This window comes from Ipomoea nil, unplaced genomic scaffold (assembly GCF_001879475.1).
Source record: "Ipomoea nil cultivar Tokyo-kokei standard unplaced genomic scaffold, Asagao_1.1 scaffold3169, whole genome shotgun sequence".
In the NCBI taxonomy this organism is placed as follows: Eukaryota; Viridiplantae; Streptophyta; class Magnoliopsida; order Solanales; family Convolvulaceae; genus Ipomoea; species Ipomoea nil.
In genome coordinates, this window is record NW_017619597.1 from 2,788,747 (window position 1) to 2,860,216 (window position 71,470).

A 71,470-nucleotide genomic window follows, 5' to 3' on the forward strand; every position below is an offset into this window, starting at 1 on the left:
CTCGATCAACATTGCCTTGGCTTGTTGCGGGAGATTTTAATGACATTACTTGTCTCTCGGAAAAAAGAGGTAATCACGCTCATCCGGCGGCACTAATTGAAGGGTTTAATGATGCTTTAGGTGATTGCGGATTTAGGAATGATAGGAAGTAGGTTTATGTGGGAGAAAGGCCGGGGAACGGAAAACTGGGTGGAAGAGAGGTTGGACAGGGCTGTGGCAACGGTGGATTGGCTAGAAATACACGACCAAGCACTGGTTAAGAATTTCTACACTCATTCTTCTGATCATCGGGCAATTATGGTGGATCTTTTCAAGGGTCCCGAGCGGTCAGCGAATCGTGCTTTCAAGTTCGAGAACGCATGGTTGCTGGAAGACGGGTGCACGAAGGTGGTGGGTGAAGCATGGCGGATGTCCAGAGATATGGACTTTCAACAAAGACTGGCAGATTGTGGGGCCCGGCTCTGGCAGTGGGGCGGGGAATATAACAGACGTTTTGGTGGCCGCATTAAAAACCTGAAACGTCTTCTGGAGCAATTAAAAGAGGATCGCGACCCTGTTGCTGTTGAACGTTTTTTTAGCGGCAGAGCATGAATTAGAGGGACTCCTGAAAGCCGAGGAGATTTTCTGGAAACAACGGTCCAAACAACTCTGGTTAAAACAGGGGGACGCAAATACTAAATTTTTTCATCGATCGGCTACTGCTCGCCGACGACATAATCTGCTTTTGCGCATCAAAGACCAGAACGGGGACTGGGCCGAAGGGTCGGCTATGAACGCAGAGATCTCCAGGTATTTCCAGAACATTTTCTCTACCGGCACCACGAGTGCCTCCCTATTTGATCGTGTTCGGGAAAGAGTCACAACTGAGATGAACATCTCCATGTCACTCCCCTTCATAATCACGGATGTTAAAACTGCCCTCTTTGATATGGCCCCGGAAAAATCACCCGGGCCAGATGGCATGACACCGGCATTTTCCAGCATTTTTGGCCGGTGGTAGGGCATGATTTAACAACGTTCATCATTAGTTGTATGGAGAAGAAACGTTTCCTGCCGGGAATGAATGATGCAAACATCGTTCTTATCCCGAAAAAATCTGTTCCTGAAAAGGTCTCGGACCTCAGGCCTATCGCACTTTGTAACGTGGTTTACAAAGTGTTGGCAAAGATGATCGCCAATAGGATGAAAGGGGCTCTGGACGTAGTGGTTTCCCAATCACAAAGTGCCTTTGTCCCCAACCGTTTGCTTACAGATAATATTATTTTGGCCGGGGAAATTGGTCATTTCCTACGCAAGAAAACGAGTGGGGCTCAGGGTTGGGCTGCTTTAAAATTGGACATGGCCAAGACTTATGACAGGATGGAATGGGATTTCCTTGAGGGGATGTTGAGGGCTTTAGGTTTTGAGAGGGGTTGGGTGGAGTTGGTTATGTTGTGTGTTAGAACGGTGAACTACTCGATTTTAGTGAATGGTGACAATGTGGGGCGGGTTTGCCCTTCTCGGGGCATTCGACAGGGTGATCCGTTATCCCCGTACTTATTCATAATTTGTGCAGAAGGATTTTCAGTTCTGTTGCAACAAGCAGAGTCAAGGGGTGATATTCATGGAGTGAGGGTGGCCCGGGGTGCCCCGGCCATCACTCACTTGTTCTTTGCTGACGATAGTCTGCTTTTTTTCAGGGCAAATGAGCAGGAAGCTATTACTATCAAGGGGTGCCTTGATTATTATAGCTTGGCATTCGGGCAGCTTATTAACTTTGATAAGTCCAATGCAGTGTATAGTTGTAATACGACGACAACTACTCGGAACTTAGTCTCCGATCTTATCGGGGTACATGAAGCGGAGGATCTTGGCCGTTATCTGGGCCTCCCGTCAATGCTGGGCCGAAATAAAACGGTCGTATTCCGATATGTGGAAGAAAGGATCCGTGCGCGGATCGGGTCTTGGCAGAATAGACTACTTTCGCGTGCAGGTAAAGAGGTTCTCCTCAAAAGCATCGCTCAATCACTTCCTATTTTTACCATGTCGGTCTTTTTATTACCGCTGCGTGTCTGTGATACATTGGAGAAAATGTTCAACCGTTATTGGTGGGGTGGTGGAGGAACAGGTACTAGAGGTATCCATTGGCTGAGCTGGGGTAGGATGTGTGTGCCAAAAACGAAGGGCGGACTGGGCTTCAAAAAACTCCACGAGTTCAATCTTGCTCTCTTAGCCAAGCAAAGTTGGCGGCTCTTAGTGCATCTCGACTCGTTGGTCTCCCGCGTGATGAAGGCCAAGTATTATCCAAATACGGACTTTATGGAAGCCAAACTGGGAGGAAATCCAAGCTATATATGGCGTAGTATCCTAGCCGGACAGCCGATTTTACACAAAGGTGTGGCCCGACGAATTGGTGATGGGCGTGACACTAAAGTTTGGGGTTGGGACTAGATCGCGGGAAAAGCAACTATATCTCTAGTCACGCCTTGCATGGAGGAATTAAAGGAGGCTACAGTGCATAATCTTCTGGATGATCAGGGGCGGTGGGATGAAGCAATTATTCGTGACATTTTTCTACCGGATGATGTGCCGAACATCCTTGCGACCCCAGTGAGTGTCCAATTTCGGGACTGCTGGCGGTGGATAGGTGATATTCGAGGTATTTATACTGTCAAGCATGGGTATAGGTTGCTCACGGAGGAGGTCAGTCATGGGGATGGGCACGAGTTCAAGGCTTGGAATACTTTATGGTCATTACCAATACCGCCTAAGGTAAAAAATCTATTGTGGCGCTGTGCACGTAATATTCTGCCTGTGCGTGACAACCTTCGCTCTAAACATGTTTGGATCGGTGGGGGTTGTCCTATGTGTGGTGCTGTGTCGGAGACAGTTGAGCATGCGTTCGGCTCTTGTATTTTTGCGCAGGAGATTTGGCTAGATGGAGACCCTCTACAAGGAAGCAGCATATTTTGTTGGCTGGATTCAATAATCGGGCATGCGACCCAAGAGGCAGCAGTGAAATTAGTTGCTGGTTTTTGGACCATTTGGCAAGCACGTAACGAAACTGTATGGCAAAATAATCCTCCGACAGTGAGTACTTCGCATCTACTTATGGAGAGATTACAATCAGCTTGGAAGGAGGCTTACAGTCACCCAACAGTGAGGGCTACTGACCAGCGACAAGCTACGATTTGGTCACCTCCGCCAAGGAATTATTTAAAATGCAATGTTGATGCGGCCTTATCTGGGAATGAGGCACATTATGGAGCTGTGTTACGCGATCACGAGGGACGATTTATTGCAGCACGAAGTGGAAAACTGACAGGAATGCAGGACCCATACGTGGCTGAAACGCTAGCTGCCAAAGAGGCATTGTCTTAGTTGAAAACTCGATCAGAACGGAACATTATTGTTGAATCAGATTGTTTAAATTTTTGCAAGGCTTTTAATTCTTGTATTTCGGATTTTTCATATGTCAGTTTAATTGTAAAGCAATGCGTGTCGATTGCTAAGGACATTGGGAACATTAGTGTTTCCCATGTCAAGAGATCAGCGAATGGCGTGGCTCACGAGCTTGCTCGGGCAACCGATTCTACAGCTGATTCTAGGGTGTGGAATGTGATCCCGCCTGATTGTATCTCAAATTTGTTAAGTCATTAATGAAGTTGGTTCGTTTTCGTTCAAAAAAAAAATTATAATTACCAAATATTGTGGAAATTACCATAATAATTTCATTAATTATATTTATATTAATTATAATATTTGTTCTCTTCCAATATTTAAGTACATTACCATAAAATTATCATAATAATTACACAAAACGAAGTAAAGAAAAATTATGAGAATAATTACCTTTAAATTTTTTTATTTTTTTTTGAAGATTAAAACTTCATTCATTAGATCAGCAATAAGACAGTTCACAAGAAAAGGGGGAAGGGTATCAAACCACTCTCCGCAACCTGACTCAGAAACGGCTTCCCTAGCAACAGCATGGGCAACACGATTCGCAGATCGCTTCACAAAATGAAATTCAACATCACTTATCGAGGATGCTAATTCTTTAATATCATCTACTAGTAATCCAAAAGCTGAGAAAAAAGGACTAGTAATAGCTTTAAAAACCAACTGAGAGTCTCTTTCCACGTCCACATTTCCTAGGCATGTGTCTTTGAACCAGCTCAGGGCTTCTCTCATACTCATAGCTTCAACTCCCTTCACATCATAAACACTGCACATTGTGACATTTTTTGCTGCAAGAAAGTTGCCCAAACCATCTCGTAGAATCCAACCATAGGCTATCACATTATTACTTGGGTCTACGGCGACATCAGTATTAAGCTTCAACCTCCCATGCATTGGTTTCTCCCATCGATCTTCACTGTCACTTGTACGAGCCCCCATGTGAAGCATGAATTACGGCATTCCAGCTTTCCAAGTACAGTAGAGCACGTCTAATTGTCACATTCAGCTCAAAAGGGGCGGCATTCCAAACAAATTCATTACGGCTACACCATAATCCCCAACAAAGCATAACAAACTTTTGATCAAATCTTCATTTAAAACACACAAGCAAGCAAAAAACCAATCAGTGACTATGTTACCAGGTGCTTGTGTGATCGGCAACCCCATCATATTCCATGCCTTTCTTGTTTCAGAGCACTTAGCAAATAAATGGCATGCACTCTCAACATCTGTCCTGCACATATGGCACATCAGCGAACAGTCAATATCTTTCATTTCAAGAGCATCACGGGTAGGCAAGAAATACGAGGCCAACTGCCAACAAAAGGTCTTAACCTTCAGTGGCACGTTAAGATTCCAAATTCCCCCCCACGAACGATCGTCCGAAATAAGTCCTCGTAGACGTCTATAGCATGACTTGACAATATAAGTTCCTTTAGGCTCCCAAAACCAAATCCATGAATCAGGTGGTTTACGTATGCTAATTGGAATTTTCATAATCAACATAGCATCTCGTTCATAAAAATGTCTTTTACACAGTCAGCATTCCAGGACGTACCTTGGTCATTTAACAAAGAAGCAAATCAGCGCATGATATGTAGCTTCAGGCAACACAGTGTGAATATAAGGGGCCTCATCAATAGACTAGGAACAAAATTTGAAGCCTGAAAGACGACAATGGAGAGTGGATCAATGAGGGGCCGCAGTTACAACAACATGTGCATGAGTTCTTTTCCAATCTTTTCAGGGAGGAACAAATTGCAGCCACGGAGGAGGCCTCGAGAGGTCGATTCCCAGCTCTTAATTCGGGGGATTGGCGGGTCTTTAACAGGAAGGTGAAAATTGACGAAGTCAAAGCGGCTGTATTTGATATGAACCCGATGAAAGCCCCGGGGCCAGATGGGTACCACGCAGCCTTCTACCAACATACGTGGGATATTGTAGGGGCAAGTGTTTTTACATGGTGGAAAAGGTTTTCGAAACCGGGAAACTACCAGAGGCCATAAATGATACTTTGCTAGTGCTGATCCCTAAGGTCCAAATGCCAGAGACCATCAAGCAATTCAGGCCTATAAGCCTGTGTAACGTGTTGTATAAAGTAATAACTAAGACTATTACTAACCGCCTTAAATACACCCTTCCAGGTCTCATGGGGCCTTCTCAGAGCTCTTTCGTACCCGGGAGGCAGATCACTGATAACGTGCTAGTGTTCTAAGAAGTGATGCACATAATGCGGACCAAGCGAGGGAAAACGGGGCTTATGGCGATCAAGATAGACTTAGAAAATGCGTATGATCGCCTGTCTTGTAAATTCATTAACAAAACTCTTATTGATGCAGGTTTTGACACCGTGTGGACCCCGGTGATTATGGAATGCGTCCAAATAGCGACATGATTATGGAATGCGTCCAAACAGCGAATATGTCAATTTTTTGGAACGGCACGCGGTTGGAAAGCTTTAAACCTCAAAGAGGTGTGCGCCAAGGCGACGTAATGTCTCCTGCCATGTTTGTCCTTTGCATGGAGCGGCTGAGCCAAGCTATCACCGAAAAGGTAACCAACGGCGCTTGGAAAGGCATAAAGTTGGCTACTTCGGGACCGACTTCGTCACATCTGTGTTTTGCTGACGATATGGTGTTGTTCTCGGAGGCTTCCGTGGACCAAGTGGAGGTTATTAAAGGATGCCTGGACCAGTTTTGTGCTGCTTCTCGACGCTTAACATCCCCGAAACGAAGGATCTAGGTAGGTACCTTGGGGTACCTTCGATCCACGGGCGAATCACGCAATCGACTTACGCAGGTTTATTAGAGAGGGTTGCTGCGCGCTTGGAGGGGTGGAAAACAAAGACCCTCACGTTCTCCGGGAGAGTAACGCTGGCGAAATCAGTACTTAGCGCCATGCCAACCTATACAATGCATTCAGTGTGGCTTCCTGTGGGCATCTGCGACAAGCTTGAGGGTATCACAAGACGCTTCATTTGGGGAGGCGAGGGTGATACCAGGAAGATAAGTTTGGTACGTTGGGACAAGGTTACGCAACGCAAGGAAATGGGAGGACTAGGGTTAAGAAATCTTCGGGATGTAAACTCAGCCATCATGGCTAAGCTCGGATGGCGGATGAAGATGGAGCCGAAAAATTTGTGGACTCAAGTTCTAAACACAAAATATGGGGCGATTGATGAAGCCAGAGGCTTTGCTCGAGGAAGGAGTACTTCAAATGTCTGGAAAGAGAGAGAAGTGAGCGGGATGTGGAGGTATTCTTCGTGACACGTAGGGCAATTGGCTGCGAGGGTACTCTCACAACATTAGATCGTGCGAAGCGAATGAGGCGGAGGCTTGGGCGATACTCGTAGGGTTGCGAATGGCTGCCGGTTACCGTGCGAGCAAGGTCGTTATCGAAAGTGACTCTGCTGAGGTTATAAGAGGTTTGACTCTGGGCTTTCAAACGGCGGGAAGGTGGGGAAACATCATGAAAACTTGCAAGAGGGAAAGCAATGTTTTTGAGGATGTGGAGTTTAAACACATTGTTCGGGAACAAAACAGAGTAGTGGATAGGTTGGCTGATCATGCACTCACTCATGCGTTGGGAAGTCATTCTTTCGACCATCTGCTTGGGTTTGTAAGAGAGGTGTTGTGGGAAGATAAGCAGGGTGCAAGGGTCCATCGTCCCAACTCGGGCAGGCCAACTGGCGCTGGTTTTTTTTTTTTTTTGAGCTGTATCTGGGTTTATCCCTCCATTTGGTTCCAAAAATTAAAAAAAAAAATATTTGATTAACCCGGTTATATTAATCTTAAATGGTTAATTAAACAAAAATTCTGATATGTATATAACCTTTCAAATACCAAAATATTTATAAAAAAAAATTACAAATCCAATAAACATTGGACAACGAAGAGTTACATAAAGTAATTAATAAAATTATTTATTTACTCTAAATGTTATATAAAAAATTCTGATATGTATATAATAACCTTTCAAATACCAAAATATTTTCTAAAAAAATTACAAATCCAATAAACATTGGACAACAAAGACTTACATAAAGTAATTAATACAAATATTTATTTAATCTAAATGTTATATATATATATATATATATATATATATATATATATAGTTAGGATCATATGAGAACATGTGCTTAGGTGAGAACGTGAGAACACATCATGTGCATCCATCTAATATTTTTTAATGGTCTAGATTAGATTAAATGTGTGCGAACGCGCATTAAATGTGTGCAAACACACTAAGTAAATTTTGTGGCATTGAATTTTGCTTTATTATATATAAATATAAAAAATATAAAGATAAAGATTATTATTATTAAGTAAATTAGAGATCCTTTTCCATTTTTCATTTTTTACTTCTAACGTTATAAGTAAATTATAGATCCTTTTGTATTTTTCCATTTTTTATTATTATTATTATTATTATTATTAATCTTTAATTTAATTAATTAATTAATAATTATTAATTGTTTGGGTGGAAAAACACAAAGGAGAATTTTATTTTTAATAATAGTATAGATAGATTATGCATAATAAGTTAATATTTTTGTAGCATATTATGCATAATAAATGCGTCAATTCAAGAATAAAAAGTCCATGAAATATGACCATAATATTATTTCTTAATTATTTAGTCTATATTCTGACATATTATTCTATAATTTCTATTACCATAATTAATTACTACCATAAATGAATCCATTTAGAATATATCTCCATAAAAATATTTTCATAATTAATTGACTCATTTTGAGCAATTAATTGGTTTTACTCATTTCCACATATTCCGCGTAATATTAATTATTTTTTTGTTTTATATATTACATAAAGGGAAAATGGCACTTTTTCCCCCTGAGTTATATACCTATAGCATTTTTTCCCCCTAAATTATTGAAGTGGCTGTTTTTCCCCCTGAAATGTTAAATGGACATATTTACCCTTAAACTAAATATTAAAATTTTTTTTTCCAACAAATTATGACCATAATTTGGTTCAAACTAAACAAACACCATAGCAACCAAACCGAAATATTCCAATTACAATTTAGAATCAAAATTTGATATTTAAGAGTTTATTAAAATCGTGAACCGGAACGGATGGTTCATGTTCCGAACTGAAAAAATAAAATACATTTATTGTTGAATTTAGACTATTTTAAAATAAAAAATAAAATTTTAAAATAAAGACGGTTCAAAATCGCGAATCAGATCCGGAACCGCCGGTTCACGGTTCAAGATTCAATTTTTTTGATACATAATTTTAATAAATTGATATTTAAATATTGGGTTCTAGATCTGAATTATAACCGTAAACTATTAATTCGATTGCTTTAGTATTCGGTTCAATTCAAACCGAACCGTGGTCCTCCCTACGTATACGCAATAATTTGTTGGAGTAATAAAATAAATAAAATGTTTACTTTAAGGGTATAAATGTCAATTTAATATATTAGGGGGAAAAGGCACCACTTTTAGAATAATTGAGGGGGCTAATGTGCTTACCTAAATAATTGAGGGGGAAAAAGTGCTATAAGTATATAACTCAGGGGTAAAAAGTGCCATTTTCCCTTACATAAATTACATAATTACATAATTACATAATACCATATAAGGATTTTCAAAAAAAAAAAAAAACATAATACCATATAAGGAATACACGTTAATTCAAAAAAGGTAAACATTAATACCTAATTCATTAATTAGTCTATATTCATAATATTCCGTGTAATATAATGTTAATTAATTTTTTGTTACATATATCTTATATATTACAAAATACCATATAAGGAGTACACGTTAATTCAAAAAAGGTAAACTTTAATACCTAATTCATTAATTAGTCTATATTCATAATATTTCGTTTTTGATTATATATACATTACATAATACCATATAAAGAATGGAGACGAGAAGTTAGATTAGGCTTTACTAAAAGATATATAATATAATAATTATAAAATATCATAATAATTTAAAAAGTAATTTTGATGGATTAATTAAATTTTAATTTTAATAATATTATATAGCAAGATAATATTACTAACACCAACTTCTAAATCACATTAATTAGATTTATGTAAAAAGAGATATGCTCGAAATATCCCTATGGCGTGAATAAATATTACAAAATACTTCGTTACAGAATAAATTTTATATAATTTATATATAAATATAAATTATTAAAACAGTTATATCAATTAAAAATGATCAATTCGTTAAATTATACAAAGTGGAAAACTCTTACAAATAATTGTCAAAAATGGCACCACATCCGTAAATTCTATTATATTTCGTAAATGATTCGTAACAGTACGTATGATTTTATTTCGAATATATAAAACAAAAGTGTGATTGTATTTTGAAAATATAACATAATATTACAAATTAGTACTAAATTAAGGTAAATACCATTACATAACAATTATTAAATTGTTGACATATTTCTCATTATTCATCTCTAAACAGATTCCTCATTATTTGAATCACCTTATTTGGTAGAATCCTAATTTCCAGTCGGAGGTTCAGACACATGTCCATCCAGAAAATCGTGAAAGTTATGAAAATTTAAATACCTCAATAAAGTTATACAAAAAGCAAAACAATGTAAGTAAGCAATAACCCACATCTTCAGGAAAATCATAATCTTTTCTATCATAAACATGTGTTGGAAAATTTACATGTGATTAGTATTTATCTGTGATGAGTAGTTTTGTTTTTATACATGTGAAGGTCAAATCTTGGCTTGAACATCCACATTTATTTCTTTTGTTTCATAACAAAAATATAAATTATTGAAGTTTACGTGCAAGATAGGTGCAATTGTGCAAATAGGTGTTAATGAGTCTTAATAATAAAACAAAAACAAAACAATAAAAAAAGAAAAGAAAAATGTGGAGTTAATATAGCGAAGGTCTCCGCCCAAGGGGCCCCCCCGGTTGCCGGTTTCAAATTTACCGTAGAAAGATAAAGGAAGCCCCACGAGCCGCGTTTGACGATCCATGTGTAATAAGCAACATGACTTTGTTCACCGAAAATTGAAAACTTTACCCAACACCCCCCACCCCACTACTTCATCTCTCTTTCTCACCCAGACAACCAATCGTACGTCACCACCATTTCCGCTTTTTTCTCTCTTTCTTTCTCTCTCTCTCTCTCTCTCTCTCTGTCTGACTGTCTTTCGTCTCAGAATTTTCTACTTGTTGAAACGACGTCGGAGCAGTCATGATCAGCTCCTCCATTTCTCGATCAGAGCTCGGTACCGCTACGCAAATTAGTTTCATCTAGGGTTTTTGGTTAGCTTGCCCCGCGGATTTCACCATGGATTCCAACTCCGAGCTGTACCGGCTGAGCTTGGGAGCTGTTGAGAGTCAAAGGTTTGACCGCGATACGACTGCCGTGCGGCGCGAGAGTTTAGAAGCGGCGCAAGGGAAGTGTACTTCATTTGTTCAGGGTATGGATGGCGCGCAGCTGGTCGGTGGTCCGGTGATGCAGGTTGGTGGCGGGATGGCGCCGTCTACGGTGGCTGCTGGTGTGAACACTTCAGTGGCGACGGTGATCGGGCCGGAGAAGAGGAAGCGGGGGCGGCCGCCGCGGGGGCAGGCTGCGGGGAAACCTCCACCGCCCAAAAGGAAGGTAGAGGAGGAGGAGGAAGACGTGTGCTTTATATGCTTCGATGGTGGTTCTCTTGTGCTGTGCGATCGCAAGTGAGTAGTCGAGATATGTGTATATACTCCCTACTTTTTTAGCTTGGGTCCTGTTTGAGTTCTTTATTGCTTTTGGATGCAAAATATACTTTAATCTTATGCCGGAATTACTTGATACTCTATTAAAGTTGAAATATGAGCTCCGGTATCTGCATGCTTGAATTTTATTATAACTTGTTTTCTTAATGGATAGGGGATGCCCGAAGGCATATCATCCAGCTTGTATCAAGCGGGATGAGGCATTTTTCCGCTCTAAGGCTAAATGGAATTGTGGTATGCTTTCATTTCAACTATTGATACTGTAGGTTGGCTATGATGTATTTGTATTTTGTTATATTATTAAATTTCCAATCTGAATGATTTGGGACTCTGAACTTTATCTGGTCATTGATCTTCAAATCTGTACAATGATGGACCTTCAGGTGGTGTAATACCAAGTGTGAGGTCAATTTCAAGAGTAGAGGATTAGTCTAGGTTTACTTTTAAGCTTTGCATTAATATAATAATATTCTGGTTCCTATTACTTCTGAATTTCTGGTTACTTGTTCCATTCTTTTGATATGTAGGATGATTCATGAGATATTTAGGATCCTTTCTATAGTTCTTGATGCTTGAAGTGTGCCTTTCCATTTCATTTTCTTTTATTTAGTGGCATATGCCAAAATGTGTTTTGTTTTAATTGCTATAGACCTATAGAAATTGTAGAATTCTGTAATTTTACAAAGTGATATTACAACTGGTTTCAGGTTGGCATATTTGTAGTGTGTGTCAGAAGGCTTCCCATTATATGTGCTATACTTGTACATATTCATTATGCAAGGGTTGCATTACAAATGCTGATTACTTCTCTGTCCGAGGAAACAAAGGCTTTTGTTCTACGTGCATGAGAACTATCATGTTGATTGAAAACAAAGATGAAGCAAATAAGGAAACGGTATGCACTTTGTTCATTAAAATAATTCCATATTTGATTGCTCTGCAAATTCTTGTTGGGCTGTTTCATTTAAAAGACGTATTCAAACATCACTGCACTCCTTGCTCCCTTACTGTTTCTCTTGCTCCAGCATGTTTAAATACTGGTGTTTCAAGCTGTATTGGCAACAAGGATTGACTAATATGTTTTTTCTTGGATTTCGCTTGCCAGCCCAGCCTTAGAAAGTTTTAAATGGGAAGGATAAGACAGTATCATTTTACATGATGATTGAATGATTAATATTGCCTCTTCTATTTTGCTCTTATCCTCCCCACCATAAAAAAATCTGAGCTTTTAATTCATGCAATTATTATTTACACTGCTTATCACAACCTAAGCAGGTTCAAGTAGATTTTGATGACAAAAGTAGCTGGGAGTATCTTTTCAAGGTATATTGGATGTACTTGAAAGGAAAGTTATCATTAACATTAAATGAGCTTATTCAAGCAAAAAACCCGTGGAAAGAAGCAGTTGCAGCACAGAGCAACCTCCAATTGGCTAATGCAAATGATAGTAAAGGTGTTTTTGGCAAGCCTTCTGAGCAAATAGAAGTTAAGAATCACATGGAAAGGGAAGAGATAGCTAAGAAAGATTCTTTAAGTTCTGAAAATCAAAGTGCTGCGAAATCCGAAAATGCAGGTATTGCCATTTCTAATGAACATTTGGGGCTGATGAATCCTAATGTGCCTCAAAACAATGATAAGCTTGGCTCTGCTAATGGCTCAGATATGACGGGATACACAGAATGGGCAACTAAAGAGTTGTTGGAGTTTGTTGCACACATGAAAAATGGTGATACATCAGCTCTATCTCAGTTTGATGTTCAGGCACTTTTGCTAGACTACATAAAGAGGAATAATCTTCGAGACCCACACAAGAAGAGTCAAATTATTTGCGATCTTAGGCTCAAGAATCTCTTTGGAAAACCACGTCTCGGACACATTGAAATGTTGAAGCTTATAGAGTTCCACTTTCTTATAAAAGAGGATACCCAGAAAAATGCTTTTATACCAGCTGGAATTGTTGGTGATATTTCTAGCCATTTGGAGACTGATGAAAGTAGCATTAACTCATCCTTGATAAACAAAAATAAGAAACGTAAAACATGCAAAAAGGGTGAAGAAAAAGCTCCACAAGTTAGTCTTGATGAGTATGCTGCTATTGATGCTCATAATATAAATCTTATATATTTGAGGCGTAGTTTGATGGAAAATCTCATGGAAGACACACAGAAGTTCCATGATGATGTTGTTGGGTCAATTGTCCGGATAAAAATAACTGGTAGCGATCAGAAGCAGGATATGTACAGGCTTGTCCATGTTGTAGGTATAAATGCATTACTTTCTTAAAAGCACTTATTAACTTTTGCAGTTGGCTAAGTTAGGTATTGCTGACTTAACTAAAAATGTTACCTTGAATGAAGGTACAAGCAAGGTGTCCACACCATACAAGATTGGAGAGAAGACAACAGATATAATGCTTGAAGTATTGAACTTGGACAAGAAAGAAGCTGTAGCTATTGATACTCTTTCCAATCAAGAGTTCTCTGAGGTAAGGGTAAAGGTTTTGTATGATTTCTGTGCCTCTTGACATACGTACATATATCTCCTTCATATAGGCTTGTTCCGTTTTGTCAAAACTTCTCATGTTATTATATGATCTATTCTGTTGCATTCTCTGATCCAAAAAGCTCTAAAATCCCTTTTTTGCATCATCTCATAAAGTTGAAGACATAAAACCTTTCCTTTTATCTTTTGTTTTTTTGGGTGTTAATGGACTCTCTTTAATAGGAAACTGTCTTTGATGATTGATCCTTTCACATGACATTATTTTTCTTCCTGAATGAAAAGTCCGTGTTGCTAGTTCTGACATTTGGCATTGACTATCATCTGAAAAAGACGAATACCTTTTATAGTACATCATTAAATTTGATGGTCTCATTTGCTCATGTGCATGTGCTGTAAAAGATCTTGTTCTATACTTCTATGCAATGTTATGCTAACGTTTTCTTCTCTCTTGGCTCTTTTCCTATCCTCTAAACAAATGACCTTAAATGCTATATGGTCTATAATTCTTTCTATAACATCAAGAATTTGCTTCTATACCGATGTCTTAATCTTTAACTAGATTTTGCAAATTTTCAGGATGAATGCAGACGATTACGCCAAAGTATTAAGTGTGGGCTTGTAAAACGGATGACTGTTGTAAGTCTTGATGTTGATGTTCCCTCTATGTATTTGCAAAATGCTACTAGGACCTGTAGCAGGTAACACATACTTTCTTGTAGGGTGAGATACAGAAGAAAGCAATGGCACTCCGACCTGTAAAACTCAATGAAGTAATATATTGTGATTAATGCTTGCACTTAAATTTTTTGTTTTCCCACCTTTTTTTTTTGTTGCTGTTGTTGACTTTTCATTTTCATATACAGTCCTTGGAAACAGAGATATTGCGGCTCAACCATCTTCGTGATAGAGCAAGTGAGAATGGACGCAAGAAAGAATATCCTTTGGTGGTACAGTCTATGCTGATTATAATTTCAGTTTTTGACATCTTAATTCAAACTTGACCTAAATTCAAGAGATAAGAAAAAGATGAAGAGGAAAAGGTCCTTTCTACTTTTAGGTATTCCAATGGTTATTGTTTATAGTTCATACTGTTTTAGGATTGTGTTATGTGTATGCTATAAGTTACCATTACTAGAAAAACAAATTCAGTCAACCAATAGTCTGGTTTAAACTGTTCTCTGACGTAATAAAAGTACAACATTGGTTTCTTTTTCTTCAGAGGGAAGAAGACAGTCTATAATTCTGCAGTGCTTTGCTGATTATGCTCTTGAATTGTTGACACTATAGCTTCTTTATATTAAGAAACTAAGAAAGTTTGTGAGGGAGATTCCTTTTTGGTTTTAACATTGAGGTAGTTCAGTGTTCAGTTAGATAATCACATTGTATTTTATTCATTCTCATTGAGTTAATTAAGATAGATTAGCTGCTGAATCTGGAACATGATTAAGTATTTGGAATGCCTTAACTAACTATCTCACTCTCAGAGAATGTATAGAGAAATTGCAGTGTTTGAAGACACCTGAGGAACGCCGTAGGAGAATGCTTGAAATTCCTGAGGTGCATACTGATCCAAAGATGAACCCTAATTATGAATCTGAAGAAGATGCTGGAGGATCCGATGACAAGAAACAAGGTCTCTGGGATATGTTAATCTTTTTGCAAATGATTGCTTTTTATTTTATTTTATTTTATTTTTTTCACCTGTCTAGTTATAGAGGAGTACTTAGTCCCTGATATATTATGCAGATGAAAATCTGAGGCAAAGAAACCCCAGGCTTAATAAGAGTGGAAGCAAGCAAATACCACCCCCCATGAAGAAAGGTAAAATCTTCAACTGAAGTGTTGATTAGGTCTTTGGAAAATTCAACTTGTCATATAACTAGAAATGTTGTATATTTTTATAGTTAAAGTGGAGGGGGCTGTTATTGCACTCATGGCTCAAAATAAGCCAAATGAAAAAAGACAGGCATCTGGAGTACATACTTTGGGGAACCGAGGAAATCAGACTTCTGTTTGTGGTTCAGTGATTAGTGGTCAGGTAGATAAGTCAGTGGTTAGATGTGGTTCTGAAACTTCAGTTGCGAGCCTTTCAACAGGAAATTCAGCCCCTTCTAGTGATGATAGTGAAACAGAAAAATTGTGGCATTACCGTGATCCTAGTGGTCAGATACAAGGGCCATTTTCCATGATGCAGTTGAGGAGGTGGAACAAGACAGGATTGTTCCCACCTGATATGAGGGTATGGATTAGTGACAAGCATAATGAGTCAATACTTTTAAGTGATGCATTGCATGGGCAGTTTCATAAAGCTTCTCAAATTTTGGATAATGCAACACTCAAAGATCAAGGACTTGAAGCAGCTTTGGATAGCAGAGGCCATGCTGGGTGGCATGGAAGTTCAAATGGAACAGTTAAAGAAAGCGAAGGGCACCATAGTGATGATAAGGTCCATCCAAATGCTGTTAGGACGGATGAGTTGAAGCCCCGTCCTTTGTTGCAATGCTTGAATTTACTGAAGGAAAATAATTCGTGTTCTGACAAACCTCAAGAATGTAACATGATGCATTCATCCAGTGATGGGCAAGTGCATTTGGGTCTTGCACAACAGGAAATAGGGCATGATAGTGGTGGGCTTCATACTGATAGTGATACAGGTCAGGGAAATCAGAAATTGTATGGTAACACCATGTCTCAGCCAACTGACATGGCCAGTCATGAGATGCAATATAATATGCAGAGCATTATGGGTCAAATATTTGGATCCTTACCTGTATCAAACTCAGAAAACACAGACTCTGGCACTCATTTGGCGTCAGTTACCAAGTCAAGTGATTCACCTGATCAGAATGGAAAAATAAATGTCTCAGATCTTCCCAGTCCCACACCCAAGAGTACTTATGAGAGCTGGGAAGTTCAAGCTGCAAAAGAACTACTTTCCTTATCTTCAGATTTTCCTTTTCACCGTTCAGGTATCCAGGATATGCCAAGTCCACCACCAAAGGCAAGCAATGATAATCAATGTGGACAGACTACTGAAACCAAGGAACATTTGCCTACAAATATTCCTGTTCAAGCTTCAGGTCCAAGCCAGATTACTAGTCTAGTTGTTAATGGGGTGCAACTTCCTGAAGTAACTGAGTGGGGCGGTAATTCACCAACTCCAAAACCTTCTGTCGAGGATTGGGATCCTGGTCTTGTATCTGTTTCATCACTGAAACCACCAGAAGTACTTGGTGATCAAGTTGCAACTCCTGCTTCAAATGCGGACCAACTGACTCATTCATCTCCACCCTCAAATGTGATTGAGTTCAGCACTTTGGCTGAGGAGTCAGTATCTGATCTATTAGCTGAAGTTGATGCAATGGAATCACAAGCTCAAAGTGGTCTAGGTTCACCTACTTCAGCCATGAGGTGCAGTGTAGACCTGATGCAATGGAGTAAGAGTGACTTCAGCTCCATCGAGGAGATGAGCCCTGCACTCGGTCCTGCCAAAAGTGATGCTTATAGCTCCACAGGGGATATACAATTACCTTGTCAATCACCTGTGACAAATGAACTAGTTAGGCGAGGTCAGACAGATGCTTTTGATCCTCCAAAGAGGTGCAATGGGCATTCATCTACCAGTAGTGAGGGAGAAACAAAATCAACTGATGTGTCCTTTAGTAAGGGGCACTCTGGTTCAGAAGTTCGTCTTCCTGTGCCTTGCACTGTGAGTCAAAATACGGTAGTCTCAGCCATGGATCAAAGCAGAGGATCAGAAGCTATGGTTACCGGCTGGGGGACTACCCAAGGAAATGCAAACTATGGAGCACCCCAATCAGTTCAGGGATATGCAAATCCAGGTCCAGGTACCAGTCCCAAGCCAGCATGGAGAAATCCAAACACTAATCGCAGTGCTTACAATGGGAATCCAGCATGGGATAGCCAAAGGAGGCACTCTGCAGAGAGGTTTCCTGGTCCAAGAGACTGGGCATTTCAAGGAGGGCACTCAGGTCATGGTAGTAGGAGTAGACCAGCGTGGAATAGGCAATCATATAGCGGCAGTGGTGGCGGTGGCGGAGGGCATTCAAGACCTCCTCCCAAAGCACGGGTATGTAAATTTTACGAGAGTGGGCGTTGCAAAAAGGGTGCATCATGCGACTATCTACACCCGTGATTACTATCCATCAGTATGCCGCTTCAACTGCAATTACCTTTTTATTGTTTATTTTTGATGTGCAATCAATTGTTTAGAGTAAGCTGCTCTAAATGTAGCTAATGTTTTTAACTCCCCTGGAAATTATTAGCTAAATGGCATAAAGTAAATTTTTTTCCTTCCAAATAATGACATACTATCATAAATAGTGTTTTCTGCTATGGCTCTCTGCTTTGGAGTGGACAAAAATATGACGTTTTGAATTCTTAGACAAGAATGGAAAAATTGAGTTTGGGAAATGCGGTTTTGCTTTTTCACGGTCAAATAGACACACAAGTCTCACTTGCGTTTGTTTGTTTGTTTGTTTTTCTTTTTTTTTTTTTCAAATTTGGTCTCCGGCGACCAAATTGGTCATTGGCTTCTCTGATGAAGGAGAAAGCAATCAGTTTGGTCGCCCGCTTCTCCAGCGAGCAGTGACCAGTTTGGTCGCTGGCTTCCCCCCAGCGACCAGTTTGGTCCTTGCTTCTCCAGTGAGGGAGAAGGTGACCAAGTTTGGTCACCTTCTCCTTCGTCGGAGAAGCCGTTGACCAGTTTGGTTGTTGGAGATCAAATTCTTTTAAAAAAATAATACGCAAGTCCCACTTGCGTGTCTGTTTGATCGTGAAAAAGTAAAATTGCATTTTTCAAACTCGATTTTCTCATTCTTGTCTACGAATTCAGAACGTTATATTTTTGTCGGAATAAGGTTCAAATTAGCTACTGAACGTAACCTGAAAATGCAATTAGGTCACTAAACAAAAAAAAGTGCAATTACGTGCAATTTCACCTAATAGCAGGTTGCTTGCTTACGTGGCAGTTGAGTTGGCACTTTTAAAAATTTTTAATAAATTTTAATAATATATTTTTTAAAAAAATTTTTAAAAAACGATGGTAAGCAAGTAAAATTTAAAATTTATTATTAAAATTTATTTAAAAAATTAAAATTTATTATTAAATTTACTTTAAAATTTATTAAAAATTATTTAAAAATTATTAAAAATGCCAACTCAGCTGCCATGTAAGCAGGTAACCTGCTATCCGGTAAAATTGCATACATTTGAAGTGTTTAGTGGCCTAATTGCACATTTTTGATGTGTTTAGTGGCCTAATTGCATTTTTTTTTTCATTCAGTGGCCTAATTGCATTTTCAGATTACATTCAGTGGCCAATTTGAACTTTATTCCTATTTTTGTCACTCCAAAGCTATTTGTCCTATAATAGTCAATTTTCCCTCTTGTGTCGTAAAGATATATGTATTTAGATTTTTTATTTTTTACATTTTGCAGTAGTATCTATGTTTGTTATTATTTCATTTTTTTTTGGAATAAGGTTCAAATTGGCAACTGAACGTAACCTGAAAATGCAATTAGGCCACTGAACGAAAAAAAAAGTGTAATTAGACCATTGAACACTCAAAAAATGTGCAATTAGGCCACTGAACTCTCCAAACGTAGGCAATTTTACCGGATAGCAGGTTATCATCAATTTTAGCAGGTTACCTACTTACGTGGCAGCTTAGTTGACATTTTTAATAATTTTTAATAATTAATTTTAATAATAAATTTTATAAAAAAATTGGAAAAAATTAAATAAAAATAAAATAAAGTCGTTTTTATTTTTTTTAAAAATTTTTTTAATAAAAAGTTATTATTAAAATTTATTAAAAATTAATTAAAATTTATTAAAAATGCCAACTCAGCTGCCACGTAAGCAGATAACCTGCTAAAATTGAGGGTAACCTGCTATCAGGTGAAATTGCACATTTTTGGAGTGTTCAGTGGCCTAATTGCATTTTTTTTTCGTTCAGTGGCCTAATTGCATTTTCAGGTTACGTTCAGTGGCCAATTTGAACCTTATTCTTTTTTTTTTTTTTTTTTTTTTCTTTTACTTTGATACCTATCAATACTCGAAAATTCAAAAAATATTTAAGTTTTGTTCGAGTAAGAGTCAGTGTCAAACTTTACATGTGTAATTTACGTTGAAGTTGAATTTGGATTATGATGGGTGTAACTTGAATCGAATGTGGATAAGTGTTATAGTAGTGAAGCCCGTGGAGGTATTAGATTATGATGATTATTAATTTTATAATAGTGGGGATATTAGATTTGGATATCAGAAGAGAACCATTTCAAAACCGATCAAGATGAAAATGACTGGCCAGAGCGGGAGGAATTAAGGAAAGAAAATCGTAAAGCGTGGGTAGATGGCTCTTTTTTAGTATAAATCAATCTATTCACCATGTGGTTTAATGGTACCCGGGTTGGACTTCCATTTAGAAGGTTGTGAGTTTGAGTGGAGACGTTATTGATTCTTTGTGTTTCAATAGGTTGAGAAAGTATATGAACAAATACTACATTGTGAGAAAGCATATGAACAGATACTACATTGTAATAGAGCCAGTAACATTCAAACAAAATTAACAAGGATTGGGAATGGAAGGGCAACCCAAAAACAACCAGGGATTGGGAATGGAAGGGCAACCCAAAAACAGCCACTAGCATTCAAACAAAATTAACCCAAAAACAGCCAGTAGCATTCAAACAAAATTAACAAACATAACTAATTTGTGGAGGAGAACAACATTAACCCAAAAACAGCCAGTAGCATTCAAACAAAATTAACAAACATAACTAATTTGTGGAGGAGTTAGGCGCAGGATTGGGAACCAGTAGCATTCAAACAAAATTGGCAAACATAACTAATTTGTGGAGGAGTTAGGCGCAGGATTGGGAATGGAAGGGCAACCCAAAAACCACCACAGTTGGCGCAGGCAACAGTTATGGGCTTAATGGATCAGGAAATGGGATCATGACATTTTAACTGATATTTTTATTCCAGATACCTGTGTCACCGGATTACCATTTTAACTGATATTTTTATTCCAGATACCTGTGTCACCGGATTATGAGGATGTGTGGTATTGGTATAGAGACATAACAGGTGAATACTCGGTCAAAAGTGGTTACAGGCGAATAGTGGGGAACTATGTTCAAACAATAGGGATGACATACAAATCAGCCAAATGTTCAAACACTGTTGGGGATTGGAAGGTGAGATTGTGCCCAAATGTTCATTGTATAATCACATCTGACCAAAGAGTGCATAGTATCCTCATACATGATCCCACACATAGCACATGTTGGATCAATCTCACTCTCTTTATAATCAGGTTCTTTGTAGTGGACAATATATCATTCAAAGGCTCTCCATAAAAACCAACACAAATTAGTAGAGTTAAATGGTTCAAACACTAATACTTCATTGGCCTATTTGACCTTTTTTTGTTTTTGTTTTTGTTTTGTTTTATTTTTTTATTTTTTATTTTATTTACATTTACAACTGATCAAAATGTAGAGAGGAGTCTTGAGGTCCCTATTTATGTTACCCATCCAATGTGTACCATATCCACAAAAGTGTATCAAGTCAAAACTCCAGCTCAAACCGGTACAGAATATGACATACAAGATGAAATATCCAGCCCTTGAGAACTTGGTTGGAAATTACAAAAGTAAATGATAAATGTAATCCTATAACATTGAAGCTCAACTCCATGGATTCAATAAGAGGAGATAGCTGAAGCAGATAGGCCATTTAGTTTAATTAGAGTCCAAAGAAGATATATGTGCAATTAGCAAACACTAAACTAACAGTAAGATAGTGATTCAATCACAAAATAAAACCCATGACCAAATATACTGCATTTTATAAGTATAACTGTCCCCACAAACAGAAAATGTAATCCTACAACATTGGAGCTCAACTCCATGGGAGAGGAGATAGCTCAAGCAGATAGGCCATTTAGTTTACTATATGCAAAGATAAAATCTTTGGAATCATAAACTAGAGTCCAAGAAGAACTGTGTGCAATTGACAAACACGATAGTTCAATGGCCTAATTTCATTTTCGTGGATAGTTCGATGGCCTATTTGATCCTTATTCCAATATTTTTTTTAGTTTGTTTCATTGGTTGAAATTGGTTTCCGTGTGGTTGGCTACCCGAGGTGCGGTTGTGCGATTAAATCTGAGCCACCGATTTTGTCTAAATCAACGTCCAAGATTAATAGTGATTAAAAAAAATGCGCGGTGGCAAATTGGTCTTTTTGCATCTAGCTAGGTCAAATTTAAGGTGCGTGTCCACATCTAGCGTTTCTGATTTGTTGATCTGGACACGTGGACGGCTGTGAGTGGTTCTGATTTTTCTCCTCGGCAACCGTTCTTACTTGAGCGTGCCCATATATATGTGTGTGTGTGTGTAACTTTACTTTAATTTTTTTTAAAATATATTACTCCGTAATAGGTTTAACGGATTTCGTATTATATCGTGTTGACACGACTCGAAACCTATTAACAAAACATGTATATCGTGTCAACCCGTTTACAAATCATGTTCAATCTTCATGTTGAGAATTTAACTCATTAACCTTAACATGTCGTGTCGGTGATTAGTTTTATCGTGTTTGTGTCGTTATTGTATGGACCCGTAAATGAACCCGTATACACAAATTGTCAGGTCTAACATGCCCAACCAACTTAGACCCGTATTCTTGGATCATTTTCAGTATCTCCATCAAATTTTATTGGTGTTTTTTTTTTTTTTTTTTTTTTTTTTTTTTTGGTATTTTTGTATTGAAAGAAAGTGAGGGTTATTTGACAGAAGAAATATAAAATACAAATTCTAAAAGAATTGATTTTTTGGATCACTATAAAAAAAATAGTTGGGCAGCATGGAGAGTTGCTCAAGGGTGAACAATACCACCTAGTGAGCTTTTTGTCCAGTTTTTAAAAATTTCTCATTTTTGTCATTAATTTGTAAAAGGTTCTTTTATTTCCGTCTTTGGCCTGTAAGATCTGCATGGCGTTCATCCTCTTCTGGTTGCAGATTCTATTGGGGTTGCATGGTCCCTATATATAAAGTTTTTAGCGTTTAATTAGTCTCTCTTTTCTCCAAATCTAGCTACCTGTTATGTAAACAGTGTTGTGATGTTAGTTTCTTGGCCATTAATGAAACTTTCTATGTATGTATGTGTTCTTGTTATGTTGATTCAATTTGGTAAGGTACTTTTAAGATGATGAAGGCAAATTGGGCAACTACTCCTTTAATTCAAACAATAAAAAGTGTTCTATATTTCCTTTCATGTATCTTATCTTACCTATATATAAAGGCTAAATATCCTGCAATTACTTCTATGGGGCTTGTGCCCTGCTTGACAAAGTTGTAACCTAGTCAAATTTGTCAGGTTAATTGTTGGCCGATAACTATAACCTTTCTGAAATCGTTATTATTTGTCTGTTTAGATTCACTGAAATCGTCATTGTTTCCAACGTTAGTACGGGACAACGTATTTCCGTTCCAACAATCCACTCTAGAATTACCTATGCAGCACTATTGGGGTTCGATTCAGAATCTAAAAGATACAAAGATTTTTATGTTAGCTCCCACTATAGGCGGTCATTGAGTTTTTACTCTGAGAGTCGATAAATCATGGAGAGAGATCAACCACAACTTTTTCCACCCCGTTTACGCCCATGATGGCTATGGCTATCCTAACTATTCTCATATTAGGGCTTATATTGTATCTATATTGACAGTGTTATATATTCCTATAATTGACTGGCTACAATTGACCCTCTTAGCTTTAATAGACTAAATTTGATGTAGGTAGAGTAGAATTTCCAATTCTTTCCACTATAAGTGTTACGGTGTACAAGACTATGGACAATGTGTTTTCCTTGGAGTAGTAGTAAAATTTATTAGAATGCATGATTGAATTATATATCCATGTGAGAACTTTGGGGTTAAAAAAATAGGTTTAATTTGGGGTTCACAAGCAAGGTCTAATACAACACCATTATCCTTATACCAATATATAGAGATGTCAATCTGGCCAGCCCACTCGGTTTTGGGCTAGTCCTATCGGGTTGTCGGGCTAATCGGTTTACTAATATTTTATTCTCGGGTTCGGTTTGGCCCTAACCCTAAACTTCGGGTTGTCGGGCTAATCGGGCGGGTTGAACCATTTGAACTAAAATAAAAAATTGAAAGTGAGTACCCATATTTAGAGTAGAGATGACAATGGGGCGGGGCGGGGTGGAGTGGGTGCGGGTGCGGGAAGTATACTCCCCGTCTCTGTCCTCAATGAAAAATTGAAAATAGTCCCTATCTATGTTCCCGCGGAGAATTTGGCAAGGACGAAGAATATAGTCCTCATCAAATTTTAGTCAAAATATTAGATTAATGTTATTTTAAATTTTAAAAAACTAAAAACTTATTTTAATTTAAATTATATATATATATATATATATATATATATATATATATATTTATTTATTTATTTATTTACTTATTTATTTATTTTTAATTATAATAATTATTTCATGTATGTTAGGTTTCACATCACTTATATAATAAAAAATAGTTTTCAATAGTTCGGGTTGTCGGGTTAGCCCTATCGGGCCACCGGGCTAATCGGTTTTGGACTCGTCGGGTTAATGTGTTTTATCGGGTTAGCCCGTTCGGGCCATAGCCCTGTCGATTTCGATTTTATCGGGTTGGCCCATCGGGTTCGGACTAAATTGACATCCATACCAATATAGCCATGAGATTTTGCCAAAGCCATTTTCCGCTCAACAACTAAGTAATTTCTTTTCTATTTTTTGTTTTTGTTTTAGCTAAAGCGGTGCATGCACTCAAAGTCTATTAAATAGGCGCATGAGTGATTTTTTTTTTTTTTTTGGTTTTGGGTCCTATTATATAGGAGATCAATTGATTTATTTGGTTTTTGTGTGTGACTTCGCTTCCCGATTCATCTGAAGGAGAAAACGTGTGATACATAAAATCCAACCATGAGTGTTTATCTCCTAAACCAATCTCCTAATTTTTTTCTTTCTATCGGATTGGTTTTTAAACATCATGCGTCACTTATGCTGTTTACGAAAATAGGGAAAACAAAGTGGTTAGCAGTATAGAATGTGGTTTTCACGATCAAGAGGTTTGATATTTTCCACTATAATAGTGTAATAGTAATCTGATTTTTATTTTGTTTCTTCTCTGCATTTGAATAGCTTTTGATGTGTTCATGCAGTGTGTTTTTGTTCACTGCACTATACCTAAGGATCAAGTGCATGAATGTTTTGATATTTTCCACTATAATAGTATAATATTAATCTACATTTTCCTTTGTTTTTCATCTACATTTTAACAGCTTTTAATGTGTTCATGTAGTGTGTTTTTGTTCACTGTACTATACCTAAGAATCAAGTGCAGAAATGGACAAAATTCAAAGAAGGATGTGTTTATACCTAAGGATCAAGTGCAGAAATGGACAAAGTTCAAAGAAGGTTGTGTATGGGTTAAAAACTTCCATTGCCTGACTAACTACCAGAAGTTCAAAACATCTGAGCACCATACATGCTTAAATTTAAGCATGATACAATGGTCAAAGAGTACAGGAAAGTTAGTTTTCCTAACAAGCTATTCAGGTTAAAATCTATTTCTTCTTTGGTCCGTAAGGAAGATGATGATGAGAAGCTGCTCTTATGTAAGTGTTCTGCTCTAATCTTTTATAGATTTACTCTGTGACAAATGTTAAGCATATGAGTGGTTGATATTTTGTATTTACTTAATTGTTCTAAATAGACTCCTGTAGACTAGGCCAGTAGCTCTAGCTATTAGGACTCTACTAGTAGTATTAGACTAGATCTCTATTATATTAATAGTATTAGACTAGATCTCTATTATATTAGTAGTATTAGACTAGATCTCTATTTCATGTCTTTATATACTTTGTATCCGCTGCTCTTGATCAATATACAGAAAATATATTCTCATCTGGTATCAGCTAGGTTTTCTCCATGGAAAACGTCGGTGTTAATGACGGCTCTGTTCTTGGTTCCTCTGAACGGACCGTTACCGAGATTCATTTGGTGCCTGCGAGTGGTAGCCTTTCATCGGCTCACCACTTCGTTTCCTTAAAGTTGAACTCCCGGAACTATCTGTTTTGGCGGACTCAGATGCTTCCGTTTCTTGAAGGCCAAGGGCTTCTAGGGTTTGTTGATGGTTCTATGCCCTTTCCGGCGGAGTCACCGGCGCTGGCGTCGACCGCGGACAGCGCTCCCACGATGGCTTCCGATCTCCCGACGCGGCAGCTCGCATGGCGTCGTCAAGACAAAGCCATTCTCTCCATGCTCATATCTTCCTTGTCCGAGGAGACCCTTCGTTTCGCCGTCGACAAGGGTACTTCTCGGCAGCTTTGGCAGGTGATCGAACAAACCCTAGGATCGTCCACTCGCTCTCGCGCTCTCCGGCTGCTCGGCGGACTACAAGGGCTCCGCCAAGGTGACTCCTCCATATTTGATTACCTTGGTCGCGCTCAGATGTTGATTGATGAACTGGCTCTCGCCTGTAGTCACGTTGAGTTGGATGATCAGAATCTGTACATGTTTCGTGGTTTGCGCCCGGAGTTTCGACCATTGGTGGCAACCCTAACCCGTGGTGCTCCCGTTCCCTTCCCGGAGGTTGCGAATTTTCTTGTTTCGCAGGAGTGGATATATTCGGATGACGGCACGGCTCTCGGCGCACCGGCGGCCTTGGCCGTAAGCCGTGGGGGTCATGACGGCCGCGGTGCAGTCTGCAAAACCGAGGTGGTGGCGGCCGCGGTCCAACTCAGGCCCTCGGTGTCATATTTGCAACAAGCAAGGGCATATAGCTACATCGTGTTGGCGTCGTTTCAGTCCTGATCCAGATCCTCAGGCGAATGTTGTCGTTTCTGGTGTTGATGGTTCTATGGACGACTCTCATCAGTGGTGCTAGGAGGGAGTCGAAGTGCATCCCGATCCACTTACCTTCGTGACGGTCGATGACATTTCCCAAACTCCGGCGGGTATCGAAACGGACACGACCGGTGAGTATCGCAGATATCTTCGCTGCTTCTCCTTTCGTCAGTAGGCTCTCTTGTTGTTCGACACTGTCCCGGTTCAAGAACACGAACTCCCCGTTGGCCGGGGCGGGCGGGGCAGCCGGGTCTTCCTCGACCTGTTCAGAGGTGGCCTCCCGATCGCCAGCTGGGGGTGCTGCCTGCGGGTAATCCCCAATTACCCGGGTTGGTGTTTCCCGAGCAGCTTCGGTCGAACGCTGTCCGCTCGTCGATGTTTCGCCGCTTCTGCTGCTCGATCCGTTCGAGCTGCCCGACCCACTTGAGCTTGACGTTCCCTCCGAGCTAGACGACCTTCGTCGCACGGGGGTCTTCTGTGGTCGTTGAATGACCTCTGGTGAATAGGACATAATGTCCACTTCTTCGCTTATCTGCTCGACTGCGTCGTCGTAATCCCCGACTGAGGCGTTCTGACTGTCCGTATTCGACATTTTTTATCCACCTAAAGGCCGGTCGGGATTGTGTTAGGGCTCGGGATACTGGGGTCATGGTCAGCTGAGACCTATAGTTGGCTATGAAAAGAAAATGTAAGGCAGGAAACTAAAGAGTTAAGGAGCAGAGAACTTACCGAGTGATAGCACTTGGGGGAAAAGCTGAATGCTGATTGCTCCGACCGATGTTCTGAATAGCTCGCTCGGGACGCTCTGGATGCTCCGATCGACTCAGGATGGTTGGTAAAAGTTCAAATGAACTCCATGAAGGCCTGTTTATAGGAGAGCATTTGGGCGGGAAACGGCCCACTTGCTTGACGCAACCACTCCAGACTCCGAGGCGACCGTTGCGGTCGCAGAGGTGTGCAGAGGTCAACACGTGGCACGGAGGAATGACAGCTGGCCGGGCGGTTTGGCGGCGGGCGATTGGACTTCTTCATCCCGTCCCGTTTTTTCCCGGGCGGTCGAAAAGGCCCGGGCTGGGGGCTCTTGGTAGGGAATACCCCGACCGACATGCCACGTGTTTTATTCTTGTTTATGCAGGTTACAGGTCGGATATTCTTAGAAGAACCCGGTCATACCCGACCGGTGGAGCACCCGACCGGCGTCTTCAGTACCCGATTGGTAGCCCTTAGGCGAGAGAGTCGAGAAGAGGCACGTGGCAGCGTTAGGCGTTGACATGCAGAGCTTGCGGGGAGAAGACACGTCATTGCTACATGGGTTACATGCCGGCCGACCGGAATGGTGTCTCCGGCCTATCGACTATAAATACCCGTGGCGGCAACAATGGGGGGGGGGGGACTTTTGAACGATCGATAGGCTATTGTTAGAGCATCCCGACCGCAGTCAGTCGGCCCTCAGAATAGCCATTTAGATTGTATTAGGTCCTTTTCACCCGATCAATAAAAGATTTATTTGCTTTATTTGGTCGTGTTATTACTTTGATCGCTTACGTGGGAATTAACACTATCAATATATATATATATATATATATATATATATATATATATATATATATATATTGTCACTATTATATTTTTATATTTTTATATATACTGTTATATATATAAGTGCAGTACTGCTACTATTATATTTATTTATTAATTTATTCGGGGACGGGGCGGGGCGGGGTGTCCCCGTCCCCATTCCCGTTCCCGAGGGGAATCACAAATGTTCTCGTCCCCGTTTTCCAAAAATCTTCCTCATCCCCGTCTCTTTTGAGGCGGGGATCAGAGATTCCCGTCGGGAACGAGGCACATTACCATCTCTATGTAGCAGTCTAATTATTTTTAATTTAGGGTGTGTTTGGAAACCCGAAAAATGGAAGTCAAAGGAAAACAACTCAAAGTCAATGGAAAATTCCTCAACTTTTCCGGAAAATGACTTCCCCTTTTTTTGGGGGGAAGTCATTTTCCATCTTCATCATACGCTCCAAGGCATGCAATCTCCACGCCTCCATCTGCAAGCTCCAACCTCCATCAACATGAGAACATGCTCCACCAAAAAATTCATCACCTGAAAAGCTTCACCGGAGACCTCATCATCGCTGATTTTCGCATTGAAACCAAAGGCTCTGGTTTCCGATGCGGAAACCAGATTTACCAGAGATCTGGTTTCCGATGAGGAAACCAGATCGCTGGTAAATCTGGTTTTCGCGATCCGAAACCAGAGAGTTCAGAGATGTTTCCTGTGGAAACCACTCGCAAGTCGCAACTGGGAAGATGTTTGTATTTTTTTTTTTTTTATTTTTTTTGTATCGCTCAGTATTTTTATTTTTATTTTTGATTTGTGAAATCAATTCTTCTGATTTGCATAGAAATGGAGGTGGTTGTTTTGGGTTCATGTGCTTATTTGTAAAATTTTGGAGAAGAAGAACACAGTAGAGTAGAAAATTTTGGAGAAAAAGAACACATAGAGTAGAAAATTTTGGGGAAGAAGAACACATTAGAGCATAAAATTTTGGGAAAAAAGAACACAACAAAAAATAAAATGAACTTATGAAATAATATAAAAAGTAAAAATAATGGAAGAAATAAAAATAATTGAAGTATACAATTCTAGTCATTTTTCCATTCATTTTCTGAAAAATGAACCAAACATACAAAAACAATTTTTCATTGTGCAGCCAAACACCGGAAAAGAAAATATTTTCTGTAAAATGACTCATTTTTCAGAAGTCATTTTCCTGCTTTCCAAACGAACCCTTAGAAGTTATTTACAATTATATGTTAAATGATGTTAAATACATTTTTTTTTCCTAAATTCAAGTGTCTAATTTGATTGATTTATTTACTTGCTTAATTGCACTTTCATAAATAATTTTTAGGGAAAATGGCACTTTTTCCCCCTGAGTTATATACTTATAGCACTTTTCCCCCCTCAATTATTCAAATGGCTGTTTTTCCCCCTAAAATGTTAAATGGACATATTTACCCTTAAAATAAATATTTTATTTATTTTTCTTCTCCAACAAATTATGACCACAATTTGGTTCAAACCAAATAAACACTATAGCAACCAAATCGAAATATTCCAATTACAATTTAGAATCGAAACTCGATATTTAGAGTTTATTAAAATCTCGGAACGGACGGTTCATGTTCCGAACTGAAAAAATAAAATACATTTATTGTTGAATTTAGAATATTTTTAAAATAAAAATAAAATTTTAAAATAAAAACGGTTCAAAATCGCAAATCGGGTCCGGAACCGCCGGTTCACGGTTCAGGATCCAATTTTTTTGATTCATAATTTTAATAAATTGAAATCCAAATATTGGGTTCTAGATCTGAATCATAACCGGAAACTTTTAATTCGATTGCTATAGTGTCCGATTCAGTTCGAACCGAATCGTGGTCATCCCTACGTATACGCAATAATTTGTTGGAGAAGTACAATAAATAAAATGTTTATTTTAAGGGTATAAATGTCAATTTAATATATTAGGGGCTAATGTGCTTACTTAAATAATTGAGGGGGAAAAGTGCTATAAGTATATAACTCAAAGGGAAAAAGTGTCATTTTCCCTAATTTTTATTTGTCTCTTATCCATGTTAATTAAAAAAAGAGTTAATACCCAAAATCGTCCTCGACTAAAGTGGTTTTTCTCAATTTCGTCCTAAACGACTTTGGTGACCTAATATCGTCCCAGACTTTTGTGTTTCGCTCAATTTAATCCTTCATTTGTTATTCCGTCAAATTGGTGTTAAATAAAGGGACAATTCAGTAATGTCAATATTGATCTTTATTTACTTTCAACTTGTGAAGTGCGAAATTTCTCTTTCTTGTACGAATTACACCCAGAATTACTCCTGGACCTGCGAATCAAATTTTATATTAGCAGTTTTAGGAGTAATTCTGGGAGTAATTCGTAAAAAAAAAAAGGATTTCGCAGTTCACATGTCTATGAGTAAAGAGATGTCAATATTAAAATTACTGAATTGTCTATTTATTTAACACCAAATGGACAGAATAACAAATGATGGACTAAATTGAGCAAAAACACAAAAGTCTGGGACTAAATTGAGCGAAACACAAAAGTGTGAGACGATATTAGGTCACCAAAGTCGTTTAGGACGAAATTGAGAAAAATCACTATAGTCGAGGACGATTTTGGGTATTAACTCATTAAAAAAAATGTGGAGAATTTAACATTTTGAAGTTAAAACAATGTCCAATTGTAAATGCTTGCATTGCAGTGCGACAGTGGGCGATGACGACAATGCTTTTCCAGTTTCCACAAGAAATTCCAAATATTGCAAGACTATAAATATGCCAAATAATATATATATTCAAAATAAGAAGAAGATTTAACGAGAGTTTTGAATGAGCTGAGAGCAGTGTAGCTACAAAGAAAACAACAGAAATTCGTTTGATTGATTCGGAATTGGACACTCTGATTTTAGCGATTGCTTTCCGTTGAATGAAATTCAATGTCGTCGTCGCCTTCATCGATACTCGCGCCGACTCAGAGGTACGCCGCCGCCGCCCTTCTCGGGTTGGCCCTTTACCAGGCCCAGATCCACCAGACCCGTCCTTTGGGGGTTCCCTCCGATGGCAACGAAGACCTAACCCAGGATCGCATCAGCAGTGGTAGCAGCAGCAGCAGCGATTCCGTCTCCGAAGACCCACAGCTTTGGGTGCACCAGTCATCCTCTCTCCTCCGTCCTGTCTTCAAGTTACGGGTTTGTTAATATTTAGATATATATGTGTACGTCTATTTATATTTATATGATCCTCACTGCGCAATTCTCTGAGTTTGGACTGAGAAATTGAAATGAAACTGGTTTTCTTTCTATATTTGGGTTTTCCGTCTGTGATCATCTTGTTTTGCTTGCTTAATTTCACTTTTGTATCGAATTTCTGGATAATAGGTTTCTAGAGATCGATCCTATAGCATGGACTGGACTTGAGGAAACTGCCGGTAATGGACCGGCCAATCGTCATGTGGGAGCGGTTTGTACTCTCATCTCTTCAAAATAGAATATAAAACGATATCATTTGGAAATTGGAGTGAATGTCCATGCTGCTTGAACTTGAACTTTCACGATTGAAATTAAAAAGTTTTGACATCCCTAATTCTGAAGGATTAGATTAATCCATTAAATTTTTTTAGCATTTCGAGCTCTACTTACCTGATATCATTGTTACTACACTTCAGTTTCTCAGGTTACTCTCTGAGGGAAGTGGGGATGCTTCTTCTGAAGTACTGGAAAGGGAAATTACTTTGGCAAACAGTATAGATTCTATGGCATCAAGCATAGAGAAAACTGTTGATCTTGAATCTGAGAAGGAGAAGCTGCGTGAATATGAGAATGAATGCAGAGAGAAATTCTCAACTGCTGACTCAGAGTCAAATCCTGAAGGGGAAGCTACTCATGTTGAAAATCAACCGGAGACTGAGACCCTTGTCAAACCATCTAGCAGTGGACATGCACATATGGAGCCTATTAGTGGGTTTGATGAAAAGCCAGCACAAGACTTAAAGGTCCTTTCATATAATAGGAAATTGACAGTCCTGTACGAACTTCTTTCAGCATGTCTGGCAGCTACACCAGAGGATAATAAAAATGCTTCTACTCAACGAAGAAGGGGCTATGATGCTCGATATCGTGTGTCTTTGCGGTTACTTGCAACCTGGTTTGATGTCAAATGGGTTAAAGTGGTATGATTGATCATCTAGTCTAGTTTATATGTGCCTTTCAGATGAGTGTAAATAGTTAATTCGCTTCTTCTCCCATGTCATTATTTTCTATGAGTAGAGCCTTCTATAACTATGCCTAGATGCTAGATTTAGCACCCCAAGATCTAAAGAAACTTTGTTTACCAGATATTCTATTCTGTATGAAATATATGATGTGCATCGCTTCATAAAATATAGACATTCTTTACAAAGATCTTTGGGCATCTTGGAAACTACTCTTTATTTTGTTTGAAACCAAATTTATTGTATTTTCTTGAAAGCATGTTTCTATTTCAGGAAGCTATTGAGACCATGGTTGCTTGTTCAGCAATGGCTTTATTGAAAGCCCAAGAATCCAAGGAAGAAGCCGAATCTTCTAAAAGCAGATGGGCTAAGTGGAGACGTGGAGGTATCATAGGTGCAGCAGCATTGACAGGAGGAACATTAATGGCGATTACTGGTGGTATGTCATCCTTGCTTTTCCTTGCTATTGTAGTTTCGACCCTGGGCTGTAAAAAGTCTCTTAGGATAATTGTTTTACAGCTTCCATGACCTTCATCTACAGGTTTAGCTGCTCCAGCCATTGCTGCAGGGTTTGGTGCTTTAGCTCCAACATTGGGAACTCTTGTTCCTGTGATTGGAGCAAGTGGGTTCGCTGCGGTTGCCACTGCTGCAGGAAGTGTTGTTGGCTCTGTCGCAGTTGCTGCATCATTTGGAGGTAAACAAATATTCTATAGGATAGATTCATTTTAGGATATATTCTTCCAGAAATCTGTGTAAATACCTTCTTCATGCTAATATGTTTTAGACTTTGAGAAATGTAAATGGAAGAGCGTATATGCACCTTCTTTTGTGTTTTTGAAGTGGTCATTAATTTTATTTTTTGGAGTTTTAACATATAAAATCAATATATAATTACTGCATGCTTTGATCCCTCATGATTCTTATTGATTCTTCCATGGATCAGCTGCCGGAGCGGGACTTACAGGGTCTAAAGTGGCTCGGAGAATGGGAGATGTTGATGAATTTGAGTTTAAAACAATAGGGCAAAACCATAACAAAGGCGTGAGTCCTTGTCTTTCTTTTTTGATTATTGTTTTTTTAAAACTCTTTCTCTCTGTTTACACCTAACTAGGTAGGCTTTGGCTTTGCAGGATGTAACTCTGTTTACTGTCTGACATTAATACTCGTTTGTTTTTCTCGATATAATTTTATATTTGTCTCTTAGATTATATCTCTGGTGAGTTCTTTTGACATGACTTTTTCTCATTCAGCGGCTAGCAGTTGAGATATTAATCACTGGATTTGTTTTCGAGGAGAGTGATTTTTTTAGACCTTGGGAAGGCGAATACAATAACTTGGAAAGGTGGAGAGTCCTTTCTTTGTATCCATATTTGTGCATTCATTAGATGCTGGCAACTGTATATCTGCTATTTCATTTCGATTTGTGATGAATGTTGGATTGTAAAAGGCATTCCCCTCTACTTTGCTCAGAACACAGATTCATGTCACTACAAGTCCTTGATAGTTCTTAATTGGAAACTTCATGTGTAATTGCTTCTTTTGCAAATAGTTCTTATACAAGGCTTATAAGTGCATAAAATGTGGAACTATTACTTATGCAAAATTTTTCCTGGCCCTTATGTTTACTCAGATATGCACTGCAGTGGGAGTCTAAGCATCTAATGGCTGTAAGCTATGCAATTAGGAATTGGCTTACTTCAAGTAAATGATCTTATACTTGTAGCTATTCAACAAACCATCTATTTATAATGATGGCTATAATAGTATATTGCTGATGAGATCATCCTTGCAGGTATTGCTCTTGAATTAATGAAGCGAGGTGCCATGATGACAGTATTGAGCTCTTTCTTAACAGCCTTGGCTTGGCCAGCAACATTACTTGCTCTTACTCATTTTATTGACAGTGAATGGACAATTGCTGTAGACAGGTAGTTCACTTATCTATGTGTTTTTTTTGGGCTAATAATCATTCTCTTTGCAGAAGAGTGAACTTGGTGCAGTAGGCCAATGTTTTGACTTTTCACTTTGTCACTTTTACATCATTAATCAAGCTTTCAATGTAATCATTACATTAATAGATATAAATTTGCTTGCTTCTCTCTCCTGGAATCTACTTCACACACTAGCCTTATGTGTAGGATCTAACCTTTTGGTCCTTTTTAAAAAAAAAAAAAAATTTAAATTTAAATTTTTAATATCTAATAATATGCTTGTTGCCTTTTTTATTTGGCACAACTGTACTCCAACTCCTGGATTTTGTAAGAAGTTCTAGTCCTATTTTGCACTACAAAAGCAAAGCATTCTCTTTCTTTTTACATCTTGCCTTTCTGGAAGAAATTGCTATCAGTTGCCTCTTGTATATTTGTAGATCTGATAAGGCTGGAATACTGCTGGCAGAGGTTCTGCAGAAAGGATTGCAAGGGCACAGGTGCTAGTTATTTTTATTATTCTTTTTATATCTTTGAACTATAAAAAAAACATAAATTGAATCACCAAAAATGCCATTTTATGTTTGACTCTAAGTTTGCAGATTATCAAATTCATTCTTGATTGCCTATGATATTTTCAGGCCTGTGACACTAGTTGGTTTTTCGCTGGGGGCAAGAGTAATCTTCAAATGTCTTCAGATTTTGGCTGCCAGTGGCAATAATGGTGAGTAGTTGTCATTATAACGAATGAATTAATACTTATTTATATGTTTGAAATGTGTTTTTTTTTTTTTTTTTGGGCAGCCGGACTTGTAGAAAGAGTTGTTCTTCTTGGGGCGCCAATTAGGATTAGAGATGTGAACTGGGAAGCAGTTAGAAAGGTTTTACTTTCCCAATTGTTACTCTGCAGCTAGTGGAAACATTTTGTCCCCTTCCCATGCTTTACTTGTTCTTTATTTTGATAACATGATCTTTTGCAGGTGGTGGCTGGGAGGTTTATTAATGTCTATTCTACAAATGATTGGATGCTTGGAATTGTCTTTCGTGCTAGGTTATGCATTCTATATCTCATCTTTACATGTTACCCTTTTTGGGGGGAAACGGTAGACTGGGACATTTGAGATGTCCACCTCACGTAGAACATACATTGATTCGATTCACTTGAGAGTTGAGACAAACTTTATGGTCCCCACTCCAGATGAATCTATTGTGCACCTTTTCATGTCAGTAATGTTTTTGGTTGTTTTTACAGTCTCCTGAGTCAAGGGCTAGCTGGGATTCAACCGGTTGATGTTCCTGGAGTCGAGAATGTAAGTCTTCAATGAACTTCCAAGTTTTCCCCGACAAAGTTGCTATTCCAGGCAGCACGCTTCAATTAACTCCTACATGAACAGGTTGATGTAACAGAACTGATTGATGGCCACTCTGCATATTTGTGGACTAGCCAAGAGATTCTAGAACTGCTTCAGCTGGACACATATTATCCTGTTTTTGGTCGCGCTTCGAGATAGGACTTGCGTCATATTTTGCCGTTGATTTTCAGCTTACAAGACAGGGTACAGAATTCAAAACTGAGGAAGGGGGTGTAAACTGTAAAGGGGTTATTCTTGCTGTTGTAAATACACCATATCTCTTCTCTTCAGAACTTTTACAATGGCTTTGAAACTTAGAAGATATGTAATTCCAATAGAATTTCATTACTCTGAGAATGAGAGATTTTCATTGATGTTTTTTGAAATTGTAATTGCACCATGTAACTTAGAAGATTGATAATTTAATAATGATGAGGGGGAGTTGTTATACCATCGACCATGGTTCACCTGGCAACAAAAATGACGTATAAATTGTGTTTTTAGTATTGAAATTATGAATTTCTAGAATAGAAATTGTGTTATTGAGTAAAAATACATAACAATTGTAGAAGGGAATTTGTGAATACAATACATGGAATCTGTGTTAATATTGTGTGATTGCAGTATTTAAAAGGAACATGGGAATACAAAACAAACTATAATCAATTACATGGTAAATTGTGAACGGTTCTACCTTGAATAATTTGCGGATGAGGGGCTGACCTTTATTATTGAATTTTATTTGAACTTAGTTCAACAAGCCCGTCTAGCTCAGTTGGTAGAGCGCAAGGCTCTTAACCTTGTGGTCGTGGGTTCGAGCCCCACGGTGGGCGAATTTTTTTTGCACCCTCCCGCCCAGGTTTCAGTTTCCCATTCACGCCTCTCAGAAGTCAGGCCTCAGCCACCGTCAAAATAAGAAAGCTCATGGAATGGGTAGAAAAAAATCTAATCTAATCTAAATAATAAAAAATAACAAAATTTTCGCGATCTCCGAGAAAAGTTTTACCATGTTCTCCGCTAATTGATACCAACTATTAACTATATATGCCATGACAACACAATCGGTGAACATTTCATTTCATAGATAATTGATAATTGAACTGCTGGCGGTTCGTTTTTCTTTGATTTCCGGCTGAGCGTGGTGAATCGCCGTCAGATGGCCGCATATGCGGCGAAGCGCATGGGTGTGCATTTGGGAACCAGGTTGGGCGGGCCAACCCGATTCCAATGCATCCGGAACATTTCTCAGCACTCTGGTTCCACCTCCAACCACTTGTTTATCGTCGATACTCTTGCTCTGGTAAATCATCATTTTTTTAAATATTTGTTTTGGGTTTAATTCTTCTGAAAATGTTTATACGTATTTGGTTGCAAGTAGTTTGGGAATTTCTATTGTTTGTTTTTTGCCTAAAGATTCGAAACTTGTGTCATAAGGTGAGGAGATTGGAATCTCAAGGCGTGCCATCCAAGGTAGCCGAGGCCCTCACGGCAGCTTTGAAGGATGTTTTGAACGATAGCTTGGAACATGTAGCTAACTCCTATGTTTCAAAAACTGAATCCCAGAAAGTAAGCCTATAGAAGCACAGAGATTATGAGTTGTTGGAAAATAGTTTTTAATTTTCACTTATCACAATAATGGGGTGCACAACTTCTCATACTTGCAGTGTGTTCTCTCTTCGTGTAGATTGAGATGATTCATGAAACAAATTTGTCTAAATTCAAATCTGAAGTTCAGAGCTCTCAGGTATGGTTTTAGAATCTATGTACTCCAACTGATTAATCTAAGGTTTGAGCATCTTGCCCTAGCAATTGGTTACTGCAAATTCTGTTCTTATTGATACTTTTGCACTCGGAAATTTCTATGTTCCACAACTTTTGGATTATTTCTTTCTTTTTATGGTTTAGTAAGGTTCGTAGGAAATGCATACTTTATGAATGTAATGAAAAGGTTTAGCAACACTGTGTTAATGATTGCCTAGTTGATGGCAATCTTATGGAATTATGGTTGTGTGAGGCTAAACTAACAAATTTAACTAAATTGCTAATAACTCTCTATTATGGCCTTCAATTCCAGCTGTTTGATTCTTTAGAAACTGAACTTCATTAGTTTCCATGGAAACGCGATGTTTTTAAGTTCATCAAATAACCACCGAGATATGAACCTCTGAAGGCTGTTAAAAAACGTCAACATGAAAAGTCATGTTTAATTTCCAACAGAGTACCTGGTTTGACATTCAAACATTCCTTGGTCTTGGGGACATTTCTTCTTTGATTAAGCCCCTCTACTAATTTTATATTTTCTGAACTTTTGATGAAAATATACCAGCTAATTCACCTTATGCATTTGGATTGTGCAAGGTGGACTTCTGAACTCTGAAGCATTCTCCACTTTGATGGAGAAGCAACTTTTGTTGAGTTCTTCCTAAGTGTGTGTTAGGAGCATGCTCTGTGACTAATGAAAAAAATGCCATATGCTTTATTGTTGCTTGCAAATCTGCTAATTCAAAGATTATGTTATGTGCTTAATATGTTGTAGGATGATGCGAGGACAATTTCTTGAGTTGGCTGTAAAAAATGTTTCTTTGTAGTTCAGTTAGAAATATGCAAGATGAATTTCTTTTTTCTTTTCTTTTTAACTTCCCCTAGGCATATGGTAAACTTGAAAGAACTTTCATGCTTGGTTCACTGGTTGTACTTTTTATTCTTAATGTAGGAAAACCACTTCTCTTTGTTGCAACGTGAGACTGAAAAGCTCAGGACTGATATTGAAAAGATGCGCAGTGAATTGAGGTTTGTTTGAAAATCTCCGACTCCCTGGAACTGTTACGAGTTTCTTTTTTGTTTTGTTTTGTTTTGTTTTTTTTTTTTTTTTCTTTTTGGTTGGTTTTCAACTTTGAGATGTATATATATTCATCCAGGTATGAAATCGACAAAGTCACTGCTGGCAATCGGCTGGATCAGAATCTCGAGAGGGGGTAAATAGTCAATCTCACACTTGTGTCTTTTGTAATCATATTCTTCTGCATACAAATTGCTATTGCTCTGTCTATTTCAGGAGAATCCGGGACGAGTTAGCTAACCAGTGCCAGGAAATTTCCAACCTCGATAACAAACTTGATCGAGTGAGTACACACACCACATATATTCACCCTAAGAACTCTTGATCCAATTGGGACCGTGTATCTAATTGTATGTATGATCCAGGAAATTCATTCATTGAGGGCACAGCTGGAGGCAGCAAAATACGATGTTGTAAAGTATTGCATAGGTAGTATAGTCTCTATATCCGCTGTTGGTTTGGCCGTAATCCGCATTCTGAAGTGAGATGTCGCGTTACAGTGATTGATTATTTATAGAAATTCGAGTTCCGATATTCTTATTGCTGAATTGTTTGGAGAAAGGGAAGTTGAACCACACACTTGAAATAGTGTAGTAGCTAATGTAGGTAGACCTGGATCTTTTTACCTCATAAGGTCTTTTCTCTTTAGCTCACTTGTCAATTGTTTAGCTGTACCATCTAAAGTACAGAATATAAACCATTGGTAGAGAGAATTCTCCTCCAATTTGTAGTAGTTAATGTATTAGTTTGTGTGTTTTGATTCACCGTATAAAAATGTTGTCTTACTTTTCCAGATATCTTAAAGATTTGGGGTTAATTTTTATTTTCAGAATGGGGTGGGTTTGTTTCGTGTAGCAACAAGGTTTGGTGTTTTTTTCTTGCAAGTTAGGGAGATTGTTATGGCATTATTAAAGTTTGTCTTAGTAGACAGGGTGGATTAGGTGGAGCTTGCCAAAGCCTACCAAATTAGCGGGCTTAAAAAATGTTTGCCGGTTTTGGCTCTATCAAGGCCTGTGGGTTTTTTTTTTTTTTTTTTTTTTCGTTATACCATGGACTAGGTTCATAGTGCACTATAGGTCTTGGTTCATGTGTTTTATGTTATGACTTTTTGTGTCTTGTGTTATGAAATTTTGTACCTTATGAGTATGAATTTTGTACCTGGAACAAATTAATAGTTGTGTTTTATGATATAAATTTTGTGTCTATGAACACAAATTATGTATCTAAATCAAGTTTGAAAAATAAATAAATATATAACATGTGTATGTGTTATGAAGTTTTGTACCTCATTTTTTCAATTCAATTGGGTCCATAATGTTATGTTAACAAATCATATATCTAAATTAAATTTGAAAAATAAATAAATATATAACACATGTATGTGTTATGAAATTTTGTACCTCATTTTTTCAATTTAGTTGGGTTCATAATGTGTTCTATACTTTCTCTAAGCAATGCAACCCAATGAGTCAATATCCCACCACCGAAGTTCAATCCTATGACATTCTCTCAAGGGTAGGTATAGAGGTGTCATCTGAGTACAAGGTGCTTGATATAAATTGCCTATGTTTGTTAAATTTTTTAAAAATATATTTAATTCAAAATTAATTTTTAAAATTAATAATTGGATAATAAAATAGTATAAATAATTCTTTTTTTTGAATGCTACTGACTCTATTACATTGTAGTATCTGTTCAAATATACTTTCTCTCCCACATGGGCGAGGTCACTAATAAATAATTTAAACAAATATTAATATAAAATTTTAAAGTTAATAATGAGTTTAAATAATTTAAAATAATGGTCCATTTAGAAACTTGAAAAATTATATTTAGAATATTTCTGTATTTGAGTATTTAAGGAAAATAAAGCCGAAAGAAAATATTCATTCTTGTCAAAAGGAAAACATGCCAAATTTGACAGAATGTCTTCCTAAATTTTAGTTGGAATACCTTTTCTGAATTTTTTAGAGAAAATGACACTTTTTCCTCTGAGTTATATACCTATAGTATTTTTCCCCCTAAATTATTGAAGTGGCTGTTTTTCCCCCTGAAATGTTAAATGGACATATTTACCCTTAAACTAAATATTTAATTTATTTTTTTTTCCAACAAATTATGACCATAATTTGGTTCAAACTAAACAAACACTATAGCAACCAAACCGAAATATTTCAATTACAATTTAGAATCGAAATTCGATATTTAGAGTTTATTAAAATCGTGAACCGGAACGGACGGTTCATGTTCCGAACTGAAAAAATAAAATACATTTATTGTTGAATTTAGACTATTTTAAAATAAAGACGGTTCAAAATCGCGAATCAGATCCGGAACCACCGGTTCACGGTTCAAGATTCAATTTTTTTGATACATAATTTTAATAAATTGACATTTAAATATTGGGTTCTAGATCTGAATTATAACCGTAAACTATTAATTTGATTGCTTTAGTATCCGGTTCAATTCAAACCGAACCGTGATCATCCCTACGTATACACAATAATTTGTTGGAGTAATAAAATAAATAAAATATTTACTTTAAGGGTATAAATGTCAATTTAATATATTAGGGGGAAAAGACACCACTTTTAGAATAATTGAAGGGACTAATGTGCTTACCTAAATAATTGAGGGGGGAAAAGTGCTATAAGTATATAACTCAGGGGTAAAAAGTGCCATTTTCCCAATTTTTTATTTTAAAGTATTAATTTTTTCTCTCATCTCTTTTTTAGTTTCCAAACAATAATAATATGTTCTGAATTCTTTATTTTTAAGTACTATATAACAAATAATATGTTTATTTTTAAGAAAATAAACTAAAAAAAAAATTAATTTGTTGATCTTTAATAAACATTAAAAAATTAATTTTTTTTTTGAAAATAATTTTACAAAAAATATTTTTCATGTTTTCAATTGGATCCACAATTAATACAAAGTTTAAAATAGAAAGTATATGAACAGATACTACATTGTAATAGAGTCAGTAGCATTCAAAACAAAAAAAATTTAATTAATTTTACTATTATTAATAAAAATAAGGGTCAAATAGCTAGGTAATTGAATTCAAAAAAAAAATAAAAAAATTTGCAATTGAAATCTTGAATAACATTAACTCATGCAATTCAACTCAAAATGACCTGTTTATCTAAAAATAGGTTGGCGGTTACCAATTTTAAAATTAAAAATATATTTTTTAAAATAATTAATTAAAAAAAAAAGACTGCGGGAGACGAAGCCCGAGACTTTAATATAGGGATGTTAACGAGGCGGGGCTATACTCCCCGCCCCCGCTACCCCGACCCTATCCCCATCCCCGTCCCCGATGGGAATTTGAAAAAAATCTCCATCCCCGTCCCCGCGGAGAATTTGGCGGGGACGGAGAATCCCCATCGCCGGTCAATCCATAATTAAAGTGTCAAATTATTACAATTTTTAAAAATAAAAAAGAAAAAAATTGAAATAATATATAATATATACACAATATCAGTATGTAAGGTATATTCTTTATGCTTAAATCAGTAGAGCACAGTATGTATAATCTAATTTATAATTCCTAAAAGAATTATATATATATATATATATATATATATATATATATATATAAATATATATAAATTTTTTTTTAATTATTCGGGAACGGGGCGGGGCTGGGAGGTGTATCCCCGTTCCCGATCCCCGAATTTTTTTCCCGTCCTCGTTCCCGTTCCTAACAGGGACGGGGCACATTGCCATCCCTACTTTAATACGCACTCAGATTTATCTGATAAATTATTCTAAGACTATAAGCCATATAAACGTACACTAGCTAGCAATAAGCAAAATTCTTAAAAGTAATAAAATGCTTCTATTTCCTGCATATTCGAAATCAAGTCTTGCAGTAACACGGATTGAAGAACAAGAAATATGAAAAAGAAAACAAGCAGATCGAACATTAATGTTTGTAGCCGGCCTGTAGGGGCCAAATAAATCAATTCTTCAGTCATACATATATATATAATATATATAAAGTGCTTCAATTCATTTTAAAGCGGGCAGGACAAGCGTGAAGCGGGCACGGCGACGAGTCGATTGGCGAGTGGTGCAGTGAGTCCAAACACGTCCTCCATTTTCATCTCGCTTGGTTTCATCCCATTAGGCAATTCCCAAGTGAAACAGTGAAGAAGATGGGCCACCGCCACCTCCAAAGTATAAACCCCGAGTTGCAAGCCCGGACAGGATCTCCGGCCCGATCCGAATGGAATGAACTCGAAGTTGTTCCCCTTGTAATCTGCTACCCCTGGTTTGAGGAATCTGTCGGGCTTGAAGCTGTCCGCGTCTTCCCAGCTGTTTCTGTCGCGTCCGATGGCCCATGCATTGATGGCCACGCGCGACCTCGCCGGAATGTAGTAGCCGTTGACTTCGCAGGCCTTCGCCGTCTCGTGGAGGAGGAGAGGGATGGGTGGGTGGAGGCGGAGAGTCTCCTTCAGGACGCATTTCAAGAATGTGAGGTTTTCCAAGTCGGCTTCTTCAACTTTCCGGTCAAGGCCCACCACGGTGCTCAGCTCTTCTTGAACCCTTTTAAGATCCTCCGGCGATTTCATCAGCTCCGCCAGCACCCACTCAATTGCACTCGCCACCGTTTCTGTTCCCCCAAACATTACATCCTAAAGTAATCAAAGTACGTGATTGGGTAAATTCAATATTCAATATAATATAACCAAAAATGTCAAAATCAAATTATTATTATTATTTTTTAGGGTGTGCATTGAATAAATTTCATACTTAAATTGAAAAGATAGAGTAAATCTGTTAAAACGAGTTTTACTCGCTAGCTCGGCTCGGCCCGACCTTACTTAGATAGAGGGTGAATTTCAAAAATAATAGCCGGTAAAGGAGTGGGCTCTTTTGTCCAGCTGTCAAAACGGGTTTTGCCCGCTAGCTCAGCTCGGTTTGGCCCGACCCTACTTAGATACAGGGTGAATTTCACAAATAATAGCCTGCCAAGGAGCGGGCTTTTTTGGACTATGGGCTACGTGCCAATATTATTTATATATAATACGGAGTATATAATTAGAGACTTAGAGATCCGTGAGTCACCAGCACGCATTAGGATGTACAGCCCTAACTAGCAAATAGTTAATTGACTCTAATTAAGGAGATAAATAGGTCGTTCTTACTAGGTAAGGATCAAATTTGTATCTTTATGATCGATTATCAAGTTAACCAATTAATTATTCTTAATTTGTGTATATTGTTGTGTGAGGACGAGAATGAAAGAATATTTGTTTTAATTGAAAATATTAGAAAATAAATAATAAATTAAAGGATTTAGTTTATGGACTAATTACCATAATGATAGCTTTGATGTTATCCCTAGTAAGCTTAATGGCGTTTTGCAAATCTTCTGTCTCATTCACTGCGGCTTCCTCGCTGTAAAACTCCAACAGCTCATCCACCATGTCCGTGTCGGATCCAATGTTAATCCCTCCTTTGTTATCCTTACGTTTCTGCATATGATCCTCGATGATGTTGTCGATGAAAACATCGAGCGAACCCCGGGCCTTGACGAGCCTGGCGTTTAGGCCCTGTGGGTCGGCCCACTTTAGCCAAGGGAAAAAGTCTGCGATGTTGAACGCTCCGAACAGCATTGAAAACTCTTGCAATATGGTAATGAACTGCTCTTTTCCGTCACTCGAGCTCGACCCAAAAGCGGCCCGGTAAACGATATCTCGGGTCAGCCCGGTAACCAGCTCGCCAATGTCCACGACCGACCCGACGCTCGCGCCCACGGCCCGCACCATCTTATCAACCTCGTCGCGGACGGAATCCCACGATTCGGCCCGCCTACGGCTGAACAGCTTCATCACGCAAACCTTTCGCATTTGACGCCAGAACGGGCCGTAGTGGGCGAAAGCCATATCGGCCCGATCATAAGTGAGATAGCTAATAGCAATGGTGGCTGGGCGGTTAGAGAATACATTGTCCTGTACTTGGAGGACTTGTCGGGCTTCCTCCGGGCCCGAAACCACCACCACGTGGACAGAACCCATCTGGAAGTGTAGCAAGCCGCCGTACTGTCGTGCCAGCTTGGCAAAGCCGCGGTGTGAATAGTGGTCCATCAAGTTCATGTTGCCGATCAACGGCCAACCTTTCGGACCAGGCGGATAAGGTTTTCGGAGAAACCTAGAAACAAGAAAGAACAACAACACAGGGAAAACAACCAAGGATAAAATCATGGATTCATAATCCCCTAAAGCTTCAACAAGAAAACCCATTTTTCTATATTGCATGGATCGTTCTGTTCAACAAAAATCTTATATTTATATACGCAGTAGAATGATATTTAGTACCGAGGTAGGCATGGATGAATTTTACCACCCTCCAAGTCTACATGAATTCACATCTTTTGGAAGAATGAATTCACATTTATTGGAGACCTTATTGGAAGAATGAATTCACATTTGTTTAGTTTCCTAATTAATTTTGATTTTACGATTTTTATAGTTATTAATTTCAATAATACTCGTAGTAATTATTTTAATTACCTTCATACCTAAAAAAGAGAGAATTTCTAAAAAAATCCCATATTAATTTAATTTTTAGACTTGTATGAATTATACACATATATATATATATGGTATAAAATATTTCCAACTTCTTTAAATTTCTATAACTATTCATTATAAATATACAAATTAAGGATACCCTTAAATGTGAATAAAAATTTTGTATTTGATCTTGTCATTGTATTGTCAAATATATATTGTAATTGCGTACTTTTTTTTTTTTTTTTAATAGTTGTCTAAATCTATATATATATATATATATATATATATATATATATATATATATATATATATATATATAAAAGTAAAATCCTCCTAACAAATTTTCCCCCCAAAACTTTTGTAGTAAAACTTATTTGGTAAGTAAATGTCAAATGGAATCTATCTATATCTATATATATATAAAAGTAAAATCCTCCTAACAAATTTTTCCCCCAAAACTTTTGTAGTAAAACTTATTTGGTTAAGTAAATGTCAAATAGAAATTAAATAAATAAATAAATAATAATAATAATAATAATAATAATAATAATAATAATAATAATAATAATAATAATAATAATGTTATTACCTTAAATAAATAAATTATTATACTTTTCCTTAAATAAATAAATTATTATACTTTCCTTTTGAATTAGTATTTTCTACCTATAAATACAAGAGCTTCTTCAATCAAAGAATCTCAGACTCATCGTTCTGCTTTCTTTTTGTATGAATTTTCTACATTTTTCTAACTATATTCTCACGTATTTCAATATATTTTGCAGTTTGGACATCATGAATAGCTTCATCAACGATATCTTCTTGAAGCTCGCCCAAGAGGTGACTCGCTTGGCCCACTACAACAAGAAGCCGATAATCACTTCCCGCGAGATCCAGGCCGGCATGAGATTGGTTCTTCCTGGCGAATTGGTAAAGCACGTTGTCTCTCTAAAAACACTAAATCAGTCACCATATTTACAAGCTCTTAGATGAAATCATTTAAATCTACATTTCCTTTTTATATAATCTCAATTAGGGATTAATAGATGTAAAGTAACTTGGATTTGAGTTTAATTTCATATTATTCTTCCAAAAGGTTTAATTTCATATTATAAGTATTGTTATCTACCTTCAACTATCAGTGAATCGATTAGCATTCTCAAAAAAAAAAAAAATGAATGTCTATATCTACGCGTATTTAAGATGCAACATGTGTATGATTCATTAGGCTTTGAGGCAGGAGAACACATCTGGGTACATTGCATATTAGTAGATCTGTATCTCATTGCAAAAAAATATTCATACAATTAATTAATTAATATAATTACAATTATCATTATTCTAATTCAAAAAAAAAAAAACTAAAGAATTAATTGTAATAATGAAATTTGTTATTAATATTCTGTTACTAATTGACACAGAAATCAAACTAAAAGAAAAACGAAATTAATATTAAAAATGGACTCGAATTAAAAAAATGTGCTTAATAAGTAAATAACTAATTTGCTTTAGACAAAAAATTAGGGTAAAAGAAAAAGAAAATGATTATTAAACATTGTACCATATTGTTTTTATGATTGAAAATGAATATTACAAACGTACCAGATTGTTTTTATGACCAGAAATAAGAATGAATTTTACACACGAGAATCTATTATTAATATTCTGTTATACTAATAGGCATGGGAATCATGCCAAATGAAAAAAGGATTTAATATTAAAAATTTATTGGAAATATAACACAGTTTTCCCTAAGAAAAAAATTAGTAACCACCAAATAAAATATTAGAAAAAAATTATGAAGAAAAAAAATGGAAACAAATATTAACTCTTTCTATGAATGAAAAAAAGGAAATGAATATATCCATATTTCACTTAAAATATAATCAGTAATTATATTATTATAATTATATTAATTATTTATGAAGAAAAAAGGAAATGAATATGAAAGGAAAAAAATAAAATTTAGACACGAAAATCTATTATTAATATTCTGTTATACTAATAGACACGGGAATTAGGCCAAATGAAAAAAAAAATTTAATATTAAAAATTTATTGAAAATATAACACCGCTTTCCCTACGAAAAATTAGTAACCACCACGTGAAATATTAGAAAAAATTATGAGGAAAAATGAAATGGAAGTGAATATTAACTCTTTCTATGAGTGAAAAAGGAAATGAATATATTCATATTTCACTTAAAATATAATCAGTAATTATATTATTATAATTATTATAATTATATTAATTATTTATGAAGGAAAAATGAAATGTATATATAATAGTTTACTGGAAATATAATCAGTAATTATATTTTTATAATTATATTACTTTTTAATTATGTGGAAATGAATATTAATTCTTTTTATGAACGAGAAAGGAAATGAATATTTCACAAAGAAATCTGTTATTAATATCATGTTACTAATCGACATGGAAATCAGGCCAATTAATCGACAATTATTAGGAAAAATGAATAAAAATCAATATTAATTCTTTTTATGAAGGAAAAAAAAAAGAAATAAATATATTCAAAAGGAAATGAAATATGAAGAAAAACGAATATATTTCACTAAAAATATAACACAGCTTTTGGCACAGAAATCAGACCAAAAGAAAAAAAGAAATTAATATTAAAAATGGACTCGAATTAAAAAAAAAATGTGCTTAATAAGTAAATAACTAATTTGCTACACAGAAAATTAAGGTAAAGGAAAAAGGAAATGATTATTAAACATGTACCAAATTGTTTTTGTGATTGAAAGTGAATATTACAAACGTACCAGATTGTTTTTATGACCAGAAATATGAATGAATTTTACACACGAAAATCTATTATTAATATTATCTTACTAATAGGCATGGGAATCATGCCAAATGAAAAAAAGATTTAATATTAAAAATTTATTGGAAATATAACACAATTTGTCCTACAAAAAAAATTAGTAACCACCAAATGAAATATTAGGAAAAAATTATGAAGGAAAAAGAAATGGAAACAAATATTAACTCTTTCTATGAATAAAAAAGGAAATGAATATATCCATATTTCACTTAAAATATAATCAGTAATTATATTATTATAATTATATTAATATTAATTATTTATGAAGAAAAATGGAAATGAATATGAACACAAAAAAATGAATTTTACACACGAGAATCTATTATTAATATTTTGTTACTAATAGACACAGGAATCAGGCCAAATGAAAAAAAGATTTAATATTAAAATTTATTGAAAATATAACACCCCTTTCCCTACGAAAAAATTAGTAACCACCACATGAAATATTATGAAAAAATTATGAAGGAAAAAGAAATGAAAATGAATATTGACTCTTTCTATGAGTGAAAAAGGAAATGAATATACTCATATTTCATTTAAAATATAATCAGTAATTATATGATTATAATTATTATACTTATATTAATTATTTATGAAGGAAAAATGAAATGAATATATTAATATTTTATTAGAAATATAATCAGTAATTATATTTTTATAATTATATTATTTTTGAATCAGAAAGGAAATGAATATTTCACACAGAAATCCGTTATTAATATCCTAATCGACATGGAAATCAGGCCAATTAATCGACAATTATTAGGAAAAATGAATAGAAATCAATATTAATTCTTTTTATGAAGGAAAAAAAAAGAAATGAATATATTCAAAAGGAAATGAAATATTAAGAAAAACGATGAATATGTTTATATTTTACTGAGAAGATTGTGAAGATGCGATCGAGGATATAACGATGGTAAATTTGATAATTTTGTAAGATTTTCTTAAACTTAGAGTTAGTATGTTGACTTTGAGATTTGTACATGTTATATCAAGTTTACCAGTATGTAATATATACAGATCAAAGACAACATGCGTCCAATACTGTTTACAATCAAGAAAATGTAATTTTCTTTAAAAAGAATAAGTAAGGTCTCTAACTTGCATACACTCTTACAAAGCTAACAGATGTGATTCACTCAGCAGAAATATCTACTAATCAACTGAATTACAAAAAAATGCATGTATCATATTTATATGGAAAAAAAAATACTGTAGCTCCCAAACATTGTGCTATGTGTTCAAACTGCCTGCCCCTCATATTTCAGAGTATCTATTATCAAGCCACGTGATGATGATGATAAGAGCATTACCTTTTTAGCCCAATCAACCAATGCTTCTTTGACCTTTTCAATTGAGAGTGACTTTCCAGTCCCTGGACACCCAGAAACATACAAACTTCCAGCCTTCCCCTGCTCAACACATTGCTTGCAAAATTCCAGAGCACGATTTTGCTCAGCATCTCAACACATTATGGTTGATGGAGCAGTAGATACATGCAATGCCTCCTTCACAGCATTTAATTGCTCGGGATCTATTTTTACAGAAGATAAAAATAGTAAATCACACATCACTAGAGAGCTACAGTGATATTATATCCTCCAGAACACAAAATTCAAACTAATTTTTTTTTTTTAAAAAAAAAACCCTGTATACGCAGATTCGGGTCCGATTCTTCTATAACGAATGGTCTGGTTTCTTCAACTCCTCTGTCGGTGGAAAGGTCTCCGGCGAAATTGAAGTCGCCTCGGCAATGCCTTATTGACAGCCCGGCGATGCCTCATTCCGTAATAATATTATACCTTAATTATAAAAATTCTACCTAATAATTTTAGTATTAAATGTCATACAATAATTACCATAAACAATGTTTAATAATTGACAAATTCAATTAGGCAATAAAAATTACTATTATAAAATCTTTGGTAATATGTACACATTATTTTATTTATTTCGGTTTAATAATATTATATCTTATTTATAAAAATTCAAAATAATACATTTAGTACTATTGAATATTGATTGACTAAAAATTATCTTAATTATTAAAGCAATTAATAGGTATTTAGCTTTAAAAAGTTTTCAAATATATGAATTATTATACATAGTAGCATGGAATTAATTAGTAGGACAATTATATTAGGTAATATAATTAATAATTTACTTTTTAAATTATATTCCCTTTTTAATAATGAATATTTTTTTAAAGTATATACACAGATTATGTTTATCAATATAGAATTAAAAGTGTATAGATGTATAATATTATTAGTACAAAATCAATTATACTTGCCTTAATAATTAATTATTAATATTATTTCCTAATAATTATGTGTTGTCACCTTTTTCGGAATAATTATTATGGTAATTTATATACATATATATTTTTATACTTAATGTATAATATTATTGGGCACAAAATAAATATACTTACCTTAATATATATATATATATATATATATATATATATATATATATATATTATTTTTAATATAATTTCCTAATTTATTAAAGGTAATTATTCTCATAATTTTTCTTTCCTTCTTTTGTGTAATTATTATGGTAATGTATTTAAATATTGGAAGAGAAAAAATGTTATAATTAATATAATTAATGAAATTATTATTGTAATTTCCACAATATTTGGTAATTATAAATAATATAATTAAGAAATTTGAGAAATAAAAGATTCCTTCTCTAGAAATATTTGTGACAATTTCATTAAATTATAATTAATAAAATATGAAATATAATTAAAGAAAAAAATTATAAAATTAACAAAACATGAATATTTTACATTTTTATTGATTTCTAAGTACAATTCTCTTAGTTATTATTATTCATATTTTTAGAATTAATAATATATATATATATATATATATATATATACATATATATATATATACATACATATATATATATATATATATATATAATGCAATTTGGAATAAATCAACTTAATTATATGAATTTTTTCTATAAATTTATCTAAATATGTACATGATTAGAGATTATATTAACCATACAAAATTTAAATTTAAATTTTGTATGTTATGAAAATAGATACTTGACCAAATATATAAAAGTCCAACTATATTATTATATTGTACATTTTAAAAATTTTTTATTTTTTATTTTAATTTTAAATTCATAAAAACAAAAAAAAAAAACAAAAAAAAAAAATTCCGTGCAACACACGGGTAAAACACTACATTTAAAAAAAATACAATTTCATAAATATCATAAATTAATTAGTACAATATCATCTATATTTATAACAATTAAAGAAAAAAATAAATAATTCAAATATATGAACCAATGATTTCAAAATGAAACTAATATACAATTACAAATAAATATAGCATGATTAGATTTAACTTCAATTTGTTTTAATTTCCTTAATGATATGACTTTTCTTTATCAGTTTTTTGTGGGAGACTAAGGGAGTGTTTGAGTTGCTGGAAATTATTATTATTTTTTGAATACTTACTAATAAAAAAAATTAAAATATTTTTTACCCCCTCCCCTCCCCCCCCCCTCCCCCAATAACATGTGTAAATCTTATATTTTTAAAAATTACAATTTGATAAATATTATAAATTAATTAGTAGAATATCATTTCTGTTTATAAATTATAATAATTAAAAAAATTCATATATGTGAACCAATGATTTCAAAATAAAATTAATATACACTTACAAATAAATATAGCATGATTTGATTTACTTTAATTAATTTTAATTTCCTTAATGAAATGGCTTTTCTTTTATCCGTTTTTTATGGGAGGCTAATGGAGTGTTTGGATTGCTATAAAATATTTTAAAATAAAAATTCATACTAATAAAAAATCATTTTAAAATATTTTTTTAACCCCTCATAACATGTGTAAATCTTATATTTTTAAAAAATACAATTTGATAAATATCATAAATTAATTAATACAATATCATTTCTGTTTATAATAATTAAAGAAAAAATAAATAATTGAAATATGTGAACCAATTATATCATAATAAATCTTTCAAAATTTAAAACAAAAGAACAGAAATTAAAAATAGAACGAAAATATTTCAATAATAATATTCTACATCATCAAGTAAAAGTAAATTAAAAATGAAAAGATAATATTTCAATAATAATATTCTACATCATCAATAATAAAGGCATATTTTAAACAATAGTAAAGGTAAATTAAAAATGGAACGGAAATATTTCAATAATAATATTCTACATCACCAATTAAAAATAAAACTGAAATTAGGTAAAAATACCATTGCGTATGATATTCTAATTGATTAATTGACGAAAAATAAAAAGAATAATTGGTTGAAAATGAATATGATATTACTAATTGACTGATATTTTACGATGATATATTTTCACCCGAGTCACCCATTCTAATGGACTGAAGATGTTAGCTATAGACGAGGACGGACAAGATTATGTTGCTACTACCAATGTCGTCTACAATATGAGGTTTTAATAATGTGTAAATACAATTGGTGATATTATGTTTTTTTTTTTTTAATGACAAAATTGCTATATATCTACACACAAAAAAAATAAAAATTTTTTAAAGCAATTTAGACAAAAAAAAAATATATTTTTCATACAAATGAATTAGGATAACAATTCATTCCTATAACCGAGTTGCTAAAGAATGAGCACGTTTGCCTAATTTATAAAAATACTAAACAATGATAAATAAAAGCTTCAAAGTTACAACACTGCATGCGTATATCTACATATTAGCTATTAATTTGAGCAATTATTTGTTTAAATTCAAGCAACGATAACATCAAAACATATAAATGATCCAAACTATATCTTCAATTGCACTATATAATATTTAATGTTCTAATTTAAATAATTATATATCAATCCAGATATTCTTAATATATTACAACAAATTCACGGGCGAAACTATATCTTTAATTGCACTATATAATATTTGAGTTATTACTGAAAAAATTAGTCTTTAATCACGGTTAATTGTATGTTACTTTTTTCCGAGTCACCCATCCTGATAGTCTGATAGTTTTAACTTTAGACGATGATGGATAAAATTCCGTTACTACTACCAATGTCGTCTAGCTATAAAGAGATTTTCAATAATGTATAATTTAAGCCATTGATATTATGTTTTTTTATATACAAAAATGACAAAATTGCTATATAGCTGATCTACATAGAAAATATATCTTCCATATAAATAATTTATATAACTGAGTTGCTAGACAACGAGCTAATTAGCCCAATTAATACAAATTATAAACACTGATATATAAAATCTCTAAAGTTGCAACACCGAATGCGTATATCTACACGTTAGCTATTAATTGGGCAATTATTTATTCGAATTCAAGCATTGATAACATCATAAAACATAATCGGTGCAACTCAATTCTTCAATTATATTATATAATATTCGATTTTATAATTTATACAATTGTATATCGATATAAATATTTTTAAAAATTTATAACAAATTCATTCCGTGCAACACACGGGCGCAAATACTAGTTAAATATTTAATGCGCAAATTACTCCTTTATTTTGTTATATATGAAAATTATTTTAAGAAATAAACCACAAAAATTTATTATGAATGTTTTTTGTTTTGAATGCTACTGGCTCTGTAGTATCTGTTCAACCTACTGAGCCACTAAGGCTCAAAATCACAACCTTCCAAATGGAAGTCCAACCCAGGTACCATTAGACCACATAGTCTTGGTAAAAGAAAATTAAATTATTAGTTAAATTATAAAAATAATTTTAATTAGTTTCAAAATATCTGGTCAATAAAATACAAATTTTATCTTAATCGAGCTTGTACTGAGCCAATATGCTTCACTATTCACTACTACTACAAAAAAAAAACAAAAACAAAAAAAAAAAAAACAAAAACAAAAACAAAAACAAAAAAACAAAACAAACGTACATCATCCGATCTACACGGGTTTTGGACTAACCAACGTAAAATATCAATAAAATAAAGTAAAAAAATTATTATTATACGTCACTTTAATAACCAACGTAATATTCTATAATTGTAGTAGTGCATTAATATAATTTTGTTATAAATATGTATTTAGTGTGGCCATTATTACTATTGATTATGTAACGGTCAGGAGATTTATGACCACATTATATCTTCCGTTACATTTGTGTATTATATATGTTGTGGTTGGATGTAATATGAAGGACACAGATATGAATGAATAAGAATATCCTCTTGGCCTTGTCTCTTACTTTCACTCTCTGCAGTTTCTTTGATCAATCAATCATGTTTGAGCTAATAGGTTACAACAAATTTAATATAATAGAAATTAAAGTACGAGTGTATATTATGCCATTAATTGTTAATTATCTCTTGAGTAATTGAGCATATTCGTTCATTGCATTGAAAATATTAATTAAGGAAAAACGACATATTTTCCTTATTATTTATACTAGTAGTTGCACTTGTACAATGCACGAACATCTATATATATATATATATATATATATATATATATATATATATATAAAAGTAAAATCCTCCTAACAAATTTTCCCCCCAAAACTTTTGTAGTAAAACTTATTTGGTAAGTAAATGTCAAATGGAAATTAAATTAAATAAATAATAATAATAATAATTATAATCTATCTATATATATATAAAAGTAAAATCCTCCTATTTCATTTTCCCGCCCAAACTTTTGTAGTCAAATTAATTAAATATTTTATATTTTATTGGTCAAATACTTAATAAAGCTTATTTGGTAAGCAAATGAAAAATGGAAATTTAGTAATATCAATATTATGAATTAATTAGGAATATTAATATAATGAATTGATGAATTGATTAGGAATATAAATATAATTGATTAGGGTAATACCTTAAATAAATAAATATACTTTCTTTTTGAAAAATTTTACAAATTTATAATTCTCATATTTTTCACCTATAAATACAATGAGTTGATGACTACAAAAATTATAAGTCTTCATTTTATATTGCATCCTTTTTTTCCAACTAGGTCTTCAGCTTTGATCATTCGCGTTTCGAAATTAACGGTAGGTTTAGCATCCAAGTAGTTTGATTGGATTAGATACAATACGTTTTTCATGGTTGTATTGTCCAAATTTAATACTTTTTTCAACGAAAAGCTATTCATAACATATGCCTAGATTATGATTTATTCTGAATATTTCTACGGTTACTCCAAGTCCATTTCATATATTGATTTTTTGCTTCTATTGAAGTTTCATTATCATTGATGAAAGGCAGCCTCATGTGAATCTCGCTTTGAGTGGTGCCTACTCCTGCCCATTTAAAGGGATGTGAGTGCTGACTCCTCTAATCTCTCTCTTCATTTTTTTGCTATACTGTCATTGCTCAAGAATTTAAAGTGCCACACGATAAAATGTGTGACTCACGGGTGATTGGAGAATGGGGAGTGGTTAAGTTTTTGTTGTAATATACACGACAAGATATAGCAGGAATCACCTTTAATACACCAATTGACTATTATTATATTCTTCTTAGTTCTTTGCGTTGATTATTGAAGTAATCGGACTTTTGAAGTTCTGATTTGTTAAGTTGTTTTATTCTCACGGTGCCGATTTTGACAGTTATGAAATCCATGCTCAATTCCTCATTGTATAGGTCAAAAGTGTATTTCTTTTTTGGTGTAATTATGAGATCGCCATAATTATTCCGTAGTAATAATAATAATAATAATAATAATAATAATAATAATAATAATAATAATAATAATTTGTAATATTATTGTTCAAATATAATATAAAAAAAAACATAATTTTAATTAGTAATCTATATTCTATATTAATCTATATTTATATTCTATATATTAATTAATAAAAACAAATCCTCATTTACAAGTTCTCACCTAAACAATTAATAATAATATGAAAAAATGAAAAAGAATGGAAGGAAGCTATACGCCCAAACAATTAATAATAATATTGGGAAGAAAATTAATAATAATATGGAACTATGGAAAATAATGGAAGGAAATGTTAGCCATGTGAATGTTTTCTATACTCTGAAAAATGGAAAAGAATCAATAAGCAGTATAAGGAAAAGAATCATTAAGATATTTTACTATTAATCTTTTACGGAAGATTTTGCATAAAAAATAGAATAGAATTGGTTATTAATAATTTAGGCTTATTTTACTATTAATCTTTAAGAAAAATTCTGCATAAAAATGTAATAGAATCGGTTATTAATAATTTAGCTTTATTTGACTATTAATCTTTAAGAAAAATTCTGCGTAAAAAATGTAATAGAATCGGTTATTAATAATTTAGCTTTATTTTACTAAATTAATCATTAAGGAAGATTTTGTTAAAAAAAAAATAAAATTAATTATTAATAATTTAAATTAAAATTAAAGTACATATAATTTCCTATCCGTAATATAATTTTACTTATTATTTTACAAAATCTTTAAATAATAATTGGTAATATTATTGTTCAAGTATAATAAAAACTTTAATTTTAATTGGTAATCTATATACTATATTAATTAATAAAAATAATATTCTCTTTTACAAGTTCCCGCTTAAACAATTAATAATAATATGGAAAAATGGAAATGAATGGAAGGAAGCCGCCAAAAAAAATATAGAAAAATATTGGGAAGGAAATTATTAATAATATGGAAAAATGGAAATGAATGGAAGGAAATGTTAGCCATGTGAATTTTTTCTACACTTTGAAAAATGGAAAAGAATCGATAAGCAGTATAAGGAAAAGAATCATTAAGATATTTACTATTAATCTTTTAGGAAAGATTTTAAAAAATAGAATAGAATTGATTATTAATAATTTATCCTTATTTTACTATTAATCTTTAAGAAAAATTCTGCGTAAAAAAATGTAATAGAATCAGTTATTAATAAGTTAGCTTTATTTTACTATTAATCTTTAAGGAAGATTTTGCTTAAAAAATGATATAGAATCAATCTAAACTTTTGTAGTAAAGCTTATTTGGTAAGTAAATCTCAAATGGAAATTAAATAAAATATATTAATTCGTAATATTGCATAATTGGTAATATTATGTATGGTAATGTATTCTATAATATAATTGATACTATTATTCTTCAAGTATAATAAAAACCCTATGTAATAATGTAATAATAATAAAATAAAATTAAAATTAAAATAACAACAACAACAACAACAACAACAACAATAATAATAATAATATAATAATAATAATAATCCAAACAAAACTTTATACAAAATAAAATTAAAATTAAAAAAAAAAAAAAAAAGAAGACAAATGTGGCTCCCCTTTGTAAATGATATGGGATCATTTTGATCCTACATTGAAAATGTTTGGAAAGAGGAGCTCTTGAGCTCCTCTATATAATTCCCTGCCCATCAATGTAGGCAACTAAGCAAGTATTGAGAAATTCAAAGTTTTTTTTTTTTTTTTTTTTTTTTTTTTTTTAGTACTATTAACTTGACAAATTATGCTGTGGAAATGTGTCCACCTTGCAAGGTAGACACAGTTTAAAAATTGTTCATAATTATGAATATATAGTTCAAAAATTAGGAACATATAGTTCTATAATTATGAACATAGTGTTGTGAACATAATTATGAACATATAATTATGTAATTATGAATATAGAGATTCAATAATTGTGAATATGAAGTTCAAAAATTATTAATATATATATATATATATATATATATATATATATATATATTTATAATTATGAACATATAATTCAGTAACTATGAACATAAAGTTCTGTAATTATGAATATAGAGTTCAATAATTATGAATATTAAGTTCAAAGATTATGAATATATAACTTTATAAAAATGAACATATAGTTCAGTAATTATGAACATAGAACTGTGTTACACATTGCAAGGTGGACACGGTTCCACAACATAACTATTCGATTGAACCTGTTACATGTAAACTTTCTCAACCTATTGAAGCCGTCAAAATGCTTTTATTTAAGAAATCTTATCTTAATGACTTATTATTTTAGTTTTTTTTTTTTTTTTTTTTTAAATGTATTAGGGGGTTTGAGAAAGATTAACCCAAAATGTATATGAGTTGTTTTAGTTTTTAGGAGGTTGGAGCAAATTGCTAAGTTATTAAATAATATTTTTGGTGTTTTGATTAAATATAAAATGTTAAACAGACGAATTTCTCAAAATTTTGGCGAGTTTGCCAAATTATCAAATTACAATAACAACAACAACAACAATAATAATAATAATAACAACAACAACAACAGTAACAACAACAACAATAATAACAACAACAACAACAACAACAACAACAATAATAATAATAATAATAATAATAATAATAATAATAATAATCCAAACAAAACTATATACAAAATAAAATTAAAATTAAAAAAAAAAAAAAAAGACAAATGGGAGTTACGGGCTCCCTAAGTCTCTTTGTAAATGATGTTGGATCATTTTGATCCCACATTGAAAATGTTTGGAAAGAAGAGCTCTTGAGCTCCTCTTGCAAACATAATTGTTTGACCATCAATGTGGGCAAATATTGAGAAGTCAAAATTTTCAATGCTCCTCTTACAAACATAATTGTTTGACCATAATATTTTTGGTGTTTTGATTAACTATAAAATGTTAAACATGCGAATTTCTTAAAATTTTGGCGAATTTGTCAAATAATCAAATTACAATAACAACAACAACAACAACAAATAATAATAATAATCTAAACAAAACTATATACAAAATAAAATTAAAATTAACAAAAAAAATAAAGAAGAAGAAGACAAAGGGGAGCCACGGGCTCCCAGTGTAAATGATGTGGAATCACACATTGAAAATGTTTTAATTATTGAAAATGTTTCAATTATTTGTCCATCGATGTGGCAAGTATTGAGAAGTTAAAAGATTCTTATTTAAGAAACCTTAGCTTTGTCTTCTTATTTTAGTTTTTATTTATTATTTATTATTTATTATTTATTATTTATTATTAGTGGGGGTTGGGAAAGATTAACCCAAAATATATGTGTTGTTTTAGTTTTAGCAGGAGCAAATTACTGAGTTATTAAATAATATTTTTGGTGTTTTGATTAAAGATAAATTGTTAAAATGATGAATTCGTTAAAATTTAACGAATTTGTCAATAATAATAATAATAATAATAATAATAATAATAATAATAATAATAATAATAATAATAATAATAATAATAATAATAATAATCCAAACAAAGCTATATACAAAATAAAATTAAATTTTTTTAATAAAAAAAAAAAAAGACAAATGGGAGTCACAGATCCCTTTGTAAATGATGTATGATCATTTTGATCACACATTCAAAATGTTTAAAAAGAGAGAGCTCCTCTATATAAGAGAAGTAATGATCCTCTTACAAACATAATTGTTTGCACATCAATGTGGGCAAGTATTGAGGTGAAAGTTGGAAAGAAGTATTGAGAAGTCAAAATGTTCTTATTTATTTATTATTAATGGGGGGTTATGAAAGATTAACCCAATATGTATATGTTGTATTAGTTTTTAGCAATTTCGAGCAAATTACTGAGTTATTATATAATTCTTTTTGGTGTTTTAATTAATGTTGAAATGTTAAAATGACGAATTTGTTAAAATTTTGGCGAATTTATCAATAATCAAATTACAATGATAATAATAATAATAATAATAATAATAATAATAATAATAATAATAATAATAATAATAATAATAATAATAATAATAATAATAATAATAATAATAATAATAATAATAATAATAATCCAAACAAAACGATATACAAAATAAAATTAAAAATAATAAGAAGAAGACAAAAGGGAGCCACGGGCTCCCTTTGTAAATGATGTTGGATCATTTTGATCCCACATTGAAAATGTTTGGAAAGAAGAGCTCTTGAGCACCTCTATATAAGAGGAGCAATGCTCCTCTTGCAAACATAATTGTTTGACCATCAATGTGGGCAAGTATTGAGAAGTCAAAATTTTCAATGCTCATCTTACAAACATAATTGTTTGACCATAATATTTTTGGTGTTTTGATTAAATATAAAATGTTAAACATGCGAATTTCTTAAAATTTTGGTGAATTTGTCAAATAATCAAATTACAATAACAACAACAATAATATTAATCTAAACAAAACTATATGCAAAATAAAATTAAAATTAACAAAAAATATAAAGAACAAGAAGACAAAGGGAAGTCACGGGCTCCCAGTGTAAAAAGAGGTACAAACATAATTATTTGTCCATCGATGTGACAAGTATTGAGAAGTCAAAAGATTCTTATTTAAGAAACCTTAGTTTTGTCTTTTTATTTTAGTTTTTATTTATTTATTTATTAGTAGTGGGGATGAGGAAAGATTAACCCAAAATGTATGTGTTGTTTTAGTTTTTAGCAGTTTTGAGCAAATTATTGAGTTATTAAATAATATTTTTGATATTTTGATTAAAGATAAATTGTTAAAATGACGAATTCGTTAAAATTTTGACGAATTTGTCAATAATCAATCAATTAATAATAATAATAATAATAATAATAATAATAATAATAATAATAATAATAATAATAATAATAATAATAACCCAAACAAAATGATATACGAAATAAAATTAAAAAAAAAAAAAAAAGACAGAAGGGAGCGGGCTCCCATTTGTAAATGATGTGGGATCATTTTGATCTCACTTTGAAAATGTTTGGAAAGATGATTTCTTGATCTCACTTACAAACATAATTGCAGTATTGAGAAGTTCAACGTTTTTTTTTTTTTTTTTTTTTTTTTGGAGGAAAGGAAAATTAAAAATAGAAAGGAAATATTTCAATAATAATATTTTACATAATCAAATAGTAAATGCATATTTTAAAAAATAGTAAAGGTAAATTAAAAATGGAACGAAAATATTTCATTAATAATATTCTACGTCATCAAATTAAAATGGAACGGAAATTAGGTAAAAATATCATTGCATCTATATTCTAATTGACTAATTTACTGAAAATAAAAAATAATAATTGACTAAAAAATGAATCTAATATTACTAATTGACTGAAATATAAAAGGAAATGAATATTAATAATTGACTGCAAATAAAAAAATGATCCATAATTGACTAAATAAATGGTTTGATCATTGCATTTTAATTTAAAATGCAATGAAAATTAAAAATTGGAGGAAAATATTTTAGTAATAGTAATTTACATTATCAATAGTAAATGCATATTTTAAACAATAGTAAAGTTGAATTAAAAATGGAACGGTAATATTTCAATAATAATATCTACATCATCAATTAAAAATGGAACGAAAATTAGGTAAAAATATCACTGAATTTGATATTCTAATTTACTGAAAATAAAAAAGAATAATAATTGGCTGAAAATGAATCTGATATTACTAATTGACTGAAAATATAAAATGATAACTAATTGAGTGATATTTTACCATTATATATTTTCACCTAAGTAACCCGTTTTGCTGGATTGAAGGTGTTAGCTCTAGACGAAAATGAACAAGATTGTGTTGCCACTAACAATGTCGTCTACAAAGAGGTTTCAATAATGTGTAAATATAATCGGTGATATTAAGTTTTTTTTTTTAAATGAAAAAATTGCTAGACAAAAAAATATATCTTCCATACAAATGAATAATGATAGCAATTAATTTCTATAACTGAGTTGTTAGAGAACGAGCACATTTGCCTAATTTACGAAAATACTAAACAATGATAAATAAAATCTTCAAAGTTATAGCACCGCATGCGTACATCTAGACATTAGCTATTAATTTGAGCAATTATTTGCACAAATACAAGCAATGATAACATCAAACTATATAAACGATCCAAATCATATTTTTAATTGCACTATATAATATTTCCAAATCATATCTTTAATTGCACTATATAATATTTGATGTTCTAATTTAAATAATTATATATCGATTCATATATTATTCTTAATATATTACAACAAATTCATTCCGTGCATCGCACGGGTGCAAATACTAGTCTCTTATTATAATAAAGCAACAACTTTCTACCCAAAAAAATTCCCGCTCAATGCAAACGACGTCACTTTGTATATAAGAGATTAAGGTCGAAACTAAATGCTGTTAACTAATGCTTAACGCGTGATCATTAATTATGCCGCCTACTTTTTTGTTAATATCAACCACAATAAAGCAATTTTAATAGAATTTAAATAGAATTCTATTAATTACATACTTCTAAAGAGACTGTTTAGATTAAACACTACTTCGAAAATATACATCTCAAATCTAGATAAAATCAATATAAATACAATTATAATAAAGAAACTCAATGATCTAATGTCTGATCCCCATGCGTTTGGAAACTGTAAGGTCGCCCGCTTACATTCATAGTTCCAAGACACATCATAGATTTTGAATTGCAGTTCTCCATTCTATATAAACCGATCACTATGGAGACCTCCACTACCTATTCCACATTTGCTTCAGTTCGTATCACCTGTGAACCAGAGAAAAAGAAACAAATTATTTGCAAGATAACCATGCCAATGTATGTAGCTGTGAAGGATATTGGTCCTCTTGATAGGGAGAAAACAATCAGAGTAAAATGTGTACGGTGTTACGAAATCTATGAAAAAGGCTCTACAGAGATTAAGAGTCGAGAAGTTTTGTTGTGTGATGCAGAGGTATGATCTTCCCTTTTTGATATTGTATTCTTCTGTTCACTGTAGATAGATATACCGCCACGTATTTACATGTCTCTAGCAATAATGGATTTCCTTATGGTAGGTTTTTGTTCTATTATTCAAAGCTTGTGTTGATTTTTAATGCCTTTGCTCTACTCAGTTATATGCTCTAGATTAATACATGCACTATAAACAGATTTATAGTCTCTTTTACAGAGATTTATTTTTCACCAAAATCTAGAGTATATACTGTTTTTTATCTAGACTGCTTAAGGTTATTCTTACTCTAAATCTAGAGTCTATACAGTTTTTTTGTCTACACTGTTTAAGGTTAATGTTATGCTAATGTTGCAGGGCTCTTTCATCCATTTGAACCTCCAAAGTAATGATGTCAAAAAATACAACAATGTTTTCCAAGAAGGGAAGCTGTATTCAGTCAAAAATTTTGTTGTTTTCACCCATTACTATATGTACAAAACTTGTGATCACAAATATATGATCAGGCTAAACTCTAAGACTCAGGTAAAGGCCATAAAATCCAAAGGTTTCCCTACTAAGATGTTCCAGCTTAAAAGTTTTGACTCTTTGAAAGACCCTACTCAGGTGAATGACAAGGTGCTGTTTGGTAAGTAAGCTGTTTTTAATTTTGCTCATTTTGTCTACTGTGTAAGATGTTTCTACTTCAAGACTTTTTGAATTCTGCTCATGTTGTATACTGTCTAAGCTGTTTTTATTTCAAAAAGTTTTATTCTTCTATTTTGTGATGAAATAGATTTAATAGGCAGAGTTGTAGAGATCCATGCTCCTGTAGACAAAATAATAGGGGGTAGACCAGCCAAACTCCTAGACTTCAAAATGGCTGATAATGAGTAAGTTTCAATTTAAAAAATTGGTACCTATATTTCCATAGATTATATTTTCTCTAACACACTTTGCTATAGGGGTAATTTCTTGCAGTGCACTGTGTGGGACTCTCATGTTGGTGCCATGCTACCATACTATGATTCAGGTCTTAAAGAACCATTAATTCTGGTTCTTCAGCTATGTCGGGCAAAGGTGGTCAATGGTGAGTTAATATACAGTATTATTCTTTCATTTATTTATATATTTCCATAGTTCATTGCCATCTAACATGCAAAATTAGGTGAAGTCAGAATAACTAGCTGCTATGATGCTACCCAACTCCATTTCAATGCATCTTTCCAAGAATTTGCTGATTTTAGGTCTCAGTAAGTGCCTGGATTTTTTTCCTAAATTATACATTTTATCAACTATTCTACTACACATGAATAAAAATTTGTATTCACCTGTAGGTTAAATGCTTCAACCAGTCCTTTACGAAGTATAAGTACTGCAACAGTGCTGTCCCAATCCACATGCATTGATGATTTTACAAGTGGTGCCTTGACTGTAACTGCAGTCAAGGAGCTATTGAACAAGACAAAGGTTAGTCCCTATTTGTAATCAATGTAGTCTGTATAGATTTAATAACATATATTACATTACATAAGAAATAGTAACAAAGGAATCTATATACAATTGCAGAATGGTGAATTTTATGTACCTGCTGAAATTGTTGCAATTGACGGTTCTTTTGGATGGATGTACATATCTTGCATGTCCCCGGGATGTAACAGGAAACTTTTTAATGATGGGACTGATCTTGAATGTACAAGTTGTGATAAGAAATACAAACAGGGTATGGCCAGGTATCGTGTAAGAGTGATTGTCCTAGATAAAGGTCTTGGAGACGCTCCGTTCCTATTATGGGATAGGGAGTGTTCTGAATTGGTTGGTATCCCGGCACACATTCTGTACACAAAGTATAATAAGGTAAAAAACTGTCGCTTAATTGACACATCCATATAGACCTTTTTTTAGTTTCTTTTTTTAATATTATATTTTCTTAATGTTAGGTTTGTGACATCCCAAAAGAGTTGGAATCATTAGTCGGAATGAGAATGGTATTCAAGATATCATTAAAATTGGAGTACATGAAGGGATCTAATGCAGCATACACTGTTATGAAAGTTCTAAGGGATGAAGCCTTGGTGTCAGCATACTGTTCTAAACTCATTGAAGAACAAGACAAGGACTTGATATCAAGAATGATAGATGAGGACGAGGAGGAAGAAGATGAGTCTGATCAGGTTTTGTTTTCTATTCTACTAAAGTCAAATAACTAATCTCATTTCTTAACTTACTTTGACATATTTTACATTTAAGCTTATTTTAATATACAGGAAGCTTCAAATGGAGGGAATGAGGTCAACAGCCCATTACCTATGCAACAGTCTCAAAGCCTAGACCATGAAACTTTAGAGGCTGATGGTGTTAAGCGATCTCTTATGGACCAATTCTCCTCCTCTTGCAAGAAGGGCAAAACAGTTGCTGTTAAGCAAGAGAAGATTTAAGAGATCCTTTAAATGACAAACTGTTACCACATTTTTGTGGTTGTTCCTATTTTGAAGACAAACATTTGGCCAGTTTAATTGCACCAGTGTGCCCTGAACAATTTACTTTTAATTTGAATCTATGTTTGGACTGTTTGGAACTGTTATATTTACCTATACCTAGGACTTATCCTAAACACTTCTAATTATCTGTTTATTACCCTATACTGTTCTATATATTAAACTGTATGCAGGACAAGTAACCAAGGAAGAAAACACAAGTCACCAAGAAGAAAGCACAAGTCACCAAGGAAGAAAACACAAGTCACCAAGGAAGAAAACACAAGTCACCAAGGAAGAAAACTGTAGACAACAAGGCAGAAAACACAAGTCACCCAAACACTCATGTGATTTAATTAGGGTTCTATGTAGTGTAATTAGGACTCTATGTAATGTAATTAGGACTGTATGTAATTACAATGCTAAATATGCAGATTTAGCTTTCAATATTGACAATCAGTTATAAAAAAGAGCCCTGCAAGCACTGTTAGTATATCAAGCAGTCATTTAGGCATCAAAAAAGTATAAGCAAACAGTCTTAATTTATGGGAGTATTCTGCATCTTTAAATAAAGATTGTTGTTAAAACACCCATGTCTATTTTAAAACACTTAAAAAATGTGGTAAAACACTTAGGACATTTTGTTAACACAGTAACACCTCACATAGATAATAAAACACTTCCTGACTTAAAGACCACAATTAAGCTGCTATGATAATAACAGATTTTCATAAAAAACATCATTTGACATACTCTAATTCAAAATGGACTAATTTGAACTGTGTGCACAATTTTGGTGATAAAAGTTCCACATATATAGGTTAAGTTCAAATTGTGCACTGGAAATTTGTATCCAGTGGAGTTTTGAAAATACAGTAACCAAAAATAAATGATTTTTTAAGAATAATGTGATAAGTATAATTTAGTTTACATTATTGTAACTACATTTAAAATAGAACTATGTTTAATCTACAAATTAGAGGTGAATTAAAGAAAAAAAAATATTCAAGTGTATTGAAAAATCATAAACAGGGATATTTAAAATTTGGTTGAGACTGAGGAATTGCTTACATTAAAAAATGAAACTGCTGCTGTAAAAGTACATAATTACGTATAATGCCTATTTATAATGAACCCTAAATACACCATGTAGGAATAAAATTGTTTGCAATACACTACATATGTAATTGAATATTGAATAAATTACTCTATTTTAAACTTAGAACACAAAAGCTAAGTTTAAGGACAAAGAACTACTCATGTTTCGATCAGTAATCACCAATCATGTTCAGGTAATTCTCCTCAACCAATTCAAAAAATCTGTAAACAATTCGATGAAAAATGTAACTTCATCAATTGTGAACACATAAAAACAAAAATTCTGTCACAAAATAGAATAAACAAATAACAAATAAAACAAACTTAGTCCTAAAAAAAATGATGCTTGGATGAAACATTGGCAGAGAATATGGATGAAACAAATAGCCCTTTATTTACTATACTCTTTAATCCTGTAAGTTGTTACCACATTGGCAGAGAATAAACGAAATGGCTATTTGTTAAACTAAGAGCCATGTAAAGTTTTAGACTGAAAAGCCACTAAGTTGTAGTTGAAATGGATTGGCATCAGAAGTGTTAATTCATCATTTGCCACACACTTAAAAAAACTGTTAGTCACAATTTATATAGAAAAATAAACACAAACTTAAAGCCAAGGGGAACATGTATATTAAATTCTATAAAAACTACTTTCATTTGTTGGTTTATTGGGGAACATGTATATTAAATTCTATAAAAACTACTTTCATTTGTTGGTTTCCAATAAAAAATGAAGAGTCATATCATTGCTTTTAATCATTCCTATTAAAGTGCAATCTTAAAGGCAATAAACCATATAACACCATAACCTATTTGAATCCAAGTATTTGTATTGGAAACCAAATACCAACAACAGAGTGGAACATACAAAATATCAACTCAAACATGAGGAAAATAGTGAAGTCTACAATAATTGGAAGCAAAAGGAAGCACATGATCGACAATAAAGGTACCATAAACACATATTCAAACTGTAGTTTATACTTTACCTGACTGTCTCAGTTAATTGCATAAATATCCCTGTTTTTTTACCAAATCTTAGAGATTCAAGAATGCTTAGCTTCCAACCTTTGTAGTTTAGATATACAAAGAAAACCTGCAAATCTGCCATTTCAGCAGCGCAATGTTGTTAGTATATAATCTGAAACACATACTTGGTAGCAAATAATCCACTAAATCACTTATCTTTCATTGGATTGCGAAAAAATATACTGTAATTTCCATCTATGTCCATGAACTGTGTACGGTGTCTACAGTGTTCTATATCTACAATTACTAAACAAAATTAGCTTTAATCTATAATCAAATACGAAATAAATTAGGGTGTTAAAGCTTACAGACCTTAGATCGGATATAGTGGAATAGGTATGCCGTGAAGATCTAGATCATCGATCACCGTTGTAACCTTCAAAAAACTGCCATCCGACTATAAAAACGCAGATCGGAGAATACTACCATAGATCCTCTCACAACCACACCGCGGATCTGTAATTTGTGTTTCATTACTGTGGGTAATCTACTCTTAGCTTAGATGAACAGTTCCAGTCATTTTGAGATCTTCTACGAATTAACGAAGATCTACAAACTGGAATGGCAGACTCTTGGCTTGGAGTATCGGAATTGCGATGGGTTTGTCTGAACATTGTGAGAGATAAGGGTGGGTAGTGTTCTCTAGATGCTAGCTCTAAGAAGGTTGCGGAGATGAGGGTTCAAGAAATGCCACCTAAGTGTAGAATACCCGATTTGGAAGTGAAGTTATGCAAACATATAGTGGGCCGAGTTTGGGCTTTTAATTTCTAATTGTTAAAATAAGCCTGGTATGATCTGTTGTGGTAGAATGGGCTTTTATTTTTTGGATAGCAATGGGTTTGGTCTGAAATAGTTAGAAGTTAAGGTATGCAAAAATTATTTTCCATGTTTAGTTTGTGGGTAGTGGTCCACAATATTGTGTGAATCATTGGTCCATGATGGTCTATTTTAAATTTGTGCACAATATGTTCAATTTTTTGTTATTTCTGTACTTAAGTTATATTATTTTTGGACATTATAATAAGAGATACTTTATTATGTCCCTTGAATCTTTTTAATGCAGAAAATGATGAGAATTCGCCTGTTATAAGCACTCACAACCGTATGGTGAAAAAAACTGCCACAAACTTAGCCACAAACTTAACACCACAACAAACAGGTACTTCAAATGCGACACCAAGAAGTTGTCTAACAACAGGTAAACGCTTTACACTTCTTGGATTTATATATCTGTATATCCTTCGGTATAATACACTATATAGAAATGTTTGTTGAACCTCCGAATTATTTTGTTGCAGTTAATCAAGATAATTTTAATATATGTATGAGTAGTTGTCACATGGAGTATACAAAAGCTAATAGCAACTCCAGACATTTTGTATTAGGCGGCAAATCTCCATATTTATCAAGTACAACAACACCTACATTGACCGGTTAGTTAATCTTGTGCATATAAATTATATGTTATTTGTTTGGTATCAAAACTCTAATATCATTATTGACAAAACGATATACATTTAATTTGTCATAAAAGGTACAGTAACTAGGTCGGAGGTCAGACGGTCACCTCTACAGGATGTATTAAACGGTATGTATTTTCCCGTTTGTTTTAACTTTGTAATATTAATTTTTAGGTGGCAGGACTCTTACTTATACTTTAAATAAATTAGGTACAAGACAATGCAACAAGAGGTCATTCATGAATGATGGAAAAGACCATAGTCAAGATAATGAGGTCAATCGCGATTTGTTTCAAGATTTTGAAGAAGTATGCACTACTAATCGCATAACTCCGGTGCAAGAGGAATATAGTTGTGGTAAGTTCAATATCCACTAACATGTGAAAAATATGTGCTTTACAATCTTAAGAGGCCATTGTATGTAGTTAGTTGTTTAACTACAGTTAGTTTTTTATTCTTATTTTAGAAGGATTGGTTGGAATTGAGCAGCAAACTATACAACATATTCCTAATGGTAATTGATTTATTATTACCTAGCTTCTGTCAATTAAAAATTTATTCAGTTGTACATTATTATTTAACTAACTAATGTATCCATGTAGTTGAATACAAAGATCTTGGGGATGCAAGTAACACCTGTCAACATTGTGGAGCTCTATTTTGGTACGACGAGCGGATCAACAAAACAGTTGTTTACGGCATGCCAAAATATTCAATGTGTTGCAACAGTGGTAAGATCAAATTGCCACCAACCATGAGGCCACCGAATGCAATTTACAATTTGTTTTTTGGAGAAGGAGAAAAAAACAAGCAATTCCTACAAAATATTAGAACATACAATAGCATGTTTTGCTTCACGTCCATGGGTGGTAAGATAGATCGGGGCGTGAACAAGAATGGTGGTCCACCTGTTTTCCGGATCAATGGCCAGAACTTCCATTACATTGGTAGTCTCCTGCCGGTAGACGGGAAAAGACCACATTTTGCACAGTTGTATATATATGATACTAATAATGAACTGAGTAATTGTATCAATTCTGTGAGGTACGTCCCTGTTATTTACTTCTAAATATAAGTTCTACAATATTTGTATCCAAATGAGTTTTTAGCAACTTCTAATATTTTTTGTCGTATGCTAGGCAAGATGGTGACCAAAATGGCATCCATGTTGAGATTGTGAATGATATCCAACAAGTTTTGGATACCAGTAATGTATTAGTCAAGTCATTCCTCATGGCACGATCTGAGCTGCAAAAGAATCCGCTTGCTGAGGTAAAAATTAAATTGCTAGGGAAGAGGTCAAAGGATGCAAGAACATACAATTTGCCGCAGGTTTCGGAAGTTGCAGCCTTAATTGTGGGTGACATTGATACAAATATTGGAGAACGTGACATTATGGTCGAAACCAAGAGCGGCCTATTGCAACGAATTAGTGAGTTGAATCCAGCATACCTCCCAATGCAATACCCTTTACTCTTTCCGTATGGTGAGGACGGATACAGGGAAGACATTCCCTTCTCTACATTAAAAGGAAACACAAGTGCTGGCCGTCAAAGGATAAGTCCTCGAGAATATTTTGCATACCGTATACAGTCAAGGTTATCTGAGGTATCTACTTTATTGCATTCAAAGAGGTTATTCCAACAATTTTTGGTAGATGCCTATACAATGGTTGAGTCAGGAAGGTTAATCTATATAAGGACACACCAAAAAAGTTTGAGGTGTGAATCGTATAATTGCTTGAATGATGCATTAACACGCGGTGAAGTTGACCCCACTACTCAAGGAAAGAGGATAATATTGCCTTCAAGTTTTACAGGGGGTGCTAGATACATGATTCAAAATTATCAGGACGCTATGGCTATATGTAGATTGGTTGGATATCCAGATCTGTTTATCACATTCACCTGCAACCCCAAGTGGCCCGAGGTACAACGCTTCTTGAAGGATCGAAAGTTAAAAGCTGAAGATCGTCCTGACATAATATGTAGATTATTCAAAATGAAATTGGATGCTCTAATCTCAGATTGTCGGAAGAACAAGTTATTTGGGCCAGTGATGGGAGGTACGTAAATTACATGCCACTATTTAATTAAAACAGTTCATATAGATAAATGTTAGAATTTTTTTGCCATTCGTAATGTTTCTTTTTTTTTTTTTTTTTTTTTTTACCAGTTATATATACCATAGAGTTTCAAAAAAGAGGTTTGCCGCATGCTCATATCCTGTTGTTTCTTGATAAAGTCAATGGACATCATAATGTTGACAATTTGGACAACATTATTTCCGCTGAGCTGCCTGATCAAGAAGCTGACGCAGAATACTTCAAAGCAGTTGAGGAGTTTATGATGTATGGACCTTGTGGGAAAGCCAGATTCAGTTCTCCCTGTATGGCAAATGGTAAATGTACTAAACATTTTCCCAAAAAGTTTGTTAATTGCTCAACTTTTGATGAGGATGGCTATCCTATATATCGGAGAAGAGACAATGGTCGTTCTGTGACGCGCAATGGGATTGACTTGGATAATAGGTACGTGGTACCACACAATAGGCATTTGTTGTTAAAGTATAGGGCTCATATTAATGTTGAATGGTGTAATCAGTCCCGTTCAATCAAATACCTATTCAAGTACGTGAACAGGGGTCATGACAGGGTAACAACAGAGTTTTACAGAACCAGCAATGATCAAGATGGTGCACAAGTTCTGGATGAAATTAGTATGTACTATGATTGTAGGTACATATCTCCGTGTGAAGCATCATGGCGGTTGTTCGGTTTTGATATACAGTTTAGGAC

The 71,470-nt window shown here is 34.0% G+C and overlaps 7 protein-coding genes and 1 non-coding gene across 9 annotated transcripts in view; 7 read left to right on the forward strand and 1 right to left on the reverse strand.

The window, feature by feature from the left end:
• Positions 1 to 10,523: 10,523 nt before the first annotated feature.
• On the forward strand, positions 10,524 to 18,030 carry LOC109167644 (zinc finger CCCH domain-containing protein 44). 2 transcript variants are annotated; one of them, XM_019316707.1, is made up of 11 exons: positions 10,524 to 11,151; positions 11,345 to 11,424; positions 11,898 to 12,085; positions 12,463 to 13,450; positions 13,548 to 13,675; positions 14,269 to 14,328; positions 14,412 to 14,462; positions 14,556 to 14,626; positions 15,171 to 15,325; positions 15,439 to 15,513; positions 15,597 to 18,030. In XM_019316707.1, the coding sequence occupies exons 1-11, from the start codon at positions 10,766 to 10,768 to the stop codon at positions 17,846 to 17,848; spliced, it is 4,434 nt and encodes a 1,477-aa protein (XP_019172252.1). In that variant the 5' UTR covers positions 10,524 to 10,765; the 3' UTR covers positions 17,849 to 18,030. The 2 variants fall into 2 exon arrangements, with proteins under 2 accessions (XP_019172252.1, XP_019172253.1); XM_019316708.1 differs by having other exon boundaries at positions 10,525 to 11,151; positions 12,466 to 13,450.
• A 7,688-nt stretch (positions 18,031 to 25,718) lies between these two features.
• LOC109167544 lies at positions 25,719 to 26,603 on the forward strand. Its single transcript, XM_019316567.1, has one exon. The coding sequence runs from the start codon at positions 25,719 to 25,721 to the stop codon at positions 26,601 to 26,603; it is 885 nt and encodes a 294-aa protein (XP_019172112.1).
• A 4,348-nt stretch (positions 26,604 to 30,951) lies between these two features.
• LOC109167730 (transmembrane and coiled-coil domain-containing protein 4-like) lies at positions 30,952 to 36,162 on the forward strand. The gene is made up of 15 exons (XM_019316842.1): positions 30,952 to 31,405; positions 31,602 to 31,683; positions 31,889 to 32,392; positions 32,708 to 32,873; positions 32,976 to 33,128; positions 33,378 to 33,475; positions 33,685 to 33,776; positions 34,065 to 34,135; positions 34,227 to 34,362; positions 34,803 to 34,862; positions 35,004 to 35,086; positions 35,167 to 35,243; positions 35,343 to 35,413; positions 35,615 to 35,672; positions 35,757 to 36,162. Exons 1-15 carry the CDS (start codon positions 31,161 to 31,163, stop codon positions 35,871 to 35,873), a joined length of 2,013 nt encoding a protein of 670 aa, XP_019172387.1. The 5' UTR covers positions 30,952 to 31,160; the 3' UTR covers positions 35,874 to 36,162.
• Positions 36,163 to 36,474: 312 nt separating this feature from the next.
• Positions 36,475 to 36,547, forward strand: TRNAK-CUU. The gene has a single exon. It is a non-coding gene; the product is annotated as a tRNA-Lys (tRNA).
• LOC109167488 (protein FMP32, mitochondrial) lies at positions 36,546 to 39,357 on the forward strand. Its single transcript, XM_019316508.1, has 7 exons — positions 36,546 to 37,014; positions 37,149 to 37,280; positions 37,399 to 37,458; positions 38,428 to 38,504; positions 38,633 to 38,689; positions 38,770 to 38,836; positions 38,919 to 39,357. The coding sequence occupies exons 1-7, from the start codon at positions 36,871 to 36,873 to the stop codon at positions 39,036 to 39,038; spliced, it is 657 nt and encodes a 218-aa protein (XP_019172053.1). The 5' UTR covers positions 36,546 to 36,870; the 3' UTR covers positions 39,039 to 39,357.
• A 3,106-nt stretch (positions 39,358 to 42,463) lies between these two features.
• LOC109167743 (cytochrome P450 84A1-like) lies at positions 42,464 to 44,834 on the reverse strand. The gene is made up of 2 exons (XM_019316869.1): positions 43,884 to 44,834; positions 42,464 to 43,199 (listed from the first exon to the last, which is right to left on the reverse strand). Exons 1-2 carry the CDS (start codon positions 44,823 to 44,825, stop codon positions 42,579 to 42,581), a joined length of 1,563 nt encoding a protein of 520 aa, XP_019172414.1. The 5' UTR covers positions 44,826 to 44,834; the 3' UTR covers positions 42,464 to 42,578.
• Positions 44,835 to 62,399: 17,565 nt separating this feature from the next.
• On the forward strand, positions 62,400 to 65,047 carry LOC109167545. The gene is made up of 11 exons (XM_019316568.1): positions 62,400 to 62,633; positions 62,679 to 62,732; positions 62,988 to 63,061; positions 63,137 to 63,258; positions 63,406 to 63,502; positions 63,575 to 63,699; positions 63,778 to 63,862; positions 63,947 to 64,079; positions 64,179 to 64,466; positions 64,550 to 64,783; positions 64,877 to 65,047. Exons 1-11 carry the CDS (start codon positions 62,400 to 62,402, stop codon positions 65,045 to 65,047), a joined length of 1,617 nt encoding a protein of 538 aa, XP_019172113.1.
• Positions 65,048 to 69,535: 4,488 nt separating this feature from the next.
• LOC109167546 overlaps positions 69,536 to 71,470 on the forward strand; it is a 4,615-nt gene continuing 2,680 nt past the window's right edge. The window contains exons 1-3 of the mRNA XM_019316569.1: positions 69,536 to 69,717; positions 69,813 to 70,738; positions 70,918 to 71,470. The exon at positions 70,918 to 71,470 is cut by the window's right edge and continues 596 nt beyond it. Coding sequence (XP_019172114.1) covers positions 69,536 to 69,717; positions 69,813 to 70,738; positions 70,918 to 71,470 — 1,661 coding nt within the window. The remainder of the gene's footprint in view (positions 69,718 to 69,812; positions 70,739 to 70,917) is intronic.

What these genes read in the sequence shown, in the direction of transcription:
- LOC109167644 (XM_019316707.1), top strand. Translation starts at nt 10,766, where the DNA reads ATGGATTCCAACTCCGAGCTGTACCGGCTGAGCTTGGGAGCTGTTGAG. An exon ending in GACCTGTAAAACTCAATGAA is followed by an intron (nt 14,463 to 14,555) that starts GTAATATATTGT and finishes TTTCATATACAG; the next exon opens with TCCTTGGAAACAGAGATATT. An exon ending in GAGAATGGACGCAAGAAAGA is followed by an intron (nt 14,627 to 15,170) that starts ATATCCTTTGGT and finishes TAACTATCTCAC; the next exon opens with TCTCAGAGAATGTATAGAGA.
- LOC109167488 (XM_019316508.1), top strand. Translation starts at nt 36,871, where the DNA reads ATGGCCGCATATGCGGCGAAGCGCATGGGTGTGCATTTGGGAACCAGG. An exon ending in GATCAGAATCTCGAGAGGGG is followed by an intron (nt 38,690 to 38,769) that starts GTAAATAGTCAA and finishes TGTCTATTTCAG; the next exon opens with GAGAATCCGGGACGAGTTAG. An exon ending in TCGATAACAAACTTGATCGA is followed by an intron (nt 38,837 to 38,918) that starts GTGAGTACACAC and finishes TGTATGATCCAG; the next exon opens with GAAATTCATTCATTGAGGGC.
- LOC109167730 (XM_019316842.1), top strand. Translation starts at nt 31,161, where the DNA reads ATGTCGTCGTCGCCTTCATCGATACTCGCGCCGACTCAGAGGTACGCC. An exon ending in ATTAATGGCGATTACTGGTG is followed by an intron (nt 32,874 to 32,975) that starts GTATGTCATCCT and finishes CTTCATCTACAG; the next exon opens with GTTTAGCTGCTCCAGCCATT. An exon ending in TAGGAATTGGCTTACTTCAA is followed by an intron (nt 34,136 to 34,226) that starts GTAAATGATCTT and finishes TCATCCTTGCAG; the next exon opens with GTATTGCTCTTGAATTAATG.
- LOC109167544 (XM_019316567.1), top strand. Translation starts at nt 25,719, where the DNA reads ATGGAAAACGTCGGTGTTAATGACGGCTCTGTTCTTGGTTCCTCTGAA.
- LOC109167743 (XM_019316869.1), bottom strand. Translation starts at nt 44,825, where the DNA reads ATGCAATATAGAAAAATGGGTTTTCTTGTTGAAGCTTTAGGGGATTAT. An exon ending in ACATCAAAGCTATCATTATG is followed by an intron (nt 43,200 to 43,883) that starts GTAATTAGTCCA and finishes TGATTACTTTAG; the next exon opens with GATGTAATGTTTGGGGGAAC.
- LOC109167545 (XM_019316568.1), top strand. Translation starts at nt 62,400, where the DNA reads ATGGAGACCTCCACTACCTATTCCACATTTGCTTCAGTTCGTATCACC. An exon ending in TTTTGTTGTGTGATGCAGAG is followed by an intron (nt 62,634 to 62,678) that starts GTATGATCTTCC and finishes TGTTCACTGTAG; the next exon opens with ATAGATATACCGCCACGTAT. An exon ending in TGTACACAAAGTATAATAAG is followed by an intron (nt 64,467 to 64,549) that starts GTAAAAAACTGT and finishes TCTTAATGTTAG; the next exon opens with GTTTGTGACATCCCAAAAGA.